This window comes from Phyllostomus hastatus, unplaced genomic scaffold (assembly GCF_019186645.2).
Source record: "Phyllostomus hastatus isolate PE091 unplaced genomic scaffold, TTU_PhHast_1.1 phas_scaffold_93, whole genome shotgun sequence".
Classification (NCBI taxonomy): domain Eukaryota; kingdom Metazoa; phylum Chordata; class Mammalia; order Chiroptera; family Phyllostomidae; genus Phyllostomus; species Phyllostomus hastatus.
In genome coordinates this window covers 9,105,788-9,177,876 of record NW_025334042.1, presented here as the reverse complement: position 1 = coordinate 9,177,876, position 72,089 = coordinate 9,105,788, and the positions used below count along the sequence as shown (strand labels likewise).

The window sequence follows — 72,089 nt, the reverse complement described above, 5'->3', positions numbered from 1 at the left end:
CTTCTTTATATCTTTTTCTGAGATTACAGATTAAAATTATAGCTTCTTTCAAGATATGAAAATTTGCTAAATATTTCACATTGTTGAGTTGGTCATGCAAAATCTTTTCACATTTTAGCTTTGACCCACTAGATAATTTTTCCATTCTTCATTTATGCCCCCAAAAGGCATTCTTCAGTATATCATTATAGAATTTCCATAGTCATCTTAGGTTTGCTACCAATATGACTTCAAAAATGTGATATTGTCAGAATTGTGCTGATCGTGAAATGAAAATGCCTTTCAAGGCATCCATACACAGCTGTACTGAATAGCCTGACATCTGTGAAAAGTGTATTTCGAATTCAACTTTCAAACCACAGAATTCAAGTAAGCAAAAACTTACCATGTGTTAAAAACACTTGAAACTCTTCCTCTTGTAATTGTTTATCTACATTTTTAAAACTCTGTTTACATTGTAGTAACAGCTGTGTTTAAAAGGGACATGACAGAGCAGACTAATTTATAATGCAAAACTTTATTCTAAAAAAAACTTATGTTTGAAAAAACACTTCAAAAGAGGGCAAAAATGATTAAAATAGACACAACCATTTGTTTAAACTATGACTTTCTCAAGAAAAAACAGCCTAATGTAAACTGGCCTATGCATGTTCCAAGCAGCTGTTCTGTGTAACGCCTCTACAAGAACTTTGGGGGTGGAGCAGAAAGAAAATGAGCAATTGACCATAACAAAAGGTCATTGCCATGTAAGAAACAGCACAAATTAAGGATGAAATACTAAATGTTTGTAAAGTGTGCCAAGTTAGTTAAAACTGGGGCTGAGGAAACAGAGCCAGTTGCCATCACTTTATAGTAAGTGGACTTACAATTGAAAAGTGAAAAAGTCACCCTTGACCAGCGTTCATTCTCTGGGTTTCTACGGAAAAACTGCAAAAGTTTTTGATAATAAAAAAAAGTCCAAATAAATTTTTTCTACATTTTACCATATCAGAGCTAACCTCTTTTTTCTTTTACCCCCTTTAAATAAATCATTGTTCAAGCATCTCTTAGACACAATCCACCACTTCAATTGGTTTCTCTGGTGTTTGATGCTGTTGACCTTTCTCTTTTATAAAACCCTCACTTTCTTGGGCTCCCATGATGTCATTTTGTCATCAACCTCTTGAATACTTCTAAGGATGTAGATATAGCACCCTTTCCTCTGCTTTTTTCCTATATGTTCCTTTAAGTGCCACCTGCATCTACCTTCCCTTCTCAGATGCAGCAAAATAGTCTCCCATACCCAAAGGAGGCAAGGAAGCAGAGTTTTCATATCTCAGCCTGCCCCGCCAGGCAGCTGACCACATTCCCAAATTGTCAGGAATTAGTTGAGAGAGACACAATTGAAGGGACCTGTGTGAACGGATGACAAGGACCAGACAGAAGCAAGGATGCTTGATCAGCAGAGAAAGTGGACAACACCAGAACCTGCCTCCCCTCTCACACACATGTCAACCCTAGAAGCATACGCAACCCCAAAGAAAAGGGCGTGAAATCTCAAATAGATTCAGTTAAAGTTTCCACTGCCCAGCAGAATAAGGGCCCAAAGTAGAAAACAAATTCAGTTAAAGAAACATGACAACAGCTCCACTTCACATGTGACTCTGTTGAATGATATTCCCAGACGTTCCTAGAACTGTGCCTGGAATATGGTTGGAGTTCAAAGGACAAGATTTCCTTTACTCTGTGGAGGATCACCAACTCTCATGTAGCATTATCTCATGAGTTAAATTGAATGGACTCTAATTCATTCATTTATTTGCAACAAAGATATTTAAAATACTCAGTGTCAGGCAATATTCTAGGCAGTGAAAATACAATGAAAAGTAAATGAAGTTCCAGTTTTTTAGAGACAGAGACAGCTAGAAAATTAGAATAGAATAGAATAGAATAGAATAGAATAGAATAGAATAGAATAGAATAGAATGAAAAATAAAGGAGAAAAGAAAGGGAGGAGGGGAAAGGAGGGAAAGTGGAGGGGGAAGAGATGAAGGAGAAAGGTAAGAAGGAAAAAAGGAAGAAGGGAAAGAAGGAAGAATCAGAAATGACAAACATAAGGGGATAAAACAAAGCAGAGTATTAGAGGGATAAAATGGCAGGTGAGGGTCTCATTCTCTTGTCCAAAGTGTTCAGGAATGTATCTCGGTGTAGATGAAATTAACACAGAGATCAGCATGAAATTAAAGAAAATGAAGTTTGGAGATTTGCATAAAGAGCACTCCAGACTGGGGAATCAGCAGTGTACAAGCAGTGTACAAGCAGTGGTGGGTTGCAGATGTCAATACAGTCCCTCCAGGGTAGCTGACATATCCAGAGCATTTTTAAAGGCTATATGTAACATATAAATTTTATGCAAACAACTCTTAGCTTTGTCTATAGTCAGGGTCTTAAAGTATTTTTTTAAGTACAATGTTAATGATAGTTTTTTAAAAAGAGATTCTACATTTTCTGATGCCTAGTAATATTGATACTTATCACTTACAACCCTGTTTTATTATTCCATAATCATAAATTTTTAGTGGCTGTATTAATTATAAAAATATGCTTTACAGCCTTTAAAAGTAAGATAGCTGTTAACAGTCATCTTACACTAAAAGAGTATTCTGAAACGTGTCTTGTGTAATTAGAATGGCCATATGCCCGATTTGCCTGGACAGTGCTGGTTTATGTCTATTGTCCTGGTGTAACAGCAGTGCCCACATTGACTTTCAAGAAAGTACCGGTAAACTATGGTTATTCTAAGTAAAATCAATTGCAGAATGGCTACAGTAAAGAAATTTTGGAAATGTAGTGTTTGGTCTGGGACAGGAAATACCACCTGTCAGTAAAATCTGGACAATATGGTTATCGCAGTATATAATATTTAATTATTTGAATAATTTTCTTCCTCTGGGAACAAAAAAATCATCGAGTAAGAGGAAAAAGTTGGAGCACAGTGGGAACTCGACTGTCACACCAGCACCAGTACAATACCATAAGACACAAATACAAGACAGGTTTTTATAAGTTTATTTTCTTTCAGACGTAAAATAAATGCTATTGATATTTGCAAATGTATTTCTTTGGCTAAATTTTACTTTTATGAGCTAGTAAAAAACTGAAGTTTGCAGCAACTAATTATTTCCACTGTATTGAATAGTAGCAGGAAAAAAGCTCTTAACAATGAAGACATCTCAAGGGGTGTGCCAGTCCCCATGAATCAATCCCAGCCCAGTAAATGTTCAGTTCCATGGGAGAACACATTTAGAAAATCTTACATTTCCTAATGTTTTCCAGTTCTATGCTTTCCCACATAGAGTAGAATTGTTCTTCAGAACAGCATTTATGTTTAGTACAGAACATGGCATTTAGTATTTTTAGAAGAGGAGCACATAATTTTTGGAAAAAAAATGAACTAGTTTTATTATTGTAGAACTTCTCAGAACCTTTAAAATGTTAATATACATGGTGACTCTGAGAGATGAGTCCAGCATGAGGCATTTCCCAAACATGCTTGTCCACTGACCTCTCTTTTTCCACAACATCCTGCTGGTCTAATGTCTCATGTAACACATGAAGGGCAATGTTGCCTCAGAATAATGTCTTATTCTTCACAAGTCTACATGGGAAAAATATCTAACCTCTCTGCTAATGGTTTTAAAATTACCTTAAAAATGAAGTTATGAAAAAATTATAAGAAAATGAATCTACATTTATGCTTTCATTTATTCTGCAAATACCAATTTAGTACTTACTATGTGCTACACACATTTTCGGCCACTGGCACTGAAGCAATGAACAAGACATGCAAAGTCCTATTCTTAGGGAGGTTACTTTCTAGTGGGAAATAAACAATAAGCGCACACATGCATGTAGAAATGAGTAATTTATTAGGACACTAGGACTGTGAGACCATTGTTATTTCTATTTTTAAATTTTCTCTAATGTGGGTATAGTAGATCTGTAAATTCAATGTGATTAGAATCGACATCCAAAAGGATTCTTTTTGTGTGTGAAACTTAGTAAGTTGATCCCAAATTTTACCTAGGAAAACAAAAAGTCAAAGAGACTCACAATGATTTTGAAGAGTAAGAAATTTTTCCTAAAGTATTAAGGAGCTTGAAGTTATCAGTACAAGAATGGAAAGTAAACTAGAGGCGCAACATAAGGAGTTCAGAAACAAAGACATGCCTATACAGAAATGTAATGAGTATAGAAATGGCACTGAGAATCACTCAGAGTGATGGATTGATTATTCAGTAAATAGTGCTGAGATGACTGGTTTTTCAAATGGAAAAATAAATAGAATCCCTGCCTCACACCATATTTATAAAAGAAATTTAAGCCAAAATAAAGATCTAAATATAAACAGAACCACTATAAACTGTAGGAAAAAATATAAGATACCCTTATGACCTAACTTTAAAAGACTACCTTAAATTATAAATTCAAACCATAAAAAAGATTAATAGGAGTGACTATATTAAAATTTAAAATATATATGATCAAATATATTATTAAAATAAAAAAGACAGTACAGATTGTGAGATGATACTAACAATGAAAATAACTGACAAAGAACTAATACCCACAATATGTGGAGAATACTCCCCAAACCATTAAGAAAAATTCAAGCAAACAGAAAAATGAGCAAAGGTTATAAAGAGATTATTCAGAGAATAAAACGGGCATGGTCAACAAACATCTGGAAAGATGCTCAACTTTACTAGTAATTTGAAAAATGTAAATGTAAACCACACAGAGATACCATTTTTATATCTAACTTTTTGGGAAAAGATTTAAAGTGTGACAATACCAAGTGTTAGTGGGGATATGAGGCCATGGAAACTATTATCTTGGTTAAATAATAATGTTCAATTGATACTCCTGGATACAAACTCCAGAGAAATCCTAGAACATGTGTACAATAGACATGTGTACAATAGACATGTGTACAATAGACATGTACAAGACCACCAGAACATCACTGTTGATCATTGTGGAAGATTAAAAGGGACCTGAACGTTCAGTAACAGCAGTTAATAGAATGGATAGATAAATTTTGGATTAGACATGCAAAGGCCTATTCCACAGTAGTAAAAATTAATAAACTAGAGTTTCATGTATTAACACAGATAAATCTCAAAAATTAAAAAGAAAACTCACAAATTTAACATAGAAAAAAGCAAGTTTCAGGGAGATACAAAAAGTATAACTCTTGTCTAGAAGTTCAGTTATATAAAATAATACTAAATATTGTTTATATATTTATATATAAATATAAACTATATATATATATAAACTCGAAGTATAAAATCTGGAAATAACCTTATACGGAGACAGGGAATTATGATATGGAAGAGTATGCAGGCATCTCAACTTTATTTTTACTTTTCTTTTGTAATCGCATGATGAATTCATAGATATTGGTTTTGTTATTTTTTTGTACTTTATGTGTCACTGAAATATTTCGCTAGAAAATGTTGTTATGAAAGAGAGTGAATGGATGGTAACATCCCTCAAAATAGTGTTAGCCAATGCTATAGTCTTCTTTGGTATTTCTGTGTAATATTTTCCCAGAGTACTAATATTTCCATTTTGGATTCATCTAGTTGATGGAGTTAAAAACATTTAGAACCACATTGCAATACCTTAAAAAAAACACACTCACAGAGAAAAAAAATGGGATTAAATTGTTTTCTCTCTTAAACGTGAGCAAGTTGAAGGAGATTACATTATCATGTCATTCAACATCACACATGTACATATGTGTACACACACAAAGACATATGTACATATAGGTACAAAACTACATAGCTCTAGGTAGTTATGGAAAAAAGGATTCATTTCAATCGCTTTCCACAATATCAATGCATTTAAAGTTCTTACAAACATGGACATTCAAAACATTTAAATTTTCACAGAAATTCCATTCTCTAAAGCACAGCAGTCATAAACATGCCTGTCTTTATATCTACATTGATGATCTACAATTTCTGGGTACATGGAGCAACCCATCAGAGGGAGGTCCACTGCAGAGCAGCAATTGCCAAGGATTTTGAATGCAGAAGGCAGAGCTCACACTTCCAGTATCACCTTCCGCTGAGGGTGTGATAGCAGGCAAATAATTCGCCTTTATGAGCTTGTTTTTTCATCTATAAAATGTGAATAGTAATAGTACCCTCCTTACTAAATTATCCTGAGGATTAAAGGAGAATATAAGAAAAAGTGTTTTGTGAACAGTAAACTCTCTTTGGAAAAAATAGTAACTAATTTCTGTACCAGTTAAAGGCAACAGAAGCTTGCCACATGAAACTTGCTTTAAGGGAGGGGACGAGATTAGCATGAAAACAATAGTAAGCAGTAAGAAAGAAAAACAAAAACAGAAACCAAAAGAAAGTTGAATCATGCAGTTGAGGCTATTAGTACTGGAAGTGGTTTCAGTGAGGGTCAGGATCTGGGATGACAGATACTTTGGCTGGGCCTGGGCGCGTGGGAGGGTGTGGAGAGGGTGTGTTTTGTTTTCAGGTTTAGCTCCTTTTATTGTTTTTTTTTTCTTTTCTAAATTATTTTATTGTTGTTCAAGTACAGTTGTCCGCATTTACCCTCCACCATTCCCTCCACAACCCCAGCCACCCCCACCTCCCTCCCCTGCTTCCACCCTCCTTGGTTTTGTCCATGTGTCCTTTATAGTTGTTCTGGAGAGGGTGTTCTAAGTAAGGGGAAGAGAGTACAGTGTATTTGCAAAATAGCAATAATAGGGTTAATTTATCCAACTTGGTTAGGATAAATTAGAATGTCACTTTCAGTCTTCCAATCTTATATCTTCCAATCTTTTCACTATCTTTCTACTCATGTTTCTTTTTTTATCCTCACCTGAGGATATGTTTATTGATTTGAGAGAGAGAGAGATTGAGAGAGAAATAGAGGTGAGAGTTCAAACCCACAACATTTTTTTTGTGTACAGGACAACACTCCAATCAACTGAACCACCTGGCCAGGACAGGACCTAATTGTGTGTCTTGTTAAGGGCAGAAGGCTTTTTTTGTACGTTAACCTAATTTTAAACTTATGTCAAAAAAAGACTTGAGAAACAGCAAAAACTGATCATTATAACTGGTAACAATGTTATCATCAGGGGGTGGAAAACTTGCCCTTGGCAGCTGTTCTATCAGGTTCACAGCATCTTGTCTTAGACCCTGGTGCACAGCCATTTGATCACCATGAAGATGACCACCATGACTGTGAGAAATCTCATCTCTGCTTTGTCAACACCCCAGAATTTGAATTTACTGCTTCTAAATCTGTCCACACACAGACCAACAAACATGGTAGGATATTCTTCTTGAACCAACTTGGCTTACCCGACCTTGAGACAGGTATCTTGGCTTAAATTACATCTACTTTTAAGAAAGTATTTATTTCAATGCTCTGTATTTTCTAAACAATTTTCTTTAATTAGTTGTTTTAATCTACCCAAAACATTAGGTTGAAATAACAACTTCTGCCTGAGTTTGGAGATGATCTGTGGTGCCGCTGGATCCTGCTCAGGAGTGACGTGAACCAGGAATCCGTAACACCAAACTGGGTGGCTAAAAAATTTTCAGACTTCAATAACGTGAAAACTGTTATGCTGAATTTTTTGTTTATAGTGAAATGTCCTGTCATCACACTCCTTTCATTAAGTGGTATGTGATAGATGTTTTTACAGAGTTGTCATTACTTTGTTGAAGATAAGACAATATTGAAATTTAAGATAACTGATTTCCAAATAAAATCAATCCTATTGATAGGTTTAGAAACAAAAGAGCCTCACATTTATATTACTGCCTTCTTTTTTTGTTATGGGAGGGGAGGTGGGAGGAGCTAGTGTGTATGAAGAAGGGATTGTTTTTTGTGGAGACAAGCCTAGTATTTCAGGGAAATAAGAAAGTAATAACAGATGTAAAGTCAAGGTGAGAAATGCCGCACACTTCTCCCTCCTTCCTGCTTCCCACTTCAAGTTACATTCCATCTGGAATACTTTAGACCTTTCCCCAACATTCTGGTTACTGAAAATAAACCTGGAAATTTTGGTCTGCTTACTCTCTGGTTGGGGCACTAAGAATTAAGCCTTTTTAGTAAATTCTTGTGATTTACTTATATAGTAAAAACCAACCATAACTCAAGTACCTCATAGTATATTATAGGTCAAAATATATCATCTAATTCAATTTTATACTTAAAAACAATGTTTTCTACCTCACCTCATGTCTACCACCCACCTAGCTAGTTTCCTTCCTTCTGCCTCATCCAGTCCTTCAAAGCTGAGCCCAGCCTGACCCTGCTGTGCAGATCAACAGAAGAGTTACTTTAACAGCCTTGGGTTCTTTTTCATTGGAACTCAAGGGTCCAGGGGCAGACTGTCCCACTACATAACTCCCAAACTCCCATTTTCTGTCCCTCACATCTGACACTTGAGACTATAGTCCCTAATTGTCCAAATCATCCCCCAGCACAACTCATTCCATTCATCCTTTCAAATTACAGTGCTAGGACACTTCCTTTGACTCTATCCTCAAATTCCCAGCCTGTTGCCCCATCTACTTCTTCAGGTCTCCTTGAGACTTGGTACAGGATCCTAAATTCCAACCTGGTGCCAGAGCCACTGTGCTGTACTCTATTCTTGAAGGTCCTCTCAAGAATTCCAGTAGTCTCATGCTTGGGGCTCACTCAGCCTGGCTGTGGGGGACAGAAACCAATAAAGCCACTTTCCTTCTTGCCTACTCTTTGCCCCAAGACTCTTGGTTAATCTGTTCACTCCTGCCTTTAGAACATCATCTTGAACTACAATTCCTAACTGTCCCTTTTCCCACCTGACTCACACACACCCTGGGCTAAGAGTCCCCAGGATCATGGTGAAGCCTGGTATGCCCCTCAGACATCAGTCTCCACAAATGATCATCTCTCCCAGTGAGGAAGTATCACTCTTTCCCCTACTCTACTTTACAACATGTATGCCAGCATGCTTCACTCAACCCAGAGACAGCAATTACATGGCAGGCATTGCCCTAATTGATGGAGCAATAAAAAAAGGCAAGTTTTGGATGTGAAGAAGTTTACAGACCTTCTCTCTCTCTAATAACATCCATATTCAGAGATAATTTGTGAAGCATTTCTCTCATCAGATTGCAACATATGTGCTTTGCAAATAGAATGACAATAGGGTCTTACAGAATTGGACTCCTAGCCAAGTGTTACCTTAAGATATATTTTAGTTATTCTATAGTCCTTTTATCATTAAAAATGGAAGTATCACATAGGATTGCCTGTACAATACAACATGGGAATGAAGGAAAAAGTATGTGTTCAGAGGCTAGATGAGAACAGCTATCCAATCACTTGTAGGTTTATAGATCTGGATCATTGATTCTTAATAGAAGTGGTACCTCCTCTGGAGGGCATTTTGGAAATTTGCGGAGGTACCTTTTGTTTTCACAGTGATTGAGGGGCACTCCTAGCATTTGATGGAGCTGGCATGCTAGGTGTCCTGCAGTGCAAGGGACAGTTTGCCCAATGCATAAGCTGAGTTTCGTACAACTTTTAAATATCCCAACAAATAGTTACATAAACTACAAATTTGTTTATAATTATCTGAGCCTGAAACCTAAAGCTACTTTATATATAGACACAAAGTATTTTTGAGCAATTTTAAGATAACTTAATTTCCAGGAAAGCAATTGACCATGTAAATCAAGGAAGAATGGACTTTGTGCTTCAGAATGTAAGAATTATTTGCCATTCTGAGAGATTATGTTACCAATTGTCATGATGTCCACGATCTTCAGCAGCCCACATAACAAATCTGTTTTAGTCTCTGTCTGAAGATGTCACCAAAAATGATACATAATAAAAGAAATCTTATGTCTGTTAACGGATATAACACCAAACATTATATTAGCAAAGACACATAAAACATAGAGATTGGATGGAGGTCTGTTTAAAAGGGCTGGTTTGCAACGTTTTATGTTCAAAGATTTTGAGGCAAAATAATAAGAAAGCTATGCTGTAAAAATTACATTTTAAAATTATTTGGTGATTTGGGGTTTTTTTTGCTGTTTTTAAGTCTTACTCTGATACTGTCACCAGAGATATACCATACAATTTGTCTACAGCCTCTTGAACTACAGTTTCTTTTCTTAACCTGCTTTTGATTCTTCATCATCTATCAAAAATACAGCCTTCAGTTCAGGCCAAGATGGAGGGGTAGGTAGAAACCCTTCACTTCCTTGCACAATCAAAAGGAGGATAACAACCAATCCAAAAACAGTAAACAATAAGAAGTGTCAGAAAATCAAACTGCATGGAACTCTGACAACCAAGGAATTAGAGAAACAGTCAACCAGACCAACCAGACCAACCACAATGATGGGAGCAAGCTGGGGGCAGATGGGTGGACGGAAAGAATCCCTAGCAAGGCAGCAGACATTGGGTGGGGCTGCCCAAAAGAACCCGTGGCAAGGTGGTGGACCTTGAAGGCAAGGCTGGCTGAATGGAAAACTGAGACTCAGAGCTGGCTGTGGACTATGGCAGGGGTTGCCACGGTGGGAGAAACTCCCAGTCTCACCCAAGAGTTTGTTGGAAAGTGGGGCTAGAGCCCAGCAAGCAAGCTGCATTGTTATCTCTCTGACCCCTCCCCCACAGGCAGCAGCACAACACAGCAAAGAGGGTTGCCACACCCCAATGAATACCTAAGGCCCCTCTGCCTTACAACTTAACAGGTCTGCCAAGACAAAGCAATATGGTCCAAATGAAAGAACAGAGCAAAACTCCAGAAAGAGAGCTAAGCAATAAGGAGATAGCCAACCTATCTGATGGAGAGTTCAAAACCCTGGTAATCAAAATGTTCACAGAACTAATTGAGCTTGGTCACAAAATGAAGGAACAAATGAAGGACACCCAAAGTGAAATAAAGCAAAATATTCAGGGAACCAACAGGGACAGGAACTCAAATCAACAGTGACAGAAACCAGGACTCAAATCAACCATTTGGAACAAAAGGGAGAAATGAACATCCAACTGGAACAGGATGAAGAAACAAGAATTCAAAAAAATGAAGATAGGCTTAGGAACCTCTGGGACAACTTTAAACTTTCCAATATCTGAATTATAGGGGTGCCCGAAGGAGAAGAGGAAGATCAAGAAATTGAAAACTTATTTGAAAACGTAATGAAGGAGAACGCCCCCAATCTGGCAAAAGAAATAGACTTTCAGGAGGTCCAGGAAGCCCAGAAAGTCCCCAAAAAGTTGAACCCAAAGAGGAACACACTAAGGCACGTCATCATTAAGTTACCCAAGATTAAAGATAAAGAGAGAATCTTAAAAGCAGCAAGAGGAAAGGAGACAGTTACCTACAAAGGAGTTCCCTTAAGACTTTTAGCTGATTTCTCAGAAGAAACCTTATAGGCAAGAAAGGGCTGGAAAGAAGTATTCAAAATGATGAAAAGCGAGGACGTATAGCCTAGATTACTCTATCCAGCAAAGCTACCACTTATAATTGAAGGGCTGATAAAGTGTTTTCCAGACAAGATAAAACTAAATGAGTTCATCATCACCAAGCCAATATTATGTGAATGTTAAAGGGAACTATAAAATAAAAAGAGGATCAAAACTATGAACATTAAAATGGCAATAAATTCATAACTATCAACAATTTAATCTAAAAACAAACTAACCAAACAAGCAGAACAGAAACAGAATCATAGATATAGAGATCATTTGGAGTGTTATCAGTTGGGAGGGGGAAGGGAGAGTAGGGGGAAATACAAAGTACAAATTGGTAGGTACAAAATAGACAGGGGGATGTTAAGAACAGTGTAGGAAATGGAGAAGCCAAAGAACTTATATGCATGACAACTGGACATGAACTAAGAGGGGATTGCTGGAGGAAAAGGGGGTACCAAGCAGAGTTAGCTAAAGGAATAAATATTGGGACAACTGTAATAGCATAATCAGTAAAATATATTTTAAAAAATTGGTTGTTTCAAAACTGTCACAGTGGTGCAAATTACAGCATAGAGAACATAATCAGTAATATTGTAATAACTACGTATAGTATCAAGTGGGTACTTGACATACCGGGGTGATCACTTTGTAATGTTTATGATTGTCTAACCACTATGCTGTACACTTGACGCTAAAACAAAAATAATGTTAAATGTAGAAAAATAAATAAATAAAACAAAATTAGGAGGTGGAGAGGATGTCCTCCGTCACCTCCAACTTTCTGGGTTTTGTGTTTCACATTTTGGGTGGTGGATAGGAATGGCTGAGGGGAGAAAGTGTTTTCATCAAGTTGTCTTAGCTACATGTTAGTGTGCCAGGAGGGAGAGGGTTCCATTTGATTTCAGATGTTTAGAATGTGACCAGTCTCACAGATTTACAAAAATTAAAGGACAAATATTTCAACATAGCCCATCACTGTCACTTCATTTAATTTCTCAACAGAGAAAAAAGCCATGTTTTGGGAAGAACAACTTTAAAAAAGAGCAATGAGCCCAAACTGAAAAAAAATTAAATATTGATGAGAAAAACAAAGAGTTAAAAATTATGTCAAAAATATTAATTTTAGAAATAGATACTTTTTCATTTGTGTTATACAAATTACAAATAGCAAGCCAAAAAATAGTTAATAGAAAGTGTCCTTCCAAATACAGCTGATTTAAAAGGGAGACAGTGTCTGTTTAATTTGCTGTGTTAGGACACAACTTCTATGCAGCCCAGGTTTCCCAAATATATCAGATATACACCCAAGAAAAAAATCAGTTTTATGATTGCTTTACAAAGGTAGTTAAAGCAAAGGTGATTGTATTAGTTTCCTGTGCCTGCTGTAACAAATTACCACAAACTTGGTGGCTTAAAATAACTGAAATTTATTCTTTTACAGATCTGGAGGCTGAAAGTGCAAACAAGTTTTACTAGGTTGAAACTGAAGTGTCAGTCAGAAGACCTGCATGCCTTCTGCAAGCTAGAGAAGGATCTGTTCCCTTGCTTTTTCCAGCTTCTAGAATTGCGAATTGCATTCTGCTTTCTTTGGCTCATGACCTCTTCCTATATCCTCAAAGCCAACAGTGTAGCGCCTTATTTCAAAATTCACACTGCCTTTTTCTTTTGTCTCTATGGGCAAGCCTCCCGCTTGTAAGTATACTTGTGATTGCATTTACAGCCCACCAGGATAATCCAAGATAACCTCCCTATTTCAAGAAACTTAACTTAGATTTACAAAGTCCCTTTTATCACACGAGGTAACTTTTGTGGTTTCTAGGAATCAGGATCTGGGTATTATGGGGTGGGGGGGTACATTATTTAACCTACCACTGTTATAAAAATGCGACTGGAATAGGAGGCTGGTGGTTTAAAGTTCTACTTCCATATTAGGAATAAGACAGAGAAATTACACTAATAAGGGAGACCAGCAACTTTCCAAAATATGTATGCATGAAAGAAACAGGTAAATGAAGCCAAATAGAGCTGTACTTACTTTCTATGATAACCTGAGATCACTTCCTCATCTTGAAAACTGAAAAATGGGCACCAGGTATCTTTTCTACCATTCCTAATGTTATCAAAACAGAAATATTTGCAACAGGCTTGCAGTCACTGGTTGTATTCACTAATAAAATTGAGGATACATTTCTTCCTTTTATTCCTCAAGATCAGAAATTTTGATAAAATTACTGTTTGAGAGGACTCTTACAATCCAGTATTTATATTTTCCACTCTGATGGCAAGGGAATTTGGAAGGATACACAGGCCTGATTTCTCCTGCTCTTCAATTTGAACATTGTGTGATGGCTAATTTTGTTTTGTACTCACTCTCATTTTAAAACACATTAAATATGGATGATCGTCTGTAGTTTAAACTCATTGTTTTTTTATTTCAGCTCCTACTATGTAAATCAAATTGATGATGAACTCAGTTAACTGAATGGTTGGAAGAAAGCAGATTTTGTGAAACAGTTAATAATTTCTTGCTGTTTGCAAACTGAATAAGAATGGTGAAAAATAAACCCTGATGCATGCCATATAAACTCAGTATGCGTCACGGATCCTACCAACTGTTCTTGATTCATACTCATGGATGCCAAGAGATTTGACTTTTCTCATTCCAGTTTTATAAATCTCCAATGAGGAAAATTGAATGGTTGTTACTATAGATGAAAACCATGATTGAGGACCTCATGAGCTGACTTGTTTAACTTAATAACATGCAAAACACACTGGTCTTAGATCAGAAAAGACCTCTAAGTTCCCTTCAAACTCTGAGTTTTATGATTCCCTGCTTTTATGTTTGTTGACAAAAGAACAAGAAAAGAGAAACCAAGATCAGCACACATTTCTCCTTTGTGTGTGAACCATTTGCTTTTGTTTTGGCTTGAAATGCTCACTCCTGGAGACACATATAGCATCATGTGTCACATTTTTGCCACCATCTCTACACTTTTAGTTGCGACTGTCCCTGACAGGGTGACACACCTGGGAACCACAGCAGTTCCCAGAACCATAATTCTAAGTGCCATCCTACCAGTCTCTAAATTGCATGGGTTCCCTTGTAAGGTGAGAAACCCTGTCTCCAGGAGGTTTGTTTGTCTTGCCGTTAAGAAAGGTAAGGGACTCCTTTGTGAACCATTTGCTTGGAATTTGAAAGTATAGTATTGCTGACAGAGTGCTGAAAATTCATCATGTAGTGTATTTAGCATTTTCTCTCTCTAAGCGTGGTGAACTGGGGGTATCCCCTCCGTTCCGTCGGTCCGGATATTCTGACCAGGGGCAGAGGATAGCTGCAATGACTCAGCCACTTGCTCATAAGAGTTCTCTTACCACAGGTTTGTTTGGAAGGCTCACTTCCAAAACAAAGATTAAAATGCCTTTTCTCTTTAATAGTCTCACTGAACACTGTTACTTGTTAATGTTCAGACACTAATAGCACTGGAAAGAGTCGTTGCTGTGTCAACTCATCAAGTAGTCTAAACAAGCCTGTTGGAGGCTGGCCAGCTCTGACCAGTCATTGACCACAGACACGATCTGGAAGGCTATTACAACTTGTGGAAGTGAGAGGTAGCTCTGCTTCCTGTCTAGCCCACTTCCCAGGGATTGTCCCCACTGGACTTTGAGGCTATAGACTTAAGATATTTTTGTTGAGCTAAAGACTTAAGATGTGCGTTACTTTTTAGCACCAAAATTGAGATGTGTGTAAAAGCTTCAGAAAAGCCAGAAATAAGAGCATTATCTGAAGTGATGCTTGGCAGCTGGAAGTTTATGATACAGTTTTGTGGTTAGAAGGTGCTGATAGTTTTTATCCTACTTGTGTTTTTGATGAGTGGGTGAATGGATTTGTGAGAGTTCTCTGCTTTGGATGATTGTTAGGCTTTTACAGAGACATCTCTAGTCTTCTTTGGATGAGCCACATTTATCCCAGCCTCATGCTTTCTCTCTATAAAAAGAGCTTCGTGATCATTCCACATCCTGCACTAAGACGGATGGAGAAAAATCTTCAAGTGTGACCTTCTGGCAACAGTTTAAAAAATTAAACAAATTAAAAACTAAGAGGACTAAATTGAAAATTTTTTGTGGAGTTTTGTCTGCTTTCTAACTCTGGAGTATTCCTTAGAAGGGAAGAATGAGGCCATACCTGTAACATCGCATCCAATATCCAATTCTTATCTCATTACTTGTTTAAGAAATTTTTATCACCTGCTTTGCCAGGGACCATGCTAGGTACCAGAGATTCAAAGATGAAACCACATGGCTGTTGCCCCCAAGGAGTACATATACTTGAAATAAAGTAGTTGCTATGAAGGAAGGATGTAGAGACCACAAAAGAGAGTACCTGAGAGAGGCTGGGAAGACTTGGTTAAGGACATTCTATCTGAACTGAAACTTAAAGGACCACAGGGATTTGTCAGGTGAAGCAATCAGGAGAACAGGAGGAAGGGGGAATGCTGCTAGGGCCAGAGCTTCAGAAGCACTGAGGAGGAGTGGGTATGGTTACCCAGAGAAATTCAGATCCTCTCCTGCCATCACAGAAAGGGAGAGGGCTTGGAAGGAGGGGGGTGGGTGGCTAGGTAGATCAGCAAGGACCAGTTCATTCAATGCCTTGTAAGCTGAGTTTAGATTTGACTCTTCACTCGACAGCAGGTGATAGAAAAGTTCCAAACAAAAAAGTGACATGATCACTTTTGCAGGTGAATTAAAAAAAAACACTTTGAAACACTGAAAACATACACAATGGGATGTATTCATCACCTGGCATCTCGTCATTGAGCTGATCAGGGCACACAGGAAGAGCTATCTATCTCCCAGTCATGATCCATGTTCTATCCCTGTCATGATCCATCATAGCTTTAAGGAACTTTCTAAATCTTACTTCTAGGCTTATGGAAGCCATAGAGAGGTTTGTTGAGGACTCCCCACATTTTAACTGTCTAGTTCTCATTAATTTATTTTTCTCTTGCTGCTTTCCCCCAGCATCCTATGATGACTTCCTGTATTTGAGCTGGTGACCTTAAGGCTTTTCAAAACATAGTTGAATATGGAGTAAAGCTACGATAATTAAAACAATGTCATATTTAAAAGACACAATCAGCCCTGGCTGGCGTAGCTCAGTGGATTAAGCGCGGGCTGCGAACCTAAGTGTCGCAGGTTCGATTCCCAGTCAGGGTACATGCCTGGGTTGCAGGCCATGGTCCCCAGCAACCGCACATTGATGTTTCTCTCTCTCTCTTTCTCCCTCTCTTCTCTCTCTAAAAATAAATAAATAAAATCTTAAAATTAAAAAAAAGACACGATCAAAAAGACATAGTGATGGAAGACACAGTTGACTCAGAACCAGACTGCAGTATATATAAAGATGTAATATATGAGAAATGAATCAGTATAAATCAATCTTTCAAGAAAAAGTGTGATTAATACAAATGATTGAAAAATAACAAAGTTCAATTTTACAATTAACCAAAAAGGCTAATTAAAGCAAAAATAAGACAAAAGATACTACTAAACAAGAAAAATTAAATATAATGCCCATGAAGTATAGATGAAAAAGACATTCTCTTACTCAGTGAAAGACATACCTTTTCTGAAAAGGCTTTTATATATTAAAACCTGTTTTTTTCTAAAGTTTATATCCTTAATTTTGTGATTTTACTGACAGAAACACATTTCAAGAAAAAAATAGAGAATCAGACAAGGACTTAGGCACAAAAATGTTCACTACAGCATTAGTCATAATATCAAATATTCTAAAGAGAAATAATTTATAAAATTAGTCATATCAATAGTTATTCTCCTTCATATAAATAAATATTTACTGAACTTCTTTATAGTCATTGATTAATTTATCTCCTATAATCTTCCCATGTTATACTTTGAATAGGAAACTGGGGCTCTGGGGGGTTTAGTAATTTGCCCCCAAATCAAACAAGTTTGGTGCTAATTTCAGGTATAACATCAAAGCCTTGTTCTTTCTCATACACCTCACTACTTCTGTTAATAAATATGAGTCAATTCTTTCAGAAAACAAAGATAGTTCTGCTTTTGGATTCCTGTGATGTGATCAGGAGAGCTAGTGCCTATAGTTTGAAGAGTCAATGAATTCATCTGCAATTTAGATAATTTGTTTCCCAAGAAAATACAATGAGCCATAAGAATGCACTGCTCCTCCTGGGAATCTTTCTTCTCTTACTCTTGGAGCAAATCTAGGACACAAGTACTAGAGACACTGAGTACATCCCAGATAGGATGTGTAGTAAATATTGTCTAGTCTATTTGCATTTAGTGTTTACCAATATTTATAGGGCTCCCTCTTCTACTGCATATACAGTTTCCCAGAGTTAAAGAAGTACAGTATTGTCAGTGCATTGAACATAGAGAGAGTACACTGTCTAGTGGTAGAAGGAAAGGACTACAGTTATTTCTCAACAGTCAGTGGCTTGACTCAGTCCTTACAAGCAGCACAGGTTGACTTCGGTTTTTGTAGAGATGGAAAGTGGAAGTAAAAACAAACCACCACCCTCATAGGATCAAAGTTCTGTCAGCCAATACCTGCAAACTGCCAAGAAACACATTGCAGGACCACCAAGTATTGATGATCAATTGAAAGGTCACAAAATAAATAAAATAACATTCGTTTGCCTCTCACCTGTATATATTTGTTACTTGAAAGTGTTGGAACACTTGTTTTAATTATTATTACCATGTAAGGTGCTATTCTGCTATCTTTACTTGCCAGCCAGCGGCTACAGTCAGCTTTGGATTTCTAAATACTGGAAAGCAATAGAAAAGGCCTCATAAATTCACAGAGAAATCTCTTCTTCCCTGCACTTACCCTCTTTATTTAAAAAAATTTTATTATTATTTTTTTTCTTCTCTCTTTTTTATTGTTGTTCAAGTACAATTTTCCATTTTCTCCCCACCACTCCCACCCACCCCAGTAATCCCCACCTCACACCTTCAGTCCTACCACTCTTTGGCTTTGTCCATGTGTCTTTTATACATGTTCCTTGACAACCCTTCCTCCTTTTCTCCCCATTATCCCTTCCCACCTCCCCCCTGGTGGCTTTCAGTTTGTTCTTTATTTCAATGTCTCTGGTTCTATTTTGCTTGCTTTTTTGTTTTGTTGATTAGGTTCCACTTGTAGGGGAGATCATATGATATTTTTCTTTCACTGCCTGGCTTATTTTACTTAGCATAATGCTCTCCAGATCCATCGATGCTCTCATGAAGGGTAGGAATTCCTTCTTTCTTTTTGCTGCACAGTATTCCATTGTGTAAATGTACCACAGTTTTTTGATCCATTCATTTACTGGTGGGCATTTAGGTTGCTTCCAACACTTGGCTATTGTAAATTGTGCTGCTGTGAACATTGGGGTGCAAAGGTTCTTTTGGATTTGTGTCTCAGGATTCTTAGGGTATAAGCCACAGCAGTGGAATTGCCTGGTCAAAAGGCAGTTCCATTTTTAGTTTCTTGGGGAAACTCCATACTGTTTTCCACAGTGGCTGCACCAGTCCTCATTCCCACCAACAGTGCACTGGGGTTCCCTTTTTTCCACATCCTCTCCAACACTTGTTAATTGTTGATTTGGTTATGATGGCCATTCTGACTGGTGTGAAGTGATATCTCATTATGGTTTTAATTTGCATCTCTTTGATGGCTAGTGATGCTGAGCATCCTTTCATATGTCTCTGGGTTGTCTGTATGTCTTTCTTGGAAAAGTATCTGTTCAAGTCCTTTGCCCATTTTTTCATTTGATTGTTTGTCTTCCTGGAGTAGATTCGTGTCAGTTCTTTATGTATTTTGGAGATCAAACCCTTGTCTGAGGTATCATTTGCAAATATATTTTGCCATACAGTTGGTTCCCTTTTCATTTTGCTGAAGTTTTCTTTAGCTGTGCAGAAGCTTTTTATTTTGATGAAGTTCCATTTGTTTATTCTTTTCTTTATGTCCTTTGCCCTAGGGGACATATCCCTGAAAATATTGCTGCTTGGAATATCTGATATTTTCCTGCCTATATTCTCCTCTAGGGCTTTTATGGTATCATGACTTATATTTAAGTCTTTTATCTATCTTGAGTTTATTTTTGTGTATGGTGTAAGTTGGTGGTCAAGTTTCATATTTTTGCATGTAGCTGTCCAGATCTCCCAACATCATTTGTTGAAGAGGGTATTTTTAATCCATTTTATATTTCTGCCCCCTTTGTCAAATATTAATTGGCCATAGAGACTTGGGTTTATTTATAGGCCCTCTATTCTGTTCCATTGATCTATGTGCCTGTATTTATGCCAGTACCAGACTGTTTTGATTACTGAGGCTTTGTAATACAATTTGATGTCAGGTTTTGTGATCCATCTTACTTTGTTCTTCTTTCTCAAAATTGCTGTGGCTATTCAGCATCATTTAAGGTTCCACATAAATTTTTGAAGTGTTTGTTCTGGATCTGTGAAACCTGCATTTTCTTTCTTTATCCACTCCCTCCCTGTTTCCCTTTCCCTCCACAAAGAGTAGAACTGTGGTTATATTTCATCAAATCCAAGGTAACACATTATAAGATGAACCAAATCTGTACTTGAACAACAATTAAAATTTTTAAAAAAGATGAACTAACATTTCAGGTTTAATTAAGAAAGAAAAGTACTGCCAAATAAAATGACATGGAGATTCTTTAACTTAGAATTTTTATTTTTTTCTTGTTGAAAGAGTACATTTAAGCTTATTTAGACATGGATTTTTCTTTGTCATATATTGCTGTCTCTTGTATACATACATAAAAAGGAAAACATAAGCAAAGTAACTATCTCAGGGTATTTCTAAAGCTGCTTCATTGAGTTAACTTTTCTTAATCATATTTCGATTCAGAATTTTTCTCCACACACAATATTGTTCTCTGTTCTATCAAAAATGTTGTTTTTGTAGCACAAGAGTTCTCCATTGTTATCTCTGGAACTTTCTTTCAAGTCACAGATGCCTATTGCTGCAAATGTTGGTTATTGCTTGATCTCTCCAGATCAAAGGAAGGTTTCCAAACAACAGCCAGAATTCACATTTCTTCCTCAAATTATCTTTTACGAGTTTGTTGACTAAAATATTGAAGGACTGCAATTATCTAGTCATGCTTCCAGAATATCAACCAAATTCAACATTATGGGAGCAAAAGCAATGGAAATTATATTGGGACTTCCACCTGACTAATAATGATTATAAGATGTCATTAATTATAAGATTTCAAAGATGTTAAAATGTAAGTAAGTAAACTGAGAAGGGGAGGAATGCATAGTAGAACTGATGATATAAGGTCTATATTCAATTTCTACTGCATACAGGGGAAAGAGAGGGAAGGGCATAGAGTTAGGGGTTAGTGATAGGGAATCGTCTTCTGATCATTATTTACTCCAACTCTGAGTTTTGCTGTCCTCTCATAGTATACTCTCCAAGTGTCCTGCAAAGGACTCAGACAGTGTTTGTGAGCTGAACCCAATACCTTAAAGGAACTGCTACGGTCTTCAGGAGCTGTCTCATGTCATAAGAGCCTAAGTTTACATCAGCAGCTAATTTTCATTTCATTTCCAAGATTTTCAACTTATAATTCTTACAGAAGTAGATCTACCTTAAATTTCTTTGTTTTTCTCCCTGTTCTAAAGTTCAAATACAGTTGATATGTGGGCATCTGCCTCTACCTTCAAATCAAAGTGATGCTGATTTCATTGAGGTTACATCAAAGGCATTGTTTCCTTGATTATTTATACAGGAATGTGGAATAAAACCCCAAAGTCAATAAATAACAGTGTGACAGTGTTTTGTGGTTACAAACAAAACAAAACAAACAAATGAATGAATATTCTCTGAATTGGATGGACTTGTGTAGAACAACGATAAGGAAAGGACATAGAAGAAGATGAAGAGAAAGAGACTGGAAAGTGAGACTTTACCTCCAAAGAGATAAAGTGTATGAACAATAGACATTTTCATGATTTTCAATTCTTTCAAACATGCAATATGTTTGGAATTAGGTTAAGTTTGTTTTATTTTAAAAATACCATTAGTTTTTAGGAATAAACTGCATTGTGTTAAAACTATAACTCTCCAGTCTGTCTGTAGATCAGAATGAATTTTGATACAGAAGTATATGACATCTTATTTTGGTTGACTGTTGTTTCATTTTATTATGTGTAATGTCCAAGTTCAAGACTGAGAATCTGACCAAAGCCAGGAAGCCCAATACAAAAGTGACAAATTCCATATGAGGAACAAAAACAACAGAAAGATTCCATGCATGCAGAGCATACCTTTAAATTAAAAAAAGAAAAAGGAAAAGAAAAAGAAAGATCTACAGATATTTTGTTTTGTGAATTGAGTAAGTTGTGGGCTAAAAAATATAGAAAATGCACAAAAGTAGTCCAAACAGATGACCAAAGGAATGTTAATTGTAGTCACTGGCTATATGTTTACCTCCACTTCACTTTGTATTAAGACTTTATTTATAGTTCATTAATTACAATTAAAAATATAAAAATGTAATTATATGGTGGTTTTCAATCTAGTTCACTATTTTTCAGATTAATCATTTTTAAAAAGACCCTTAGGACAACTGCAAACAGGAAAGAATTTAATGAAATTATCAGCTATTTGTCTGTATTTCTGGAATACTTAAAACTTCCCTCACATTTAAGCATTTTCCCTGCTGTCTTACCATACGTACTTCTTAAATAATACAGGCTGATCTCAGGCCCTGCCTTGTTTAAATTCTTATAAACCCTGACTTAATGAAGGACGTACTAATGGGATAGATGGAAAAGAGGGTACGTATTGTAAAAGTGCTACTGGTGTTGGCATGGGGTTAAAAACAAAGGATAATGAATAATTATGGCAACAAGTTAAAAGTCTCTGGTTAATTGGAAGGGCAAACCCTAGTTTCTTTTATGGAACCCCAGCTTTATCCAACTCACTCTCCATCTATTGCAAGATCTCTAATGACACCTGAGGATAGTTGTTTAACTGCTACAGTTTATTCTTTACCTGTCTGCCACAGCAACATGATTGCTTTTCTCTCTCCAACTTTCCTAGTACATGTAAGTGCATGCATGTGCACACATGCACACACACATCCCATGCATACACCCAGTGACCGATGTTCAGTGGGCCTTTCTGAGCCCCAAGACATGGGTGCTGTTACTGAAGATTTTGCACTTCATGTTAATGAAGTTCCCTTGCCTCAGGTTGCTGTTCCCCTTCTCCATCTGCCTCCTCTTCTGTGTCAGCACACAGACTTCTCTGGCCTCCCCAGGGAAATTTGTTTCCAACAGCCAGTTTCCCACTTACCTCCCCAAATTTAATCGCTCCTTCCCTGGTGGCATAGTGTTGTAGGTTATAAAAGCCTATTAGCTTCGTCTTTTACAGAGGCAGCAGAATCAGGACAGGCATGGTAAGAGCCAAGGTACAGGTGGCACTTCCTCACTTTCTGTGCTCAAATGACATGTGCGGGTATGTGATCCTGGGCCTTGAAATCACTGACCCAGTTTTGGGCCCCTTAATTCTCTATTTATGAAGTGGGAGATTGTGTATCCTGGCAGCCAGAGGGTTATGAAAAATGTTTACCCATCACACTTTGTTTTTGCTCAACCTCCCTGTACAAATAATCATTTCAAGATAGGCTGAAGTACTATGCCAGATAGGAGACATGTTTAGAACATTAATGCCTTCGTCCTTTGTTTCTGAAATCTTGAAGCCTCTATTCTATTGAAGTAATGTGGTTGCTGATTTGTACTTTTGTATAAGGCAAAAGCACGCCTGTTACAGTAACTTTAGTAACTTCAGGGGCTGCAGGTTTTGTGTTCTGAGTTTGTGTGAGGTTCACAAGAATGTTGAAGAGGGCACCTATTACTGGCTCATACAGATTCTCACCTGAAGTTAGGTTTACACCGCAACACAACTGAAACTGAGTTTCCCTTGATTTCCACATGAAACCATAATTCATCTCAGATTCATTTGAAATTTGCCCCTATCTAGTTTAGGGCTTAAGACAGGTTCACTCAGAGTTTTGTGAGCCTCAGCAAACCTCTCAGTGAACTTGGCCTGAATGTGAGATTTTGATTCAGAAGTTTGGAGTTTTCATTCAGGAGCTTTATGTGATCCTCGTCTATCTTGGGCCACAGTCTGAACTCCCATCAGACTCACTTCAGACCATATGGAGTAAAGACAGAGACCTCTATGGTTCTTACCCACTTGCTACACATTCATTCCTATGTTTCTATATCCTCAGCAGACCTCACTAGGCCTCTACGGAGAACATTTTTTTTCTTAAAAAATAAAAAAAGAAGACATTAGTCTCAGTGGCTGCTAGGAATGAACTGGTCAAAAAGACTATCAATTTCTTGACACTCCATTACATATGTTGAAGAATTGTTTCCAAAGTGTTTCCTTTCACTACCCTCAACAGACATGTTTGCTGCTTTTAAATCCAGTAACCACCCCCAACTGCATAATGTATTAAGATATTAAACTATTATTTCTAATTATGGTAGTGACTTTTCAAGAAGGTTCATTATGTAATTTTGCTTATAAAAGCTACAAAAAGTGTAGTCAGTCTTTTCTTCTTGAATGCTGTTGATATTTGTAATAATGGAGAATATAAAGTTGTACATTTTTAAAGTATGGGATTTGTACCATTGATTTTACCCTATGCTAGTTATTGTCCCAGTGTGAGAATCTATTTTCATTGCAAGTTCTCATTTATACTGAAATGACTCTTATTTTTATGGTAAACTATATTTTGTCACTGCTTGCAGTATAAGTAATAGTAGATCATAAGAAGAAATGGAGCAAACCCACATAAAATAGAAAAATTTCTATTAGTTTTGACAATGGGGAGAAATTCCTGTTTCCTTTGGTGAATAATGCAAATGAAGAATTTTTTTTCTTAGTTATAGTGCCTTGGGGGACATCTGGCTGCAAAGTATTGGGTTTTTCCAGAGAATAGTGCTTTACAATTGATTTCCAAGTTATTTCTCAAATCCTCAGGAAACAGATTAGCTTTGCAGTATTTATTCAAACATATTGGAAATCAAAGTCAGTTTCAACTGGTAAAATGTCTGAATTGAAGACTATTTGTAAAAAAAAAACTGCATCTGGATTCCTTTTAAGGATATACGGTCATTGAAACATGGCTAATAAAGTTTCTAAGCCAAATCCTTTGAAGGAAACTCTTTCATGAATAGAAGAGACAGTTGAGAATAAATTATAATCAGCAAGTCAATTGTTTCTAATAAGTGGGTTCTTGAAAGCTCTTTGTTCCTTTCAGATTTAAGATTCTCCCTAAGTCTAGTTTTCACTATTAATTTTCTGGGTGCACTTTGTGTTCACAGAGAATGCAAACGTATGCTTCAATCCAGCTTCTGAATCAGTGAGATTTGTTGAGAAACTGGGGACATTGCCCAGCCCCTAGGCTGCGGCCCCCCTGGCTGGCTCAGTTATCGCTGCTGGCTGTACTTTCTTTGTTCTCTTCCATGGCCACCATACCCCGGCCAAATACACATACTTCCCCTCAACCACCATTTTCTCTCATCCTCAGTGCGCTCGCTCCCCCAACCCCAGATCACTATCAAGTCTAACATTCTTTCATTTGTCTTTCTTCCTCCTCCGAGAGGTTCAGTCAGTGACCAAGAAGAATCCAGCCAATGATTTCACAGCAATATCACTAACTTACCTCTAGTCCTCTCCACTTCCTCTGCCAGAATGCTAGCTCAGCAACTTACCTTTTGTTACCTGGCCCGGCCACAGCCATCCAGGAATCCTCTTAAACCTCTAGCCATCCTTCTGCCAATCCATTGCTCAGAACACAGGGAATTGAGCTGTCTCTGATGATAGCACTACTCCGATCAGAAACCTTCCATGGCCCCTCTTGCCTGCTGAGCTCAGCACAGACCCCCTGGCCCAGCTGTTGGGAGCCTTCATGTGAACTGGTTCCTGCTCATTCCAATGTGACCTCCTAGTCACTTCTGAGTAAACCCCACACTTGAACCAATCAGATTATTATTTTTCTGTTTCCCAAATACACTGTGGGCTTTCCAATCAGCTTCTTTACATATTCACATGCCATTCCCCCATTTTCCTCTCAAACTCTTGTTAATCCATCAGAGCCCAAAATAAACATTCCAATTTCCATAAAATGTGTGTGTGTGTGTGTGTGTGTGTGTGTGTACTTTCCATTTATATAGCTTATATAATTACTTACAGGCACATCATACAGGAAAACACTAACCATATTTATAAATACATGATCATTGAATGTCTTTAGAAATGTATGTATCATGTATTCATATATATCAGGAGTGTCAATGTAACTACTCCTTAACTGTTAAAGAGTTGAAATTACATTTGGCCCTTTGAAGGCAACTGTGAGGCTGATGTGGCACCCAGTGAAACTGAGTTTGACACCCCTGAATCTTGTAGTCACAAAACACTTTAGAGTTAACAAAGAACTTTAACCCAAAGTATCTCATTTACTTTACTATATAACCCAGGAGATGGCAATATGAACAGTTCACAAAGAAGCTCAATCAGAGGAAATTGCATGGTTTACCCAAGGTCATCTAGCTAAAAAGTGGCAGAAGCAGGTTTCACACCCAAGTCTTGTAATAGCTCCTGTCATTTTCAACCAGATCACAATGACCTCCATTCTAATGGGACAGTGGCACAAAAATATGATTCCTGTAGCAGATGGGAAAGAGGCCAGGCCATGGAGGCCAGTGGAGGTTTGTGAGAAGAGCAGTGGCGTGATCAAAGCGTCCCTGCAGGAAGATTGATCTGGTGGTGCTGCATGGAGTGGATGGGGGCAGGAACCCCCTGCTGGAATCCATCTTGCGTTCTTCTGACCTCCTGTGGCTCTCTGTGCTCCCCATGCAGCATTTGTCCAGTGCTGCAAGCTGGCTGTTTGTTTGTTTATTTAGTCCCTTCCCACCGACACTCAGAAAGGATTGAAGGTGGCCTTAAACTGTCTTGTATTTCACCGTGGTACTAAGGCAACTAGATCTTATCTCCTCCACTTGATTTAAAACCTTGAGCATAAAGAAGTATTTATTTTACATCTTTGTACCAACCAGGTGTTTGATGTGGGGCCCCACTGATTGTGGATGTTCAGAATCCGGCAAATGAATGAATAAGTAAATGAAAGGGCATCTGAGAGAGTTCTGCTAGGGATGGAATGGGGCAGGGGACATGGTTAAACAAATTACTGGGGGTGCTATCTCCTGCTATTGGCTTCTGGTGGGTAGAGGCCAGTGGTGCTGCTACATATCTTCTAATGCATAACACAACCCCACAGCAAAGAATCTCTTAGCCACAATGTCAATAGTACCAAGAAACTTTGAAAACCAAGTTTGTCATGCTTGGTCAGTCACAGTGCTTTCTCCAACACTGCAGAAATCTTTTCTTGTGTTTCAGTTGCATTTTTACCTTTCTTGAAATAATAAAGCATAATATGACCAAAATGTTGCTTACTGTCTTCCATCTTCACTATTAAAATGGCTACACAAAAATTCACCAGTTTTGATGGGTATTTTTTAAAATACATGCTGATAGGATAGCTGTTGCTATACAACCTAACAAAATTGTTTCAAATGAAGTGAAAGACAAGTAAGCACTACTACAGCCACTGTACAGAGAAAAGCAAATGAATTTTTTGGCCAGCCCAATACAATATGCAACCATTAATAGGATGAGAAACATCTATATGAATTTAAACAGTGAGATGATTTTGATATATTGTTCACTAAATCACATAATACACACACACATATGTGTGTGTGTGTATTACTCCTGGGAAAAGTAACAGGATTGGAAAAGAGTCTTGTAGACTTCCATGCTATAGTGAGTATCCAGAGTTTATTCTACATAGTTTTGGAAACACCATAACATATTTTACAATAGGTTTGTATGACTCCGTGTGTTCAGAGATTTGATAACACAAATCATAATTACTAAGGTCAAACACAATAGTTGCACATTGTCGTGTTGCCTTAGCTGGAGTTTAAAAGTACCATTTAGTCTCTCCCGTGTGCTGAATGTCTTCATTTAACTGAATCCTGGAGATTCTTTCCAGCTTCTGATCAAGGTCCACTTCTAAGTCCAACTTCCTTCTCTGTGTTGCCAGCTCCCTAAGTGGCCATGAAAGATGGATGCCCCACACATGGCCCCCTGGTCTCCTTTTAGTCCTTCCTTTTCTAGGACTTTTAATGGTATATCCTGGTCCCTCCTGGTTTGACTCTCCTTCTGCTACTTGGAACCATCTACCTGGATCCAGCCTCACTGCCCTCCAGAGCCTTCCTGGCAAGGTTGCACAATGCTCATAGACACTTTCAGTGCAACTCCTTGAGATGTTAGTTACATGCGTGAAACCACCTTGGACCTATTCTTGTACTTTCAGTAGGAAGAACTATGGTACTATGTCTGATTCATTCCTTTCTCTATCTCCCTACCACCCTCAGAAGGAAATTATTTTCCTTACATATTGAATGATGTTCTCTACCAATGATAAAATATAGGCTTCAGGTGGTTTCAGCATTTTGAACTATTAACACCCAAATAGTAATTAGAAGTATGATTTTCTCCATTAGGCACCAGTCTTTCTTTTCCTTGCATTTGGGTGTTTTTTCTTCTGAAAAGTACACTTGTCCTCCTAACTCTCCTATTTATTTACCCACCACTAAATACCTTCTTTACTTTGCATGAACTTTCATTTATGTTTTTCATTCTCCTAATACTTAAATGATGACCAAATTAGTTTGGTTGCATTAGAAAGCAGTATGTAATTTTGTCCTGCATGACCAGGCAAATCACACCATGAAATGTGAGGCTACTGAATAATCTCCAGGAACCTGAGGAGAATGTTCATAGTTACCTGGCACCCTCAACCATGCTTGTCACCATCTTTACCACTTTCCTCAAATTCTCAGTGAGCATACTGGACGTTCAGGGGCACTGAGCCTCCAGTAGCTCCCACGTTCAAGTCTGGGACCAAGAACCCTTTCTCCAAAGAACCAGCTGGCAACTGGTGCATCAAGAGTGCCTACCAGGTGTTCCACAATCACCATACCTCACACACCTGTCCCCATTCACATTGTAACAAACAGGCTGCAATCCTGTGTAAGACACACAGGGCTAAAGAGTGGATAGTGGGTAAAACTTTCACAATAGAGCATGTAGAAAAACCCAGACAGATTTGTGAAGTGCAGAGTAAATTGTGCTTGCATTACTCTTATTTCACCAAGACTCCATTTTCTAGGAAAATTCATTCTCTGTCACGTATGTAACCTAGAAATGGAATCAAGCCATGGTTTTCATATTTTGTGGTTGTAGATCCCTTGGCAACCTGGTGAAAACTATGAGGCCTCCTTTTCCTGAAAACAAAAATACTCTTCTGTTTATATGCATGAAAATGTATAATTTCAAGGCATTTGCCTACCCCAATACTTCTTCCCCAGAAGTCCTTTCTTAGATCCCAGGTTAAGAACCCTGAACTAAAGGGAGAAATCAATGTTCTGGAATAAAGTCCAGGGTAAAGAGTTTCCAAATAGAGCTTATAGGTGGTCCTCACAGAGATGACTGGGAAGAGAAGGGAGGTGGTGGTATTTAGGGAAACAGTAAAACAGATATTGGTGAAATAAAGGATCAGCATAATGGCATTATGCTTGTGGGTTAATCTGTGATGCTGCTGAGCACAAAAGCCTAGGCAAAACTGCAAAACTCCCTCAGGTTGTGTAATTAAATGCTTAACATAGATTTTGGTATCAAATGGTTGTGAGTGAGTCCTGGCTCTGTCCTACAGTAACTTCAGACAATTTACTCACCTTCCCCTAAACCTCATTATCCATAGCTGTAAAATGGGGTAGTTAGGGTTTAATGGGGATGGGGTAGTAAATGAAGTACTTGTGAAATGCTTGTTACAATGGTAGCACAAGTGGTAACCTATTAACATTATGCTGTTTTTCTTTTTCAGGCACCCAAAGGATTCTGTGCAAGTCATTTGCACTATAGTGTGAATTAATATTAAATGCTAACTCACTGAAAACTAATTCACTGTGAAAACACAGTGAATCCTCTTTCACTATAGGAAGTTGTCCCACGTCAGTCCTTGGCAAAAGGGTGGAGGCTATGGGCATAAGGTAAAGGAGGAAGATGAAAAGACACCTTAGCATCCTTAAAGTTGCACCTTTGAGACAGCTAAGCTAAACCTGGGTGAAGATTCTCACTGAGGGGCAAAGGAGAAGGGCTGCAGGAAGGTTCATGGAATAAGAAGGCACATTTCATCCTGGCTCTCAAGCCCTGTGTATTCTGCTGGCTGTGTTTGAACTCAATGACTAAAATTCATACATGGTCAGCAACAAGCATGGTATTCAGTCACCTGGACAGAAGGTCCTGTGATCCAGTTCACAAACCTTAAACCGAACAAAGATTTCAGCTACATGGTTAAAAATTATTGCCTCAGTCCTGGCTGGCAGAGCTCAGTGGATTGAGCGCGGGCTGTGAACCTAAGTGTCACGGGTTCGAGTCCCAGGCAGGGTACATGCCTCTGTTGCAGGCCATAACCCCCAGCAACCGCACATTGATGTTTCTCTCTCTCTCTATCTCTATCTCCCTACCTTCTCTCTCTAAAAATAAATAAATAAAATCTTTAAAAAAGTTATTGCCTGAGGAACATTGCAATATTGTAAGCATAGTTGACACAGTGCAGAGGCATGAATAATGAAGTAGGACAAATGTCAAGCCTATCTGTGAAGTGGCCCAAGTCTTGAGGTTTTGGGGTACTGATGGTAACCATGCTTTATGATTCAGCCATGTAATGCATCGTCCTGACCACTGCTTTGGACAGAGTTTCATTATTGTGATAAATAGCGTGGTTGAAATAGCCCCAAATGGTTCCCACTGAGGCTGCTCTGTCTTTATTATGCCTGATGCCCAGGGTTCCTAGTGGGGCTTATCATCCACTCCACTAAGTCTCCAAGGAAAACATGTTGAGCCTTTAAAATGATGACATAGTGTGATTCAAAGAAATTTAAGCTTTTATTTATCAATTCCTATACTAGTCATCCCAACTGCTTGAAGTATATAAAGATTTTATTTCATGTTCTATTAAAACAGACCTGTAGCACTTCCTCTAATTTAATGATTCAGGTGCATATAATTTTAAAACATTGAAAGTCAGACATCTGTATATGTGCTTATTGTTTGTTGGTGTATATATATGTTACAAACATATCAGGTTGTTTGATGAAAACTTATGTTCCTGGATTTCATTTTACTTTGAGGAATGAAACTTGAAACAACTCTAAGATTATTTAAGTAGACTATTTAAAGCATAACATTGATCATGCAACTTGTTTTGTTTTTTAAATGTTTAAAAGCCCATGAGTTGTTTGACCCCACAAACAGAGATTTAAGTTTCTAACTTGGTCTGATCTTCATTAACAACTGGTCCTTCCTTATAAACAGAAGAAATAGTTAGCAATGTAGAGCAGAGCAGTGTAACTCCTAAATCTGATGCCTCTCTCCCTTCCCTTCCTTAGCCTCCTTCCCCCACCTCTCTCCCTCTCCATCTCTGTTTCTCTCTCCCCCCTTCTCCATCTTCCTCTCTCTCTCTCCCCATCTCCATTTCTCTCTAACCAGTTAACTATTTTTTTATGGGATTTGTTAACTGCTGGCTAAGAGGGAAATTAAATTTTGGAATCTTTGCTTCTTGGAGAATCCCAAGGATTTGTAGAGCTGTCTGTTATGGGAGACCATGTTTATCCTAAAGCAAGAGCCTTAATTTCTTGGCACTTATTTCACATTTGTTTTGTTTCTATGATTAGTTGAAAACTTTTACAGGACAAGCAGGCTTTTTAAAGAATGAAAAGTCTAATTCAGGGCAGAGCCCACTTATTTATGAATGACTGGGAAGTTAATTGAGAAAAAGGGCAGAATGTATTTCATTTGTTGTTGATTTAAGTGATGCTGATAAGCAAAGAAGCACAACATTATTAAATTCCCAGGTATGTTTCTCAGCTTATGTCAATATCTTGGATTTCTTTTTCATCATAATTTTAAAGGTCAGAGTTGTGTTTTTTTAATTTGTTTTTAAGAAATATTTTACTAATTAACTTCTCTCCAAGAAAAGCTTTCCTAGAGTTTTAAAAATGTAATGAATTTAGTTAGAGATCTAATCAAACTTTGAACATTTGCATTTAGTTTATTAAGATAGTCAACTCTTCTGTTATACATTTCTTAACGTTACATAACTCTTTCTTAGATGAATGATTTTACTTTTACTAGATATATAATTATCTTAAAAATCTTAAAGTTCCAGGGGAGTAAAATTGCAATACTGGAGAATTGACTTGCGGTAATGTTCAATGAAACTCTTCTTTGTTTCCACTATTTTTAGTTTGGTTTTGGTTTTCTAAGAATTTGCACCCTTGATTTTGGAACTCATTATTTCAAATTCCAATAATCCTAAAAATGAAAGCTGAAACTATGGAATTTTTTATGGCTTTAACTTGATCGTTCCTTTCACCTAGAAAAGGGCAAGAATTTGCCCCCAACTAAGCCAAATTTATGGAAAAGCTTGATAAAAATGGCGAATGTTTTGTGTATGCAGAGATGTCCACAGTGGCATGACCTTCTCTGCCTTCAAGTTTTATTATATGAATGTTCGTGCCACTCTTCTAGAAATGCTAACCTTATTTTTCTAAGTCTCCTTTCATTTATTTTTTCAGTCCAAAGAGGGGAAGTAATTTGCAAGGAGTTTGGTATTGTGATAATGTACAGGGGTTCATGCTTTAGTGAGAGTTCAGAAATGGATTACAAATAAAGGCAGTTCAGTGTTCTCATCCTTAGAAATAGAGAGGAATTTCATTGTTTATAAAAGAAAGAAGCAAAGATGTGCTTGCCTTATAAGACATAGTGAAATGCAGCAGGGAATTGAAGGAAAAAAATATATATGCAAAAGTTATGAGTTGCAAAAAAACAGCATCAGCAACAAATTTCCTAAAGATTAAATGTAAGAGCTAGTTGGACATTCTCCCTCTTATTTGTTGGTCTTTAAATAAAATTACAAAACACTGTTCTCATAGAGTTTGCATTTTATTCTTGTCTTGGCTGCTAACACTGAATGATCAAAAATAAGTGTTTGGATAGATGTTGTTTATTCATAATCTCTTGGCTGCTCTTGGAATTCAGGAAAGATAAGACTGTGGTCACACACACACACACACACACACACAAATGCACAAGCTTTACATCCTGACATATTCTAAAGTAACACCGAGATCCGAATGTTCTGCTTTTTGGTCCCAAATTGTGGATTACACCTATTCCCAAAAGATCTTTTAACTCTATAAAGCTTTTCGCCCATCTCCTTCTTGTCTCTTAGTCTTTCAATCTGGTCTTCATATGTTCATTTTGGCCTTCCTGTAGTCAAGCTTCCTGTCATGGTATCCAGATAGAGAGAATAATATGGAAAAGAGGAAAGTAAAGAGATGAAAATGTCAACAGATAGGAAGGCATGGAAACGAAAGATTAAGGCAATTCCGTACTACAAAGGCATAGAAAAAGAGGAAGAATCTGGGAAGGTTAATTATATTAGGCCTATAAAACATTTGAGCTTTTCAGAGAAGTCTGGGAGATGAGGAACTGGTCAGCAAATGCACATCAATGTTGCAGTTCACCATCAAAGATAGGAGGAGCTCTGCCTGGGACTTGGGGCTGGGTCCAAGGGCCAGCCTTGAATTTAGAAGCTCAGAAACTCTTGGGCACTTAATCTCATGACATTTATGGGTTGTCTAAAAGCTGGGACTTAACAGAATGGTGTAAAGGGGGTCCTCAGGGCAGATATTCCTCTTCTTCCCATGACTGGCTGGTCTGGATTCCAGGAACATTCTAGATTCTCCCAAAGCATCCTAGGGCCTCTTTTTCAGCTATGAGTCAGGATCTATGGGGTCTAGCAAAATTGAATATAACCCTTGGTTGTAGAAAAGTTTTCCTGAGAATTTTCTGATTCAGGATGATTACAGAAAGCCTGGTCTACATTTGGTAGCTGACCACATATCTTTGTTTGCTTAGGGCGGACACATTTTGTACCTGTTGTCCCAGCATAAACATTAATAGCACATTTATTGCTCTCAAAAGAGATGGATGAAGAATTCCCAGGTCATCCTAAAGTTTAGGCTCTGAGATTCTTAAGAGACCCAATAACCTATTCAGCTCTTTTAAGTCTGGAGGAATGAATGTGATCCAGAGCATCTCACAAGTAGCAGAGAATATCAACTCTGTCATCACCCTGAAAACTGGGAGCGAAGATGACAATCATAGCTAGAACCATTCTGCGGTCTCCATAGACAAATGTGACTGGCATTTCTGGCTATAAAGAAAAGCAATAAATTTAACTGTTGGGACAGAGCTTCCAGATTTGGGGGCATGCATCATGTCTGGGGGAGATTTTTAAAACTGTTATCTCTTGGAGCTCATGGCTCATTTGGTGGATCACTGAGATTTGCCACTGGGAGTTCTGACATTCACCTTTAGTAGCAAATTCATTCCTTAAGGTGTGCTAAATAAAGGTACGTCTCCACTGGTGTGTTCGTTTAACTTCTCAGAAGGAAAAAAAAATAAATTACAACTAAAAATCCTAACAAGGAAGGACAAGTGTGCTCTTGGTCTTTTAGTCACTCTGGAAAAAGGCAACCAAATACAGCAATAAAAAATTGTAGAATGTCATCACCCATCATACAAATTTGCAGGGAGTTCCTTTTAGTACTAATTACCCTTTTTGAACATGAGTTTACTTTCATTTATATTTGATCATCAAGACAACTTGTGAGATGGGAATTATTATAAGGCTCAGAGAGCTTATGTAATCACTCCAAGCTAGTAGATGAATATTCTTCTAAAAATTCAAATATATTTTATGAATACAGAAAAAAAACCACAAAGGAAGAATCTGTCACCAAAAACAATATCTTAATGGAATACACTTGCACATGTTTAATTTCTATGTAGAAATTCACAATGAACAACCAGGAGGGCTTTTCAAGCCCAGCTTTCTTTGCCAGCTAGTCTAAACAATTGTAATTTTGTAAGAATGCATTGCTTAGTGACATTACTATTCAATAACCTTATGATCAAGAACATCTTCAGGTGCTAACGTCCATTCATCCCATTGCCACTGATGTCTCGTTCCTTCTTACTAAACCTCTCAGTGTGTTCCAACTCCAGGACTAAAACTTAAATAATCAAATCACCTATTAGTAATCCTGAATCTTCCCTTACCAGAGTCATCAACTTCTTTAATATTTTCAATTCATGTAACTTAAATTTCTAATCCTGGTATGCTCTTCTCTAAAATACTTCAATTCTCATATTGTTCTTTAAAACATACAGGCAAATTTGACTTTTCATCTAATGTTAAGCACCTCATGTCACAGTTAGTATCTTCAAGACTCTTCATACCACACATGCAAAGCTGCCCTCCTCAGAAGCAACACAGTTTCCATGATGTCTCTGAATTATACTTTTCTTCCTAGAAAACACAGTTTTAGTTAAATTAGTGCCCAGAAAGACAGTGATAGGGCAGTATAGATGATGCTGCTTGAACACATCCTCTGTGTTGCAAGAAGTTTCAATGAGTTTTACTATTGCACTTTATTCATTCTTTACAGGGAAGCTATGTGTACAATTTATTTGGGGTTTTTTTATTCTTCTTCAGAAACTAAAAACTCTCTCATTGCTTTCTTCCTCGTTTCCTATTCTTCACTCCTCCCCCAACACACCTCACCTTGTAGGTAAGATTCCAGTCTCTGAAAGAAAGTGATAATGCCAGCTAAGTTTAAAATTTGAATTTTCACCTACTTTTGTGATACATAACACCACACTTAAATTATCAAAGTCTTTTCTTTGGTTAAAAATTTTCCTTGTCAATGGAGCTTTACTTGAAATGTAAAGAACTGAGCTGCTGTTTTTTATCAGCAAAATACCTATTAATCATTTTGATCTTATATGCACATGACTACATTAAAACTAGAAATTATAATTATACAGTAAGTAAGCACTAAGTAAATGGCACAGACCTTTCTGTGATAAAACTGAAAATAAATTTTATTTCCCTTTTCTTTGTTAGGTGAAATATTATTTTTCTAAGTTTTGACTTATGATTATGTCCTTTGTACTTTTTTGGTTAAATCATTAATAATAATTGAAATTGCTTTTAATAGCTGAGGCATGCACAATTTAAATTCTCTAACAGTCCAAGGATACCAAAACCCTTCACATATCTTTAAACATCAAAAGGATCAATTTTCAAAACTGGGTGTTATTCGAGTCCACTTTAAGTTAGCATATTTTTCTCTGTGGGTAACATTTGCTACTGAAAAATCTTGTCGGCGTAAATATCCAGTACAATTATCAATAATCGAGTGAATAATGTTAACGAAACTGTACAGTTAAATGACGGAGACAATTAGTTAGCACCATTTTGGTTTATTTATTTAGCAGTGAGCATTGTTTAACATGTCAGTCCTGAGAAACAGAAACAGCCATAAAGAGGCTTAACATTACTAATAAAACAATCAGTATCAAAATATTTTATGTAACAATTTGTCCATGTTCATATAATAATCTGTCAACTCTTTGATTTGCTTATTATGTGAATTAACTCCGTAATCGCTCCGAGATTGGGCTCAGTGGCACCGCCTGACTGCTCCCGAGTCGGGGGCTTTCGGTCGGCGTCTGCGAGGAAGGAGCTGTCAGGCTCCCCGAGGACTTTTGGGGAAAGGCAATCAGCTGTCACACACTTGCAGCGAGTTAGACGTTCCGCGGTCTGGAAGAGCCTTTAACACTTCTCCCCTCCTACCCTTCACTGCCACACCGGCCCCTCCTTTCCCAAAAGCTTTTTTTTTTTTTTTTAACAATAACAATTTTAAGTGCTAATTCAGTTCTAAACTTTCCTCTAATTAGGGAACATGAAGTCGCCCCGCTTGGCAATGTGGCGGAGCTACACACTTTCCGGGCCGGGGCAGGGGACGTTTGAAAGGAGGGAGAAATTTAAACTCCCTTCGCTCCGCCCAGTCGAGAGCATTGGCGCGCCGCAGACCCGGGAGGCGACGCCGTCTCCGGGGCACCCTCGGTGGGCTCCTGGGGGGCGCCCTAGGGAGCAGCCGCCCCGGCCCTCGGCAGCGGACCCCAGCTGCCCGGGGCGGTGTCGGTTCGCGCCCAGCGCGGCCCTCGGGAAGGAAACGTTCGTTTCTTCCCCGCGCAGTTTTCGCGCCCCCGGCAGCTGAGACCCCTGGGCCGGTCCACTGGCCAAAAGCACCCGGAGGCGCGCAGTGACCGAGGCCGCGTGGACGAAGGGCTCCTCCACCCGAGTGTCCAGATACCCGGCCGGCCGCAGTGGGCACGCCGGGATCCGGACACGCAGCCACCGAGTCCCGGGACCGCGTGCGTGGCTGTCTCCGCGACAGCCTGGCTCTGGACCGTGGGTGGCGAAGGCATGGTGGCACACTGCGAACTGCGACTCCGCGGGAGGGGGAGAAAAAAACATAAAAGCTATTTTAAGAGCAAAAGCCTAATAGTGGGTCATTTGAAACAACTATGGAATATCAACGAACTGCAATCTCCACCTAGCCACAAACGTATGAGGTTACAGGTTAGCTTGTCGACTTCCCTTTATAAATTCATTCCTACCCCCACACTTTCTTTGGCCTGGCTTCAGCCACTAGATTTTGAAAAAAAATTCATAATGGAAGTTGGCTAATATCTTTTTATAGCAGATTTCTAGTTAGATTTTTTAATTACCCCATTAGAAAAATCATAAATGGCATACTCATACAAACTGGTATTTAAACCTAATCTTGTAGCAAGGTATTCCAAAATCTGTCAATTCCCAGCATTCCAGACAAATAAGGGTAAATTTAGAAAGTGAAATAATGATCAAAATAATTTTGGAAAGGACTTACTGATGAGATTCACATTCCTTTACTCATCAGAAACTCTATCGCTGATGGTACTTGAAGAACAAAGCAATGACAGGAATGTCACGAGCTCCCTAGCATCCAGTTTGGGCAAATAGTCAGGGTTTGACTTTTCAGAGAAAGGGACTACCCTGTGTAGCAGATTCCCAAGAGTAAATAACACACGTAAAGGAATCTTTGAAAGAACACCATTTAGTGAGTGAGTGAGTAAGTGAGTGAGTGAGCAAGTGACTTATATTTCATTCAGTAATCATTTGAACAAGCCTCTCTGATAGGAAGGGTAAGAAAAAAATTAGGAAAGGGGTAGGATATGAAATAAATGTGTGGCTTCTGTCCTCACAGATCATCCAGTCTAGTGATGGAAGAGAAGAAGAAAGTTTAAGCCTTAGCAAAGGTTAGGAAGTGTAAACACTACAAAACAGGATGTAAATACAATACTAGGGAATTTGGTGTTGGTAAGATTACTCCCAGTTAAAGGACTGTACTGTATTAAGGTGAATCTGGCCTTCCAAGTAAGGGAAGGAATTCACTAAAGGTTATCTCCTTATAAGATGGTCTTTGATGGGAATTTAGTGTACTGTCTCTTTTAGAACCTTCAGTATGTTTCCTTCTATCAGCTTTAAGTTGTTATTTTCCTTCTTTTTAAATTTCTTAACCACTAGTTTTCAGGTCAATCCTGTAAACTGAGGTTGAGCTGAGGTGACATAATGAAAGGGGGTTAAAAGTTATGATCTAACTATGTTTTACTTATTACTTCTTTGCAAAAAGAATCTGGGTGTTCTATGACTGACAGCATCCCATTTCAAATATATTGGCAAAATCATAATGGAAAAACAGAAAAAGAAAAAGTGAAAACTTGAAATAAGGCAACTTTAAGAGTTAATATGATACTGAGATCAAGCTTCAGATTTGGCTCTGAGCTCCTTAGCAGCCAAGGTAAAGAGAGGAAAAACCCTAAGTGACATTGGTCTTGCTGCTAAAAAATGCAAGGAATGCCTGTTTGTAACAAAACTGAATTATAAAAGAAAATCACTATGTAGATTAGAATATCATCAAAGACACCAAGGGATGTAACAGGCAGCATCCTAATAGTTCTTTTTTAGAAAGAAAAAACGATATCACATCCCTGTGTCAGCCTCCCATAAAAACCAAGACTCAAGTGAAAGTGAGTCTGCAGAGTAAGTGTATATAATTCAAGTATTTGAGATTTACCTTGAATGTGAAATAACATTCACTGGACAGTCTACCCCATAAATCACTTCTCTCAGTTGCTATCTTGATAAGAGCCAAATAATGTAAAATTAAGATGATCCTCTTTGGCCAAAGCCCAGAATGTTGGCATTACTTTGGAAACCATAGAGGGTAGATTCATAGGGTTTAGAAAAAGAATTGAGCAAATGATGACTTTGTTACCTTTCTACTAAAGTTGCAGAAACAAATTCATGTATTCACACAGGTGAAGACCACCCTAGTTTTTCTCAGAATTAGGCTGCAGGGGCATCTTAAGGGTGTGCCAAAATTTTACTTAGGAAGTTGCTTTGAATGAGCTCCAGCATTTGAATAAATGTTTAGTTGAGTTCACAGAGCTCCATATTGTTTTGGCATGGAACATGTTCAAAGTGGGTGTTCCCAATCACCCACAGCGGCTGGGGAAAACATCAGTAGTACTCCCTCAGTACCTTGGACTGAAAGGTGAGGCTTCTGATGGGACTTCAGGATGAGTTAATTCAAAATAAATGAGTTAAGAATAGCTTCTATAAACCATGACTTTAATTTTATTTTGGTTGGTTAGACTGTTACTTTAGAAAGTTATTAGATACTGCCACCACTTTGGGGGGGGGCACTTTTGGTTTATGATAACAAAATATGTCATTAGACCATAAAAGGATATTTATCTTCCAACTTACTATGGCAGGGGACTTCTAAAAGAGAGGGCTGATCATCCTATTTTATACCCCTAAAAGAATTTTTAATCTCACTGTCAGGACACTGTTCCTGCTTGTCTTGAGTCGTACAGGGTGTGTTACAATACAAAATGGTTTTGAATTATTTTTATTGTGGTAAAATGTATATAGCATACAATTTACCACTTAATCATTTTTAAGTATACAGTTTAGTGGCATTAGGTACATTCACATTGTTGTGCAACCATCACCATCATTCACCTCCAGAAGCGTTTCATCTTCCCCAACTGAAATTGTCTCATTAAACACTAACATCCTGTTCCCCGCTTCCCTAACCCCAGGCAACCACTAACTACTCCAGTTTCTGCCTCCATGAATTTGACTACTCTCTATGAAGTAGAATCACACAGTATCTGTCCTTTTGTGGCAGACTTATTTCATTTAGCATAATGTCTTCAAGGATAATTTTTACTGTAAAAGAACATTAACGAATAATCTATGGTGAAATCATGCAGTGTGACTCAACCAGGTCCCATCTACAAAATGGAGAGTCGGTGCAACCTGCAAACCACTTTCCACTCTTCTGCACAGGCTTCTCCCCAGAGCAAGGGGAAATGTGCCTGTGAACGTAAGGAGACAGTAGCTACATTTGTAACCTACTTGCTCCTTAGGTATAATTGTCAGTCCAAGAACATCTGGAATGCAAAAAGCTGGAAAAAGTCTTAAAGGAATTATGCAGAAATATTCCTGGGTTTGTAATTTGTGAGGTACAGAGGGATGCTAACAGATCATTATGAGTGTAAACAGACAGGCTCCTACCAGATGGTTGTTTAAAGTAAATAATTTGGTATAGACTGGCACACTTCAATCAGAACAGGCAAAAGTCAGTTCAGGGAGTGTTTCAGTCATCTGTTGTGAACAAATATTCCCTAAACCTAACAGCTTAACATAGCCATTTTACTTTGCTCACAGTTTTGTGGGTCAGGAGTATGGGGCTGTCTCTCCTGGGGCCTCTCATGTGGTTTCACTGAGAGGTCTTCTGGGACACCCAACATGGGTGGGTAGATGATGCTGGCAGGTAGGAGGGAGCTCAACTGGGACCGTCACTCTAGGAACAGATTGGACTGCCTTGTGTCGATTAAGAGTGCCCCTGAAAGGCGAAAAGCAGATTTGAGTTTTTGAAAGGAGGGCGACAGAGGTCAGAGAGACAAGTTAGGAAACTGTTCATTCAATAAACATTCACTGAGTGCCTACTCTGTCCACACACGGAGACACCGAGGATTCAGCAAGGAGTCAACAAACAAAAATCCCTGCCTTTGTGGAGTTTATATTTTACTGGGGAAAAGATAATAAACAAAAGAGCACATAAATACATAATGCAAGTGCTACGAAAAAAATAATGAGGAGAAAGTGAAGTGGTTGACTGCTATTTTATGTAGGCTGATTAAGAAAGTCATCTCTGAAAAAGAGATATTCTAGTCAAGAACTGAAAGAGGGAAGGAGTGAGTTGTTCAGATAGCTGGGGCACAGGACTCCAGAATGAAAGAACAAGCTGCTGTCCTAAGGGAGAGGTATGCCTGGCGTGTTTGAGGACCAGTGAGAAGATAAATTTGCCCAGAATACAGTTGTAGGCGCTTAGTGTGGTAAAATTGGTGGGGAACTGGGAGACTCTGACCAAATGAAGATGAAGTGGAAAGGAGAGGAGGACATGGAGCTTGCCATTTTTACAGGCTTGATGGCCAGCTGGATCTGAGGCGTGAGAAATGGGAAGGAATTTTGTGTGATTGCAGTGTTTCTGGATTGGGAAAATACATAGGCATGTCACTGATGGAAAGAGAGAATACAGGAAGGGCAGCACACCATGAAATAATTTTTGACTAATTGAGTCTGGTGTGCCGGTGGAAATTCCAGTAGAAATCCTTGTGCGTGTGTGTGTGTGTGTGTGTGTGTGTGTGTGTGCACCTCAGGAGGAAGATGTGGCCCAGAGACATGGGACATTAGCACTTTTTTGAGATCAGCTTCAGAGTCTGGTTATTCACTCATTCATTCATTTATTCACTGATTTCTATCGAGAGCCAAATACTGTGTGAAATCCTGCTATATAAAACAGACATAGTCCCTGACCATCTGGATCTTACAAGTGGAGAGACAAAAAGCAAATAAACAACAAAATAACATAATTACAACATCAAACATGATACAAGGAAACAAATACAGTGCTAAGAGAAGTCTAGAATGTCCTAGGAAAAGGCCTTCCTGAGGTTATACTTTTCCTCAAACCTGAAGGATAAGACAAAGTTATCCACACACAGTGTGGGGAAGAGCCTATTTCAAGACCTGAAAAGCCACAGAAGGCATGAAGAAAGTACCCAAGATGAACTTGGAGAAGTAAGAATAGACTGGGTCATACAGGTCTGGTAGGCATTGGCACAAACAAGTCTGAGCATTTTTAAGAATGGCAGTGACAGGATTCAACTTATGGTTTTAAAAAATCATCTTGTATATTTGTGTGGCAAGGGGGAGTGGCTGGGATAGAGGCATGGAAGAAAAAGACCAGAGGGAATAATAGAAACCAGGAGAAACCAGTAAAAAAAAGCTGTAGCAGCAATCTTGGTGAAAGATGTGGCTTAGATTAGGGTAGGACAGAGAAGATAGAATTGAGAGATATATTTAGATACATTTAGAATGATTAAGATTTGGTGATGGATTGGGTGTGGGGAATAAAGAAGAAAGAATAAAATAATGATGCCTAGGTTTCTGCCTTGATCGATTAGGTGCTTAGTGGAATTACAGAATTTGTTTGGATGAGAAGACTGGAAATAAATTTTGGGAGATGTGAGTTTAGGAGTTCTTTTGTGTACCTGTCCCCTTTGAGATGTCTGAGGAGCTGTCAGGTATATAAAAGTGTAAGACTGAGGTCAGGGGAGATTATCTTCTCTGGGGATAGAACATTTGGAACCATCAACACATAGATGGAATTAAAATCCATAGGTTATATAAGATCACCCAGAGACAAAAGAAAGAGAGAAAATAAAACCCTGGGAAATTTCAGCCCTGGGGCTGAGGAAAAGAGGACAGGATGACAACCAGGATTGGATATATTTAACTAACAATATGAATTCTTGAGACAACTGGTTAGGGTAAAGATATATTATGACACTCCCGTAGAATTTTCCTGGATACCCTTTGACTATAATTTTGCTTCACATTGTTATATTTTTGTTGCAAGTCTTATGCCCCATAAAAGCTATAGGGATATTTGCTATTGATCCAATTGTCTGTTGAATAAAAGAAAATAACAACTTTCCCTTCCCCATGTCATCTGTCTCTAAATTTGCCAAATGGAAAACAAAAGTAGAAGGGTTCTGAACAAGTAAAGACATAAGCATGCAGTTTAAGTTCAAATATGCAAGAACTATCATTTCATAAAGATTTCAGACATGGCTCCCTTTTAATTTTAATGCCCCTTTGCTACAATACACTGCATTTGACAACTTTGTTAAGGTATGACTGTTGCTGCAAATCAATCACTTTTTGTTAAATAAAGACGTTTTGAAACAAACACCAAGATGAGCAACTGCATTTAGGAGCAGAGAAAGGAAATCAGCTTTAAGTTACCTGTAAAATAAAATAGAAGTACATACTGCTCCCAATCAAAAGGAGAAAAATAATTTCTGTTGTGTAGTCAGTGGTCCCATTTCACTTAGAGATAGATGGATGGCAGAGAAGAGGAAATTTGAACAATCTTTAGTTCAAATTAGAATTAAAAAAGAAAGACCTAAAAGAAGGGACCTTTCCACCACCACAAACTTTTTGCCAGTGGTACTTTATTGGGCTCTCTCAGTATGATGCAACAAACCACACACTGTTACCTGCAGCTCCCCAGGGACATAGATTTGAGCTGTGACTGAGCAATAGAGTAGAGGTCCCTAGGAATGCCTATTGGCCCTGAGCAATGAAGATCACATTTCTGTAAATGTCCTCTCTTATCAGTTTTATCTCCTTCCCTTCAATGGCTCCATCTTTTTTTTTTTTTGTCCTCAAAATTTGTGTGCATCATTTCCTGTTCTTAATCCTGTTCAAAGCTGTTCTTAACCACTAAACCTTAGGAATTTCAAACTCCCTTGCAGCCCAAGGTTCTACCTTGAACGCGGAGAGCATTCAAACATAAGACCGAGGGAGAACTGGGTTTTAACACCCCTTCACCTCTTGCCATTGTGTACATTTTGGTGGGTGAGGTGGGGTGCCCCCTTCAACATTACACACACACACACTCAGATGTAACTCTCACTCCCCCTGGGTCGGCAAATATTTTAATAGGCCCCTTTGAACAGATGTGACCTGCAGATTTATGCGATGACCCCATCGGAAATAATTTGGGATTTGGGGGAGAAGACTGCCTTCCTCTCCAGGAGAGCCTTTATTGTGTACTCCCTAGTTAATGAGCCTCTGGGCCTCAAACTGGGAGAGTTATTATCCATGTCGGCAAGGCTGGAAGAAGAGAGCAGTAAGTAGCCAACTTCTCGGGCCCCGGGGCCATCAGCCTTAACTTTCTCTTGGCCCGAGGGCAGAGGTAGAAGAACCCGGCCGGGGTCCACTCCGGTTCCCCAGCGGGTTTGCCCCGAGGAGAAAAGCAATCAATCTTGTCTGCGGCTTTGGTGCGCCTAACACTTCCTGCAGTGATTTGCAGCCGGCCTAGAGCTTGCGGGCTTCCCATTGGCTCGCGGGCCTACGCCCTGCAGCCTGGGGGCGGGGCCAGGGGGCCTGGCTGGGGCTGGGCGGGGCGGAGGGTCCGTAAATTTAACTTCAAGTGCTCCCTTCTTGGGGGTCCCGCGTCTCGCCGAACTTTTTCTTTTAAGAACAGGCGGATGTCAGTGACAAGTTAATAGCTCTCGCTGCGCTCCAAGGTTAAACAGAACCTCATTTGTGCCCGGAGTCTCCTTCTACCGACCTGCCGGAGGCCGCCTGGGCAGGCACTCAACTAGCGAAGGTGCCTAGTGACATGGTACTTGCGGCTTCTTAGCTTCCGTCTCGCTGGGTTTTGGCCGGGTTCCCCAGACAGGTGTCCACCCGCCCCGGTCCCGGCTCGGGCCCCGGCCCCAGTCCCGACCTCTCCACACCCGGGGCGCGGGGTCCTGAGCGCCTCACCGCACGTTCCAGCGCACCCAGGGATCTTTCACAGAACACTCTTCCACACACCTAACTGCAGCATGCGCACACCCCAACCCCCTCTCTCCCTCACACAAACACTCACTCACGCACCCCTGCTTCCTCACACACTCACTCATCCCTGCCTCCTTTCACACATTCACCCTAGTTTCTTATTACACACCCTCAGGCCTCTCACACGCACTGCATTTGTCCATCTCTAACGTGTGCACACTCGTTTCGCATTCTACCTTAGGCATCAGCCCGCGCCCTACGTAGGCCCCTCGCGCCGGCAGATTGCGGGAAGCAGGCAGAACCCCTTCCTCCCTGTCCCTCCACGGTCCTCCACCTCTCCTCCAGTTGCCCTGCCCAGACTTCAAAGGAGACTTGGCTGTTGGAGGCCCGCCTCCCGGGGTCTCCTCTGGCCCGGAAGCAGACCTGCAGGCCTGGGGCAGCCGGCGGGGAGAGCGCCCGGCGGGGTTGCCGGGGCCAGGGACAGTGTGCGTCCCGCAGGTCTCTCGCGTGGCTGAGCGGGCTCCGGGAGCCAAGCTCGGCAGTGTCCACGCGCCGCGGCAGGTCCGGGAGCGGACCACGGGCCCACCCGGGACGAAGCCCCGGGCGCCCAGGCTGACCCGCCATTGGCCTCGCAGGCGCGGGTCGGCCGAGGGGTCCTCGTTTTCACCGCTAGTGAAACCTTGGCGATGAATGCGGACTCCTGGTGCCTGCCTTCCTCTCCTAGAGAAAATGAGTCTTCCCTGAAGCTTAAACCATATTTCCTTCCTTCTTTTCTCCCTCCCTTTTGGACACCCCTTAATGACAGGCTCTAATCCTCGGATCGGAACTGGTACTTCTGCCTGGAAGACTGGGCCGGCTTTGCCATTCCTCTCAGCGGTCCCGAAAAGCCAATCCGTTCTGAGCTACACTGATGGCGGGGCTGGAGGAGGAGGGCTACTTTCAACTTCTGGCACCACCTGGGTGGTCGCCATAAAGAGTAAGATTCCTTTACAACTATTATTCTCCACAACTTTATAAAGGCTACTTTGCATAGAATACTTAAAGTAGCTCAAATAGTCTATTTTGGCATTGATCTTGCAGGGGTATAATAACTAGTATACCTATGTTCAACAGGACTATGAGGTGTTTGGTTTTTTTTTTTTAAAACACCGAGTACCTTTATTTTCCAGAAAGAGATGCTCGAAAGAGTGATTTGTGAAATCTAGACGCTGTTAAAAAAATAAATAAAATCACTGTGATTTACATGAGAAATTAGGAGATAGTAATTTCTACGACAGGTATGCTTAAGATGATGTCCAGATTTATGTTTGTTAGTGAGTTTTTTGTTACCTCCTGATGCTGAGAGTTTCTGAGAGTCTACATCCAACCTTAAAATCAGGGAGGCCAAGGTGAAAATCAGTTCAGAATTAATCTAGCTATCTTTGTCTTGATAAGATAGGTGCCCACATAACCCTGAGTGCTTTCACATTGCATTCCAGGCCTGTTTCCAGATCCCAGGCTAAGATTTTTTTTAGTATAGGGGTGTCATACTCAGCAGAATGGCTCTAGAACCTAGTGCAGACTAATAACTACCGCATTCAGTTATGGTGAATTCAACTGACCTAGCTTTTTTAATGAAGCTGTGCAAACACTTGATCAGATGCACTTAAAATATTGTATAAAATTTTCTGAGAAGATAAAAAATGAAAGAGGAGGGAGGAGGGAATCCCCCCAAATAATTTCACACCCTTTGAAAGAAAGTTAGATTTAGATCTTTAAAGCTAAACCAGACAGACCCTACACATCAAAGGGAGAACACAGAAGCCCTAAAACCATCATTAAATACCTCAGGTTTATATTGTTTTCCAGACTAACAATGCCAACTTCCCTTAATATGTAACATTCTCTCACTTTGAATTGTCTTTATGACTTTTCTGACCCACCTTCAAACTCTACATGTAAGTGCTGAGCTGTGAACACAGGGCTAAACTGGATGCAGATTGTTCAATTGTAGAAAATGGCAACATTTTTAGTTAGAGAACTTTTATCCCATTTAAGGAAGGGCAAGGGTTAACATAACCAGATTAGCTTTTTAGAGCAATTGTTGACAATATGGAAGCATACTTAATCTTAAGTGCAGAGAAACTCTGTGACAGAGCATTAATGAACATAATAGATCCTCCCGTATATTGTTAACAATATAGACATTGTTTATTCAACAATAAATTTTTGATATATACCCATTTCACACATGTAGATATTTTAACTGCTGTGTAGTATTCCCTTAAATAGCTATTGCAGAATTTTTTTATCCTCACACATAGACATTTAGAGGGTCTTTTTTCTATTAAATAGAAATAATATAATAATGCCCTTGTAGTATTTTCATGTTTACTCATGAGAGTGTTTCTCTAACTTTTGTCCCTAGAAATTAAATGGTTGGGCTGTAGGGTTACATATCTTCATCTTTATTAGATATTGCCAAATTGTTCTTCAAAATGATTATAACTATCTGCTCTATTAACTGTGTCAGACACAGACTTCCTACATTCTCAGCAATACCTGGTGTTATCAAACTTTTCTACTTTTCCTTCCAACCTCATGGATACGAAATGACATGTCATTTTCTTAATTACTCAATTCAAATATTTAAAACCTCTAAAACAGCATTGGCTAATAGAAAGTTCTGTGATGGTGGAAATGTTTTCTCTTTCATGGATTTCTTTCTACTTTAGTTAGTCCTCTAAACTAGAATTAATTTTCCTAACAAAGGAAATCTGATTATGTCAACCCAACAACTTTAAAATATGGCAAATGCTGCAAAAGTTTAGATTACTTATAGCTATTGCCTATAGGCTACACAAAATTACAAAGCTTATCAGTCAAGGATTTTACACTTAACCCTTCCCTGTAGATCAACTTTATCTTCAGTCCCTCATCCTACAAGCTCTATGCTGAACCTTTCATTCATCTCTACATACACCGTATGCTGGCTTGTCTCTACAGGACTCTCAGCTTGTTAGACTTTTTCTTTTCTCCCCTACTAGTCATGCTTCTTTACCTGTGTGTTCCCCCTACAAGACTGAATTTTATGAGGACAAAAGTGTTTTTCTTGTTCATTTCCTTTTTGTTTTTCTAGTACCTACCTTAGTGCAAGCCAAATAGCTGAGGCCCAGTAATGAATATTTGCATACATTAATGAATGAGTTGTTCTAGGAAGAAAAGGTGGCCTGAAGAAGTAAAATTCAAAATACAGTATTATAACTTTAAAATAATTGCCCTCTGTCTTTGTTTTCTTTGGATGGCTATAACAAAATATCATAGGCTGGCTGGTTTATAAACAACAAATATTTATTTCTCACAGTTCCGGAGGCTGGGAAGTCCAAAATCAAGGCATTGGCAGATTTGGTGACTGTGCTTTCTGGTTCATATATGCTGGTCTTTTCATAATAACCTTACATGGTGGAAGGGGCCCTCTCCCTTTGGCCTCTTTTTTCAGGGCACTAATGCAATTTATGGGGGCTCCACTTTCATAACCAATTCACCTCCCAAAAGTGAGTAGTAGCATCACACTAGGCATTAAGTTTCAACATATGAATTTTAGAGGAGCACAAACATTCAAGACCATTGCATACTCTATCAACTGTAAGCTATGGGTATTTTGAAATAAGTGCTTCTTACATTGATTTGTATTTGACTAACCTTTTTTGTTATGGGTTAGTTTGCTCCTGTTAATATAATGAAGAAAAAACTCACAACCTCTCAGAAAGAGAGGAGAGAAAGAATGGGGTGGAAAAAATATTTGAAGAAATAATAACCCCAAACTCCCCACATTTGGTTATAAGAACCATAAAACAAACAAAATTGACCTACATGTCCAAGAAATTCTGCAATCGTAAACAAGATAAATACAAGGAAAACCACATTTCAGCACATTATAGTCAAACTCCTGAAAACCAAAGACAAAGAGAGAAAAATTTAAAAAACAGCCAGACTGGGGAGAGGACATTATGTACAGGGGAATGATAAAAATGATGGCTAACCTTTCATCAGAAATAATGAGGACATAAAATGAGCATATATTACTTTTATAATATTAAGGGAGGAGGAAATGAATAAGGAAGAGGTAGGAAAGAATAACGGTGGGGCAGCCAAACAGAAAGTGAACTTCTGGGTGCTTTAAGTGGATTTGAGGGTGCCTCATATTACCAGCTTGGCTACTCTACCTAATCTAGAGAACATAAAGGAAGTAGCATGTAGGAAACCCTACCCTCAAGGAGCTAATAATGTCACAAGTAGCGTCTGATTAGTTAAATAAGGTCAAAGAAAGAAGAGACAGAAGTAAGCTAGAGTAGCTGTACAAGGCTGGAAGGGGGCAGGTGGAAGGAAAGATTAATCTGTACTTGAAGAATACAGTCAAATTGGGATAGAGATGGCACTCAGCATAGGAGACCAGCACCAGCAAAGGTAGAGGAGGCGGCAAGGTACTTGCAGGAATCTGACCTAGATGGAAGCGGGCAGGGAGGACTGAATGAAAAGAGAAGGGACAACCATGCCTTATTTTCTCCCATACTTTTGATTATCTGTGTGGAGCTATGGGTATAGGATAGGGAGTAAATGTTGAGGCTCTGAAGTCAGACCACATAAATCCAAATTCTCTTTAATACTAGCCAGCTGCCAAGGCAAAGCGCTAAATCTCTTGTTTTTTTTTCCAGTTTCTTAACTTATAAATAGATAATAAGACTATTTGTATCACAGGAATGTAGTGAAGATTGAATGCAAAAATATGGGTAAAGCTCTTAGAACAGTGCCTAGAATATAGTAAATGTTTAGTAATGTTTGTTATTATTACTAAATAGGGGGATGGTTATTATTGTTAGAGTGGTATTAGCTAATGCAAAAGTGTTTGTTCCAAACAAGGGCTAAAGTACATTCAGGTCAGCTGGCAAATAAAGACTATAAGAAGTCGACCCACAAAAACAGAGGCTACATCTAAAGCAATCTTGTCACCTGTTAGTCACTACTTTCCTTCAGATGGTATGAGACCTACAGAGCAACAGTAGCTCATTGGAGAAGAGGTTGAAAGTATTGATCTCAGGAGAAATCTTTAAAGATGGGAGACCTTAAACCTAACTCAAGTGAAGACATGTAATTTAAACATCACTTGAAAACAAGTATATAAACCCAGATTTGTTGCTTAGCATAATAACCTCTAAGCAAGAAAATAAACTCTTATGGACTTTGTAAATGAAGACTTTAAAATAAAAAAATGACCAGTTACTATAATTGGATTCACCAATTACTATAAAATGTCTATTTTCACCTACAGAGCCATGACCGAAACAGAGAAAATTTTCATTTTATACTCTTTTGTGGGAGAAAACAAATATCCCTCTTGAATGAATGCTGTATAACCTGAGGCTGCATGTGAGAGTTTAAAGGACTTTATACCCCCTGCAGTGGCAGAATCTACCCATCTTCAAGTTCCATGTGGTTGATGGGCTGTCTCCAAAGTCATTAATGTCCTTGAAGTTACTAATGGGTGTTTTTTAGCTAAGAGCTCTAGCTCAGGACATCCGCCAGCCAAATAAGAATTTGAACCAGGGAAGAGGATTTACTTCTCTGGTTACCATCATATTATAGAAGGATTAACTTGTACTTTTGAGCTGCCTCATGTTCATCCAAATGATATCCATCTAGCTTCAAGAGATTTTACCTATTTTTTAAATATATGTCATTCTACACAGGAATCCCTGGTTGGGAGATATAATAAGTTGTGGTACTTTCTGGAAGAACCATAATTGACTTAAGTGAAAAGTAAATTAAAATGTCTACATAAGTGGGAAAGGTCAGCTTCTGGGACTTTATGGAGTCTGGAGTGAATATAAAATCTTTGGTCTAGAGGTTTAACTGATTTCTCTCTCATTTTATTAGCTGAATGGGCATTTAAGCCATTCCAGGGTTTTGAGAACTGATCCTATTTCTAAGCCATAGCTAAATAAGTGGTAAATTTTATACTGAATTATGCTTTCAACTTATTTGTGGAAGTGTTTGGAGACAAAGGGAATAAATGGTATACTAGTCAAAATCAAAATCAAATGATCACTTTCCATGAGACTTTGAAGATATACAAAGTGCATTATGCAAATAAATACACCTCACCTTTTGAAGTCCAATGTAGGACAAATCTATTACCAACATCTCTCAAGCCTCTTCTACCAGAACTGCATATGCTATGTGAAAGTTTTACCAGGTACAGGAGAGAGGAAGTGATTGATAAACACACACTTGCAATGGACACAATGACCTTTTGTATAGGGCTGCTACTTTTGTTAGCCCCAAAGCTAAATAGATTGAATAATTTTGATAAAAAAGCAACCACATGAACTAGTATAAAGAAAAAAAACTAATAAGATTCTGGTGAAACACACTACTATAAAAATTTTGAGACATCGGCCAAGATGGAGGCATAGATAACTACACTTTACCTCCTCACTCAACCAAAAGAAGGATAAGAACAAATTTAAAAACAAAAATATCCAGAACTTCCAGAAAATGGAACTGTGTGGAAGTCTGACAACCAAGGAATTAAAGAAGAAACATTCATCCAGACTGGTAGGAGTAGGGAGACGGACAGCTAGGATGCAGAGGACTTGGGCAAGGCAGTGGCTGGAGGACTGGGCAATCCCACATTTGCATGCAGATAAAACGGGAGGAACAACTGAGGAGTGAGACAGACCGTGCAACCCAAGGTTCCAGTGCGGGGGAAATAAAGCCTCAAAACCTCTGGCCTTAAAATTCTGTGGGGGTTGCAGTAGCAGGAGAAACTCCGAGCCTCACAGGAGATTTCGTTGGAGAGACCCACAGGGTCCTAGAATGTACACAAACCCACCCACCCAGGAATCAGCACCAGAAGGGCCCAATTGGCCTGTGGGTAGCAGAGGAAGTGACTAAAAGCCCTCCAAGAGCTAAGCAAGTAGCACTGTTCCCTCTCAGACCCCTCCTCCACATACAGTGGTACAACGCAGTGGTAGTTTGCCCTGCCCTGGTGAATACCTAAGGCTCTACCTTTTACAATGTAACAGGCATGTCAGTCAAAGAAATATGACCCAAATGAAAGAACAGAGCAAAACTCCAAAAATAGAACTAACCAATGAAGAGACAGCCATCCTATCAGATGCAGAGTTCAAAACACTAGTATTCAAGATGCTTACAGAAATGCTTGAATATGGTCATAAAATAGAGGAAAAAGTGAAGGCTATGCAAAGTGAAATAAAGAAAAATATACAGGGAACCCACAGTAAAGGGAAGGAAACTGAGACTCAAATCAATGATTTGGAGCAGAAGGAAGAAATAAACATTCAACCAGAACAGAATGAAGAAACAAGTATTCAAAAAAATGAGGAGGGGCTTAGAAACCTCCAGGACAACTTTAAACATTCCAACATCTGAATCGTAAGGGTGCCAGAAGGAAAAGAGGAAGAGCAAGAAATGGAAAACTTATCTGAAAAAATAATGGAGAGCTTCCCCAATCTGACAAAGGAAATAGACTTCCAGGAAGTCCAGGAAGTTCAGAGAGTACCAAAGAAGTTGGACCCAAGGAAGCATACACCAAGGCACATCATAATTACATTAGCTAAGATTAAAGATAAGGAGAGAATCTTAAAAGCAGCAAGAAAAAAGGAGACACTTACGTACAAAGGAGTTCCCATAAGACTATTAGCTGACTTATCAAAAGAAATCTTGCAGGCAAGAAGGGACTGGCAAGAAGTATTCAAAGAGATAAAAAGCAAGGACCTACAACCTAGATTACTCTATCCAGCAAAGCTATCATTTAGAATGGAAGGACAGATAAAGTGCTTCCCAGACAAGATAAAGCTAAAGGAGTTCATCAGTAAGCCATTACTATATGAAATGTTAAAGGGACTTATATAAGAAAAAGTAGATGATCAAAAATATGAACAGTAAAATGACAACAAACTCATAACTATTAACAACTGAACCTGCAAAAAAAAAAACAAACTAAGCAAACAACTAGAAAAGGAACAATCACAGAAATGGAGATCACTTGGAGGTTTATCAGTGGAGAGGTGGGTAGGATGGGGGAAAGGTACAGGGAATAAGAAGCATAAATGGTAGGTACAAAATAGGGGGAGGGTAAGAATAGTATATAGGAAATGGAGAAACCAAAAAACTTATATATATGAACCATGGATGTGAACTAAGGGGGACAGGAGTGCGGGAGCAGGGGGGTATAGGGCAGTAGGGGATAAAGGGGAGGAAAAAATGGGACAACTGTAATAGCATAATAATAAATATATTTTTAAAGAATGTTTAAAATTTTTTGAATTGTCAAGAGTTTCATGTATTCTCCTCTTGGATTGTAGGCTGAAATGTTATGAAATCTGGTCACATGATGAATTTGTTGATGCCTTGGCAAACATGAGTTCTCCTCTTATTTCCCAGGAATCTTTTGGGATTAGTTGGCCCCCAACCTAAATGATGCCATCGTGATTGTATTCTTTGGGGAGCACCACGGAAATGAGCCAGGCTCGTTTTGGCACCATACCTGAATCTCAGCTTCCTAGTTTCTCGTTCTTTCTCTTATCTCTTAGGAGGCTTGGCAATCTTACATGCTCTATAGTGTCCTTACAGAAGCCTGTCTTGGTAGTGCTATCCCAGGAATTCCGTCATCAGTCTTTCAGTACTTGTTGCGGTAGAGCCCAACACAGGTGACAGGGACATATGGGGGCATAGGTGTTGAGAAACAAACAACCTTCAGCAGCCCGTGGGACCCTCTCCAATGTCAATATCATGCTTCCCCTTGTGAGCTGGTAGGCATGAAACTTTTATTTTGCTGCAAAACATAAATGCTTACTTGATATTTAAACTGCCTCTCATTTTGGGCATTCACGGCCCCTGTGATTTAGATATGAAAAGTTTTATTTCTGAATTCTTTCTGCTTTATTGTAATTGCTTGAATCTACTTAACAGCCATATTTCCAGAGACAGGCTGTATAGTAAAGTCCACTCTCCTCCCCTAATGCATGTGCAGCCCTTTCTTTATTCAAGAGCCTAATCTCCACCTTACACAGGCAAACTTCTCACTTTCAGTGCTTTTAGAAAACACAGGGTATTTGTCTTTATGTAAAACGATGTCAGGCATCTGAGCCTTTAATGGATTTTGAGACTCTGCAATTCTTTGGGTAGATGAAGGGTGCTGTTCTGTGAAGTAATGCTTTGAATCCTTAAGGTAAGAATTTTAATGAGAAACAACTGTCAAAGAAGCTTATTTTCTGAATTTATACCACAGTTTTATTTTGAAAAATGAATTTTTGCTGAAACTGGCCAGTTTTGACCAAGATAGGGGAAAGGGGCTGTTTTAAGTGTCTGAGCAATACTGAAAAATAAGTGAACACTCTAAAAGAGAAAGGACATGCTCTCTCTAGTGAAGAAACAGGAGAACTTTCAGCCATCCCTCTAGGCCTGTGTTTTTCCTGCTCTGCAGCACTCTTGTAAATTTGTAAATTTGCCACAGCTTACTTGTAAATTTGCCAGGGTGGCAGGGACGCATGACTCTTAGCTGGGAGGCCTGCCAGCTATCAGAAGCCCCCAACTCTTAGAAGGGAGGAGGGGGAGGGTGTCCAGAGACCACCTCAGGTTGTATTTATTTGGGGGGATACTTGCTGGTACTGATAGCAGATCTCCCTAGACAAATGTAGCCCACATTGGAAGAATGTCTTGGTGAGAATTCCATCAACTCCCCAGTATCAGATCTAACACCTTATAAAATAAATCCTTACATTATAACAAAAGTAAGTACAGCCTTCCTATCTGGCCTTACATGTCACCCGATCTTTCAGGTTCTCCTGTGCCTGAATCCATCTCACCAGAAACCCCTTGTTTATTCTCAGTAAGCAGAAACCCATAATTCTTATGCATTTTATCGATTTTCCCTCTGTTCACAAATCTGCCTTCATTCCTCTTCATTCCTGGTTACCTCATTGTCCCTCAGCCTCTAAATAATCATCTCACACCCACAAGTCAGACAGATTAATGTCCCTATTTCCCAAGGTGTGTGTTTGGTCTGACTCCAGCTGACCACTGGGATTTTGAGCAAAGACCTTTCCCTGAGGGAAACTCCCTCCCTTTTTGTACTAAATTTATGCATATTCCTGATCCTCAGTCTGAGCCTGAAAAAAAATCTATTTAACTTTCCAAATATTTCTGAGAAGAAACCTAACACTCTCTTATCATACTAAAACCTCCCTTGAACCTTTGAACCCTGTAAGGGAGTATAGACCCTCTTAAAAATTTGGAATGATTTGTGTTGCATTATTAGGGAATTTTAAATCAATATCTCTCAACCTGGGTGATTCAATCAGTGGGTTACTAAACTAAGTATAGATGAGATGAGCTGGCTTCCTCCTCTCCTTTGCCATGCCCACTGAACTTACCACCTAGGATCTGCCATAATAGGAACTCAGAAGAGTGAAGCAAATGTGTTGGTGGTGGCTGAGAGATGGGCTTAGGGAAACAAAGAGGTAAGGAAGTGTTTTGTCTTCTTGAGGAAAGCAGGGGAGAGAGAAGCAATTCTAGAATAGACTGCTACCATAACTGGTATTTTAGAGATGCTATTCCAGCTGACATAGTTTTGTTGGGCAGTCAGAGTGACATGCTTCTTCTTTACAAAAAAAAAAGTTACTCTTTGTCAGTTTAAGAATAGTTTTCAGAGAAAAAATTGTCTAAACATGTTTTAGTTTTGTTGGCATCTATGATGCTGCAGGATCACATTCATGTCACAACATTCACCACATTCATGACTTTTATTTAGAGAAATGCCAGAGATGAATAGTAGCAGCACATCTACATAGGGAGAATTCAATGTCAAAATACCTAGGGCAGTGTACCTCTGTCATGCCCCCTTGTTATCTTCTCCTCTCTTCCCTCCTTCTCTCCTTTTTCCCCTCCCTTTTTCTCTCTCTCCCTCCCCTGAGAAAGAATCTTCCTTTCTCATGTCCTCTGTGCTGACTGACACAAGGGATTGTGCCATGCTTACTCTGGTGAAGGTAAGTGGGAAGCATCAGCATAGCCCAGCTATCTCCATACATGGGAGAGAAGAGTTCCTTACAATACTAGTATTGATAGAGATGTCATTTAATGTAGCCACAACAAATGATTAATCAAATTTGTGTCTGTACATAGCTTTACCTTAAATTCAGGCACCCATTTTACCTTCCTTGCATCTATTTAATAAAGTAGCTATGTCATCTGAAAAAAAAACATAGGTTTTTGAAACATGAATTTAAGAGTAATGTCAGAATAAAGGAGATGAAGCATGTGCAGTTTTTCTAATAGAGGATTCAAATAATCAAATTGAGTAGGTTTCGAGTCTTCTTTTTTCTAAATTATCCATTTCATGGTAGTTTGAACTTTTCAAGATGGCTGCTCTGAGATCTCCCATCACACATATACTTCTTGCAACATGATGTTGACAGTCCTCTGACACAGAGGAGCAGTTTGTGTCCACTCCTCTGAGAGGGTCTGTGACTATGACACAAGTGACATTATGTGACTTCCAAGGCTAGCCATAGAAAGGGATTGACCTAGTTTCTACTTGGTTTCCTTAAGACACTTGCTCTTGGAACCCTGTCACTATGCTGTGAAGAAGCCAAGCAGCCACAGGGAGAAGCCACATGTAGGTACTCTAGCTGACAATACAGCTGTGGTCCTACCTGTCACCCTACATCACTCACCAGTCGTGTGTGATTGAGCCGTCAGATGATTTCAGCCTCTAGGAGTCATCCTCAACATCTGAGTCACCTAGCTCCTGCTTAAAACAAATATATACTTGTATATTTATTGTTGTAGGCCATGAAATTTGGGGTATTTTCTTATGCAGCAATAGTTATTTCCAACCCAGGACTCTTTCCTCCCAATGGGAGTTTTCTGTTGGTTTATAAATATTACATAAAACATTCACATATAATGAAAGCATCTGAATCAGAATCTCGATTTCTTAAGATTTAGCACCAGGAAAAAGTGAAAGTCCCATGTAAAATGAGTATCATGGACTAAGAAAAAGAAGTATAAGAGCAAATGCAGCTATCATTAATAATGCTGCAAAGGTTCTCATTCCTGGGTACCTATAACACCATCCAGTGTACTAAAGCAGAGATGAACTGGGAAATGTTTTTTGAGAGAGGTAGTTGGTTTCGAGGGAACTGAAGAAAGAAGAATAGACAGGCTAGCAGAATGTGGCATGAGCTAAGTCATGGACTTGGGATGAGTCTGGTATCCCAGAATTTCAGAATCTCAAGATTCTAAGAGGCCAATTAGATTTGTTCTAATTTACCACTCAGGTTGAATTCCTGAGTCTCTCCATCTGCAATGTATCAGAAAAGTTATTGTCTAGTGTCTGTTTAAATGTTTCTGATGCAAGGGAGAACCAACTTAACATCCTGAAGAAGTTAGTTATTAGAGACTTCTTCCTTAGGTTAATCTAAAATCATCTCCCTGCAACTTTTATCTTTTGGTTTTATTGTGAGGTTGCATCTTTTGTTGGAGGTTTGATTTTAAAGCCAATGTGAGGCAACAATTGCCTATGATCAAACTTGGTCTTGAAAGTCTCTATTGCTCAGTGCGCAGGAGAGCACTTTAATAGTCATTAGAATTATGATTTCTCAGCCAGCATTCCCTCCAGGGTTGAAATTGATCACTGTTTCTTTGGTTGAGAACCAAAGTAGTTGGCTTGTGTATAGGAGAAATATGGATTAAAAAATACGTATTTTTCAAGGCTAGAGTCCCACTCAGACTGGGGAAATGCTCATACTCTGAGAGGCAAAAGGATCCTGAGATGGGATTTTCACACTTCTTGTTTCCTGCTCATTTGGGGTCATAGTTGTATTCATAAAGTAGACTAAGTAGAGGAGCCAGCTGTTTAGATTGTACAGGGTGAGGCAAAAGTAGGTTTATGGTTGTTTATATGGAAAATAATATAATAAATAATAAATAAGAATATAAGAATAAACTGAATTTCATGTACTCTCAACTGTAAAGCTACTTTTGCCTCACCCCATATTTTTCCCTTAAAAATATGATTATTTTCTCAGATTTCATATAACTGAATTTGTGTTCATTAAACACATATATGACATAACATCACTGTCGGCCTGTTTACTAAAGCTACAAAAGGCAAGTGTAATATCTTCTCCATGAAATCCTTTAAAGACAATTATTAGAACTCTTGAGACTGCTCCACATGAGACATCAACATTCCTTCAGATGTTTCTCATATTCATTTTGAGGCCATCACTCTCTTATATTTCTTCTCCAAACATGCCTCCTTAAGTATAAATCCCAGAACTGATCAGACCGTCCACGTGCAATTAGGTCAGTATAGTATAGAGAGGCGGACATACATATTGTTCTAAATACTGACTTGTTACCCCAAAATTACATTTGGGTTGTTGACAACCATGTCCCGTTGTTGAATTATATTACCAAAATCCGAAGTGTTTTTAAAAATTGCAAAATAGTCAAACATGTAGGAGATAAAATAGCAGACACCCATAACTCATCAACAAGATCAACAGATGTTAGCTTGCCTCTTTCTTTATATGTGTTTTTATTTGCCCAGGTCTCCCACCTGCTGTATTTTACACATATATAACCACACTATGAAGAGTTACTGATTCAATAACTATTTATTGAATTCCTACTATGTCCTCTTTGATCTTAATATTACAATTCAAATGTATTATATATTATCTCAGCATCACATTATTCACAAATTTGATTCAGGGCTCTCTTCATGCACATTTGTTACAACAATGAATGGGATAGGGTTGATGACAGAATCCTGTGACCCACCATTAATGACAATCTTCTAGACTGACTGAAGCACTACTGTATTTCTGTGACCCTGTGCCTTTGTTTATGTTGGTCCTTCTGCCTGGCATAGCTTCTTACCTCCTTCCTTTATCTGACTAACTTACTACATTAATGAACCCTTTGAGACCCAGTGTTACCTGCTCCAGGAATCCGTTCCTCCTCATTACCTTCTCAGTTATATGCTCCACCTTCGAACATTTCTTTATCACACCGCCAGTGCCCTATTGTAATCACTGGTACTTATCTGTTTCCCCCCATCTTTAAGTTCTTTAATAGCAAAATGTCCACATATTTATTTTTATATTCTTAACCTTTTTCAGTGTGCCAGAACTTAAAAAGTGCTAGCTCATAGGAAGTACCCAAAAATGCTTGTTAAATAAACATGTAAGAATAAAACAATTTAGTCAAATATTTCTTCCTTATTTTTACAGGAATACTTTCCACAATATCCCCAATAGATCATCACGTCTAACCGCAGAGAATTTGCTAGCCCACAGGACAACCCATTCCTTATTTAAATGGTTCTGGATTTTGAAAGTCTTTTCTCATATTAAACCCCAAATCTGTTTCCTGTACCAACACTGTAAGTTCTTATTATAAATAAGTTGAGTCTCTTTTCTGAATGTCCAGGATTCTTTTACGGCACTCACTTGGGTAACTAAGTAGTTATTAGTGAGTATGTTTTACATATAGCTAACAGAGCTGAAGAAATTATTTCAGTGCTCAGGACTGAGGCAGTTTCTGTGGCATCCCATTAAGGATTTCTACCCTGAATTCTTTCCAGAAGCTAATTGGGGCTGTGAAGACCACAGAGCACAGGTGTTCCATGTTCTATACAGCTCACATTCCTATGTAAACATGCCGCTACTTTCTCGAGCATTGCAAACTCCTGGGTGGTCTAAGGGCTGTCTTCAAAGGGAAACAAGTTAGAATTTTCTCAGATTGCTAATCATTTGAGGACCTGGTTAACATACAACTAGACTATATTCTGGAATCTCTATTTATTGAGTCCATGAGTTCGCACCTGAGGGAAACCTAAGTGACTAACTGTGGCCCCAAACATGATGGAACAGCCAAAGGGTTGTAGGGAAAACAAAATTTAAAGAAACAGGTAACTTCTGTACTTGGATCAGTGCCTTTCTATAAGTTCTTGATCGTAACTGTTACTTAACAAGGCAGAAGCAATTGACATTATCTCCTGGATATATGGAAGCAAAACATTTCCTTAAAATTTAGATTTTCCCCCATAGGTTGTAGGTTTTTCAAAATGGTGATAACAGAGCATTCATTATTCTCTTCATAGAGAATGTCGGTGATTCTTGTGTGCCAGGCGCTATGATGGGAGCTTCACAGAACTTACCTCATGTAACCCTCATAATAACCCTGGAAAATGAGTGTTATCTCCATTTTATAAATGAGGCACCAGAGGATCAAGAAAATTAAGAAACCTGTTCAATGTTTCAGAATTACTAAATTTCATAAATAATTTAAATCCTGATGGTTCTTACTCCAAGGTCCATGGGCTTTACACGAGGTCATATTGCCCTTCGTGGGCTTCACTACATGATCTTACATTTGGAATTGAACTCTGCCTTCATTTCCTGATCCTGTATTCCTGGATAACCCTTTATATTTGCATGAGGTCAGATACCACCCTCTTAGGACGAAGTTATAACATACTTGCCTTATTACCCAGACTGTATCTAATTCTGTTTTACAATGTTGCCCTTAAGAATATGCAGGAAACATGAAGATGATTGCATGAATATCTTCTAGCTTTTCTCTTTTAGCTCATTTGGGTTGGCAAGAGGGGAGGGGTAGGAAGGGGTAATCTGTAGTTAATAGGGCCCAAGAGAAGTATTTGGTAAAAAATTTAGTATTTGAAAAAACACATTGAGTCGTTTGGACTGAGAAGCCTGGGATAGCTTTTGTTGGTATTGATTATGAACATTTTCTTCACATTATTTGGCTTTTTCCTGCCATCTATCCCCATGCCCCATGCATCGCAGCAGATGATTTAGACCAGTGTTTGCCCAAATCTGACCCACTGCCTATTTTTGTAAATAGAATTTTAATGGAACACAGCCAGACTGACTCATTTATATATTGTCTGTAGCTGTTTTTATACTAGTAAGGCAGAGTGAAGTCATTGCAACAGAGACTGTATGGCCCACAAAGCCTAAAATATTTACTTTCTGGACCTTTACTGAAACATTTTGCTGACTCCTGCTTTAAGAAGAACAAAAATATATGGATGTTGCAGTCCAGCAATGAATCTCTGTGTCTAGACTATGATGTGGAGGAATTTGGACTTGGATGGCTGAACTAGAACATCTTTAAAGGCTCTTCCAGCCCTGTACTTCAAGGATATAAAAATTCAGCATTATATACCTATATGATTTTTTTCTCATAAATAAAGTACATAAAGTGGGACCAAGATAGCAGATGTGAACTTGGAGTATAATGGGTATGTTAAAAACAGGCATTTCTGTTTTGTTAATTCTTACTATGCTGATGCTCAAATAGAGCAAATTATGTATCCAGCACATTAGTTAAATTTTGAATAGTCTCTAAAGACACTCAAGACTGGATATGTGGAACTGGGTCATGTCTGACTATATTGACATCAACGAGTATTTGAGAGAAGTCCATCTGCATAATTGTACTATTTTGCTTGTCGGTGTTTGTAAAATATTATTCATATCTTCGATGAAAACTCCCTCCAGTCATGGAAGCTTGTAATTATGTAAATGTTTTATTAATTTATTTATTGACCATCAACCTTATGCATGCTGCTACATGAAACAATAGAGGAAATGCAGTCTCTGCCCTGGAGGATCATGTTGCTTGGTTCTTGGACTCTCTCCCCATGCCTCAGGACCTGTTATAATGTTTTGGCTATTTTTAAGGTATTTCCAAATAAGTAAGATGCATGTTTGAAAAATTATGTATAATGTCAGGGGCCCAAATCTTTGAGACCCAATGCCTGTCGGGTTTTTTTCTGTATGCTTGGGAACATTGGCTGCATTTTAATTAGAAAACCCATGTTTTGAAATTACAGTTTTTTTAAGCCTCCTATATTCTCTGTAGATCTTCATTTGGCTTGCTGGTTAGTCACCTGGTCTTTTAACTTGGACCAGACATTCTGTGAATACATGAAGGATGTCAAAAGTAGATGTTTACAGACAGCTGATCCCTGATGTATTGCTTGAATTAATCACGTACAAATATTTTAGAATATTTCTAGCATCTATGCTAGAAAATAAAGACTGAGTTCATGTTTTTCCCTACTGTTTTTAAAATCAAACCAGACTTATCTGAATAATACAACAGAAAGTATACAAATACCTGTAGAATTTAGAATGATTTGCATAGGGAGAAAAATATCTTATGATTTGAAAATTGAAAAAAGGTTTATCTTGGAAAGAAAAAAACATCCTGCCAGAGAAAACTTTTGTTTTTCATGTGCGGACATTAGGGATGGATTGTTGGCATGACCCAACAGGAGGTCAGAGCTGTCTGCACATTACACTCGCTAACTGTCATTGTGAACTCGTTGATAGGATGTTTTGTAATTGTTCTCAAGTCAGCCAATATATGAATAGTTTGTCTTCTGAGTCAGTAAAGAGCTGAATTTTCATCACGTATTTCAGTATTTCCTCTCTTTTCTTCACCTATGTATCTAATAAAATCTTTCTTTACATTAGCTACCTAGAAAGTATTCATCAATGAATGACTACCCTGTTTCAATTAGCTCATTAGTATATCTACTGAGAATCTCCCTCATCCTCTGAAAATTGCATGAAATTAGACTTATAGGCAAGAAAATCTGGGGAGAAAATTTATAAGTTTTAAAGTTATTTAAAAGAAAACTTTTGTAATGGTTCTAGATAAATTCATTAAAGTTATTTCACATAATGTGTCAGTTAAAATAATTAGCTCAATGACCAACTTGGTCACTTAATGACTTATAATTTTTTCACAAGTAATAAATTAACAGGAATTTGTGTTTCAGTCAGGCTGCTCAATATACAGCTTACTTTGGGGAGAGACAATTTCTTTGAAAATTCTGGTGTCAGGCATGTCACCAGTCTCAATAATTTTTTGAACACAGTATGGCGAGTTTTTATCTTCCATTATATTTTCAACTGAGTCTATTGCTTTTCTCACTTCTCATATTTTTTTTCTTGACCCAGAAAGGAAGGAGTTGGATTACAAGCAATTCACTGATGAATGTTCTTGTATATGAATAGGGAGGGGTCTTTGTGTGCATGTGATAATGAATGCCTGCAGTGATGTAATGAGAGTGTGAGGGTGCCTGGTGGCTTTAAGCTTGGATTTTTTTTCAAGCAATTCTGCTAATAACTACAAAGCAACAAGTCCTTTGTGAATCATTAATATTGGGAAAGTAGTCTTTTGACAAATTTGTTCTTTGATGAATTGGTAGTCAATGACTTGTATTTTGGATGGTTGTCTATACATTGGTCTACTAATGAAATCATCTTCCTTGCCCAAGAAAGACTCACTTATGTGGACTGCCAAAAACAGTCTCATCTAAAAGCAGGTGAATGAAGCTTTTGCCATATTTTCCAGCTCTATAGGCTTTCCTACAGTAAGTTATTGCACTCCATGTAAATGAAAAGTGTCTTTTGGGAGGATGTGGCGGACCTTTTAGTAATAACTAAAATATTTCAATGTGGTAGCATTAAAAATAAGTCTTTATTTTAATTACTAAATTACTCATAACTCCTAGCAGGAGGTAAATGAGTTGTCTATGTATAACAGGAAGGCAGAAAGAAGAAGGGTATATGTAGAAAAAACATTTAAATCTGGAAGGTATAGAGGAAATAAATATGCCTGAGAAAAATGGCACAGGGCCATTAGAGTTTGGTGGGTGCTTAAGTACATGGGTGTGTATTCTAGTATGAGGCAAAGAAAATTTATATGTATTAAAGATAGAAGGTCCACCCTCCCAAAACATTTAGCAGCAAATATTTGGCTACAGATATAGGCAGTTTCCAGGCTTGCTTTGTTGACCTCATCCTGCTCACATACCTCAGCAATTGAAATGAGTGGTGCAAGGACCATACGTAAGGCAGGGCATGGGTTCTGAAGTTTCAAGGACATTGGACAAAATTCATTCCACTAATGTTTTCAATGACAACCAGAGCCTGATGTCAAGAGGATACGAGAATTTACTATCCAAATAATGAAAGGTACTAGATGTCACTGCCAAGATATTGATCTACTTTCTTTTCTGTTAAAAGGATTCTGGCAGCCATGAGAGAAAAGTCTGTAGAGAAAAACTCAAATATCACTCTACCAAGGTTCCCTTTGCAATTTGTGTAAGATGTCTGGGGTTTTAAATAAAGCTTTCTGTTCTATAACTGTAAAAGTGTTAGATTTCTTATTCCAGGTATCAGTACAGAGCCTAGACTTCTCACCAACCTGTCTTCCTAACACAAAGGAACTAAACTTGAGATCCTTGGAAATTCTTCTGGGTATGAGTCTTTGTCTTTCCATTTCTTTTTTCTTTTGCCTCTTGTTTTTACTGGATTGAATCCATGCCTTTCTTCACTGAAGAAGGAGCTGTATCAGGCATAGGCGTTCAGGAAAAAGGTTTTTTTTCCACCTCCATAATTTAGGTAGCAACACAGACATCTGGCAGCAAGGAGTTATAGAAAACTCCTTTATTCCACCCCCCCGCCTTTAAAGGGAGCCATTACTTCAGGTAGAAGATATCAGCTAACATATTTCTGCAGGCATTGGGCTCTTTCAAGACCTCCATTGGTGATCAAACCAAATATTTAAAAGGACATTCCCGTAAACAAAAGCATGGTCTGCATTCACAAACCATTTTCAGTAAGATCTTTTTCCAGTCAAGATTCTGACCATCTGCTTGCCATCTTATATTTTTTAATATTATTCTGTCAAATACATGCTCTGTCAATGCAGGTAAAGGAATACTTGAAAAATCTGAACATACACAAATCAGTGGGTCCAGATGACATGAATCCTGAAGTCTGGAGGGAATTAGCTAATGCAGCTTTGCAAATAAGTACCCAAAACAGAGCAGCCTCACAATATTTTATCAAACCACCCTCCTTTCAGGAAGTACACAGGTAGTAAAATAAATACAATCAACATTGTCTTAGATTCGCCTGGCATAAACTGTTACCTTGGACAAGTTACTATTTACAAGGCCGCACATATGAGCTTACTCTACTACTTACTATAAAAGTAATGGGTAACATACCACCAAGAAAGAACAAAAAACAAAAAAGTTGCATGATGGTAGTTTACTAAAGGCTGTAGAGAAAATCTGTAATTTATTATTTACCAAGGGTGGCTTTTCAAGATCTAGAAAAGGATAAACCACATATAAGATGAAGCTGAGGGGTTCAAGGGAGAAATCTCAGAACTGTAAGCCAGAATGACCTCGGTTTTGACCTTAGTTACATCATGTGGCTATGCCACCACAGCCTTAGGCCTCATGAGGGCAAATGCTAGAAATCTGACTATCTCTTCTTTGCCTGTTGTGGTGAATTTAAAAATGCCTTCAAATTCTTTGGCACACCTCTCACTGAGAGGTAGGGTCTATGTCCCCTCTCCTAGCATCTGGGCTGCTTTATAACTATTCCAACCAACAGAGTAGAGTAGAAGTAATGCTATAACAGTCCCAGGCCCAGCCTCTAAGAGGGCTTCCACTGTGCTCTTTTGGGAAAAAACTACCATGTAACAAGTTGAACTACTGTAAGACCGCTGTGGTGTACGGAAGCCCAAACTTCTGACCCACAGAACCATGAGCTTGACAAAGCAGTTGTTGTTTCACGTCAGCACATGAGGGTGGTTTGTAGCAAGCAGTAGAACTGGCAGGTCTCCTTTTTCTTCAGGAAACCTTACCCCTCTTTCATTCTGTGTTTCTCTCTTTTCCTTTTCTTGTTTTTCTTTTTCTCCCTCTATTCCTTGCTACTTTCCCATTCTGCCATGCTAAGATACCTAAGCATATTTTTATGTTTGCTTTGTTTATAAATTAAGCAGGATTTCAGTACTATTTTTGTCCCCTTGTTCATTATTTTAGAAGGTGAGCTGTGCTTAAAAGTTTCTTTCAAAAAACAAAATTAGTAAATCATTATTTTAATGTAGACATTAAATAATTTTTGTTAGTGGCCTAGAACCTTTAAAAAAAGAATATTTAAATATGAAAAACTGGAAAGTACATGAGTGTCTAACGAAGTGATTAAACACTGTGCAGCTAATAAAGGTATGTTCTCCTGACTATATAGGAACTTTTACAACTGTCTCTGCCCTATCTCTGAATACACTCACCTTGTTTACTCTGACCCAGTTACAAAGGCCCTGGTGCTGTTTCTCAACCACACTACACATGTTCCCATGTCAGGGCCTTTGCATGTGCTGTTCCCTCTGCCTGGAAAATTTCAAGAAATGCACACAGCTTGCCCTTTTGCTTATTTCAGGCCTCTGCTTATCAATGTAACATTCCTTGAACATTTTATATATAGCATTGGACTCCTCTCCTTCCTGACATTCTTTATTTCCCTTACCCTGCTTTATTTTTCTTTTTAATGCTTATCAGTGTCCAATATATTGCAGATTTACTTATTTCTTCACTGTCCTCTCCCCCTGGAATAGCAGCTCCATGAAGTCTGAGACTTTGTGTGTTTTGTTCAGTGTCTACTCTCAGCATCTTTAAAATTGTTTAGCATATATTTATAGAATGACTCAAGAAAGCATGGTGTGCAGCTGAGATGCAATTAATTTCATCTGCTGCCAAGCTACTGACAATAAACACATCATTAAGAGAAAAGAACAGGTTATGAAATGGTATGGAGAGTTTATACATATGCTTTGAAAATGTGTAATAGTCTCAACTGGATGCATAACTAGAAAAGAGTCTCATTTTGCAAGCCATATGTAAAAATTAAAGAAAGCCTTGGTGCTCTGTCCTGGGTGACAGAACAGCACAGGGGTTCCTGAGAGAATGGCCTGGGCTTGGATGATAGGTGATGCAAGGAAGGAAAAGGAGGCAGAACATGGGCTGAGCCAGAACTAGAGGAAGCACTACTTTTCCTATCCAGTAGCTTTTTTTTCTCTTTCTTACAAACAAAATCCAGATTTCACTTGAACGTCCTTGCAGTTAGGAGACCATGTGAAAAGTGCTGGCTAATGAGAACTAAAGTGGAGATATCTGAAAAAAGCGTTTATTTTTCTGATATAGGTACTACCCTTTCCTGCTTTCCTCTTCTCTCTGCCTTAGAAAGATATGAGGCCTAGAGCTACAGCAATCAGTTATATTGCAACCATGAGGCACCAGGTATGAGTCAAAGACTTTCATGATAAATACAGAGAAATGGAGAGATAGAAAGAGCCAGGACCATCTTCATGCTGCTTTCTCCGTACTTCTCATTGTTGCAGCCAAACATGATCCTAACAGATACTTTGGGAGTTTAAAAACTGTTTATTTTCTTCTTTCATCTTACCATTTTTTTACAATGACCATATGCTACTTATATAATTAGAAAAAGTAATATGTGTGTGTATGTGTGTATATGTACTTGAGGACAGTTGTGAAAAAAAAAAATTTATTCTAAACCTGAGGCAAGAATTTTTTTTTCTTCCCCGGTCCACTTGTCCAAAGAAAGAGAGCCATATCGTGAGTTTCTGGACTAGCCATTCTCTGTTCTGTGGCCTCGTTTTATACACTGAGACAACTTCATATATGTGGTCAGTAGTTGATGCTGTGATCTCAGATTTCTTTGTAATGACTTCGTCTGGTGAACTGGCCCCTGACTGAGTGACACGGATTCTGGTTCTCTAGCTTAAAAACCTAAGACAGAAACAAACAAAAAAAAATTGTCTTCTTCCACTTGGCCTTATGCTAGCAGAATAAAATGAATTTAAAAAGAAAAGAACATATTCCCTTAGGCTAGGATCAGAAATGGGCTAATCAAGCCCCTCCCACCTCATCTTCTTTGTTTGTTTGCCTAGGCTCAGTCTCATTGCTGCTTATCCACTGTAGAGGAGGTTTTTCATGCAGACTTAGTCTCTCCAAAAGGGAAGAGTTTCCAGCTACACAGTCTACATACCACTCTGCTCCTCCTCCTGAAACATCTCTTGCAAGCATCACAGCTCAGCTGTGTGGGTCCAGATTCTTCCTACCTGAGGAATCTAAGCTGTTACAGTCCCCAGACCCTGATTTCTCCTTCAATTTACCTTGTTGAAAGTTGAGGAAGTCCAATAAATAATTTGCCTGTTTTCTTTTACATAAACTCTAGACCAAGCAAGAAATGACAAAAGAATAAGGCAACTAGGAATACAAAACACGTGTATTTTTACTGAAAAGGTGATGTTGTTGAATGTTTCCTCTATCAGCAATTTGGTTTCCACAACGACACATTTACCAACCCAGTCTCAGTTGACATTTGGCAACCATAGCTCCTTCCCCAAAAGAGGAATTACTCTTATAAAACTGTAACATGAAAAAGCAAAACAACATGCTATCTTATGGATTGGTGGTTCCCAAAAAATAAAATGAAAAGGAAGGCCAATGCATGCCTAGCTTCTCTTTCCAAACTCATGAGTCAGACAAAGGTACTCTTTTTCTTGTTCAAAGTTTCTGCTTAGCTCATTCCTGCCCTCCCACATTCTACCTAGGCCAAAGATGTCTGCTCCACTTACCCTGACGCATCAATAAACAACGTCCCCCACAACATGTTCAACTCCTCCCTGCAGGAAGCTCACTCCAGAGTGGTATTTTGTTATGATGGCAGATGCTCCAGTTCTCCTGCCCACTAGTCCATGGACAAAAGTTTAATCTCTTCCAGCTGTACCCATTCATCTATATACACTTTACATCAGTTGGGTCTCAGTCTTAAGATCTTACTCTAGATAAGTACTCTCTGGATTAGGAACATATGAAAAGACATATGGAGTCTCTCTGGCCAGCTCTGACTTCAAGAATTATGAAGGAGAAAACAGTTCTCTTTTTAATAACTTTGGAAATACAAAGTTTACTATCAGGTTCAGGGAAACACCATAGGTCCCAATCTGATTCTGCCATTTTCTCACTCTAAGACCTCTACACTTGGTTTAACCAAAGATTTGGTTTCCTTATTTATAGAAATGGAGTGTAATTCACATTATCCCTACCTGGCAGAACACTTTTTGTAAATTTTCCCAGAACAAGGCCCAACACCTAGGAGGTAATCAAGACATATTGCTTCTCATTTTCTACCTCTAATCCAATGAAAGGAAAGTCTCTCCCAGAGTTTTATGGTAGTCATTTTAAGTCTTTAGGTTCATCTAGCTTTTGAATAAGCCTGTTCTTTCTGTTAGTAGAAATTGTGCATCTTAAAGGGAAAAAAAGCTACTTTTTCTCCTTATTTCTTTCCAGATACTCTACTGAAGTCGAGCATAATCCACACAAAACAACAAAGAACAACAACAACAAAAAAAACAACCCACTGTGCAAAGTCAACACAGCAGTGTGGAATACAGTGAAACCCATTATGGACTGTGATGGGCCTTCCAAGGCCCATGTAACCTGGTGGGAACTGGTGGAGAGGACCATGAATCAATTTACTCTATTCTCAAGAATAAGAAGTAGCCTAAGCCACAGATCCTCTTTGGAAAGTTTTTTTCTAGGTTGGCAATGCTTTCTTACACTCACTATAAATAATTATGATCACTTGTCTGTGAATGAACAACTAGTAGGTACCTCCATGACTTACTCTTTGAATGCCCAGCTGCTAGCCTAAGGCCACAAGCAGCAGACATTATGCACTTTTACTGAATGAATAATCAGTCTAGGACCAAATATCTGATTCAAAGGGCACTAGGTGAAAAGCATCATGACAAACAGTGCTGTTACTGTGGTTATTTTCTGTAAGTCTATCTTATTTAAGAATAACTTCCCCTGTATGCCATAGGGAGAACTCTCTTTGAACAATGGTTCTGTGTGTCATATATTTTGTTATTGCTAGACTTCCAAGATATTTAATCACTTCTATTTGCAATGAATGTGCTAATCAGAAGAATGTCTCAAGTAAATTTGTGTATTTCCCCATTGGGTCACATTGTAATTTCAGAGATATTTTAATTTTATTCTAATCAAGGGACTTTAGTTTCAATGTGTTTGTCATTCTCTCAAGAAGATACATTCAGAATGTGTTTGTAATGTAAATTCTCACCCCCTAATTTATATGTTGTCAAGTTTGGGTTTTAGTATACTGTATTTGACTTTCTTAAAGCAGGGCACACCTGAATAAGCTTTGGGGATAAAAGGAATACAAAAAAAATTGTGAGCAAAACATCTGATATAGTTTTACTTGCAAAGTTCAAATTTTCTGAATGGGATCAAGATGGCATGGCTTGAAATGTGGCTGAAGGGAATAAGAGAAATATGGGAAATGTCTACATATCTGAAAGCAGTAGTGATGAAGGTCTTATACCATATTTCCTTGTGTATTTCTCCTTAGATATTTCCACACATGCACAAACACATTGAAGAAAGCACATGGAGAATTGCCCTGTCTCTTCCCTAGAATCATTACTGTCCCATACATTCTTCTGTTATGCGATAATGGCTACTCCTGCCAGCATTTACTTTTTAAAGTAGATTTTGCTTTGACTTTACCAAACAAGAAAAAGGATTGAATTTTAAAAGCAATGAAATTCTGCTTTCTACTGGGGGGGGGGACTGTCCTCAAAGCTCACTCTTCTGGCCCTTCAAAGGCCTTTCATTCCAACTATCAGTTTTGCTTTGTCCTTGCACCCACATAACAAACCTTTTTATCCAGCACCTGCTAGGGACGCAGGTACTGTAAGTCTATATGTGGGGTGGGGGGGTGGGTAGCTGGGTTGGAAAGGGTACTGTCCTTGTCCTCACTGACCTTATAGTCCAAAGAATGTTTGGATTAAATTAATCGGCCATGGAGTCAGTGTCCAGGTCAGATAGCCACCTCAATTATAGGGTTTTCATACTGCATCCTATATTTTGTCCATATCTGTCTTTCTAGAATTTTCTTCCTTGTAGCCACATAGAATAAGGTTTGCCTCTCTTGTGCAAGAAGTTTCAAGTTTTCAGAAATAGCGCCTTTTCCTTCTGAGTGATCTCTCCTCCAGGCTAACTGCACCTAGCTCCTTGACTCTTATATGACTATGAATTCCTCAAGGCTTTGTATTAGTTTTGCTGCCAGAGACTGAAGACCAAACCAGTAATGGTTTAAATAAAATATGAGTATATTTTTCTGTCTAAAACTTTAGGTGGGTGATTTATGACTAGCATGGCCCTCCACAATACTGCATACCCAGGCTCCATCTAGCTCATTGCTCTTCTGTACATGGCTTCCATTTACAGGCCTGCATGGGAACATCCTGTTCTAGGCAGCAGGATAGGGGAGAGGGCAGAAGACCCAAGTGTGCATGCATGCCATCCTTTCAGAAAGGTGTCCAGAAACTGCCCCTTCTGCGTGTATCTCATTGATCCAAACTTGGTTACATGCCTGCACCTCTGAGTAAGAGAGATTGGGAAATGCAGTGTTTCCCAGGGGGCCATATGCCCTTGGAGATAAACCTTGGAGGTGCTATTGCTTTAGAAGAAGTAATGAATACTGGAGGCAACTGGTTGTATTTAACATAGCATCCCATTTCCTCTTTTGTCACTCATGAAATGTTGTGGCCAAAGCTGAGCAGAACTATCACTGCCTTTTTTTTAAAAAAACAGGTAACATACTCTAAAAATATGAATTTTAGTTTGTCACAGAGATATGCAAGAAACTACTTTTACATTTCTAAATCAAATTAAATCTAACTCTGAGTCTCACCATACCAATGAAAAATTCGTTATCATTTATTATTGCCTCCATGAGGTCTTGTAGGGTGGAACTGAGATTGAGAAGGTATTATGTGCATTCTGAAAATTGCGGAATGTGCCCCTTACCCTCAGACAATCATAGTCCCCCATGAGTGTTGCATTATCCAAGTCCATTATGGTCCATGAAAACACAGGAGTGTTTCTTCCTTACATTCCATGCTTGGCATTAGACATTTTTTCTTTTTTGCCAAAACTAGAGTAAAAGCTTTGATGCCTGGTGCCCAGCTTTCCAGTGCATTTCTTTCTAAGACTCTGTTAGCTCCCAAGGGTGCTGCAAAGCCCCCTCCTTTCTCTTCTCAGAAAGAGAAACTTACAGAACTTTGCAGAACTTACTCCTCCTCCCCAAGGCCAGCCATTTCTATCTTTACTTTCCAAGCTGTCCTTTGATTTCCTCAACTCTGGATCACTCAGCAACAGATCCCCTCAAGGACCTTAAGGGAAATGGTTTTTGCCTCTTTGAGGGGTCCATGGTGAAAAGGAATTCTGGCACAAGTCTGTTCTTGTTGCTGTTGTTGTGTTTTTGTTGTTTTGTTTTGTGAACTCTTACCTGGGTACCAAATATTTATTAATGCTTTAAATCATTCAGGCCATTTTTATAGTTGTACTGTATTCCTGACCAGTGTCAGGAATTGAGTTTCTCTGCTAGTAATAGATACCCTACTAGTGGGGTAACTAGTTAAGGGTTTATTTTCCCACATAAAGGAAGTACTGAA

General features: G+C 38.7%; 1 long non-coding RNA gene across 2 annotated transcripts; it reads left to right on the top strand.

Annotated features, from left to right (window-relative positions):
* The first annotated feature begins 44,245 nt into the window (after nt 1–44,245).
* Nucleotides 44,246–70,080, top strand: LOC123812869. Of its 2 annotated transcripts, none has more exons than XR_006784632.1 (3): nt 44,246–44,436; nt 45,415–45,585; nt 68,896–70,080. It is a non-coding gene; the product is annotated as an uncharacterized LOC123812869 (long non-coding RNA). The 2 variants fall into 2 exon arrangements; XR_006784631.1 differs by having other exon boundaries at nt 44,246–44,451.
* Nucleotides 70,081–72,089: the final 2,009 nt, after the last annotated feature.